The following is a 72,089-nucleotide window of genomic DNA, read 5'->3' on the forward strand; positions in this document are numbered from 1 at the left end:
GGCCTAATCCGGAGCGGAGTGCACGGCCGGATGCTGATGCAGCGCACCGGCTTTCAGCCTCGGCTACCCGGGTTTTGGTCAGGAGCCAGGTTCCAGACCAAAAACACTCCATCTGAATTTACCCTTTGTTGTGGCTCTTATTTCATTGCATTGTAAACTTTGCAAAATAAACTTAATATTAAGGGGAATGAATATTTTTGATGGATAGAAGCTGTGATCCATATGAGCGAAATGAACAGATCCTGATAAACCTCTACTTATAATGTAGGATTCTGACATGGTGTCCATTATTTGGTGAATGTAGCTTCCAAGGCAGATGTAAACAGAGCCTAACACTCATGTATCAGTACAAAAAGCGACTAAGACACATACTATGAGCCTATTTACTTTATTAAAACATGAACGTATGAGACCATCTGTAGTGCTGGTAATATAAACCATCTTATATATTCAGGTCATTCATCGTCTCAGCAAAACATGTGTATTTTAGGATGGAGCAACAGAAACAGACTTAAAACCGTTAAGAGAGTCGAGTACGTCAGAGAAGCAACTGGCCATGAGGGTCATGTCTCCGGCCTTATCGGGGCTGATTTCAATAGTAACGGTTGCTTTATCATTCTTCCTGACAAGTGGCAGACTGTAAAAGAGAGAGATTATATATTAATAGATACTGTACCATATAGAGTTATTGCCAATTGCTTAGCATTACTTTACATTTAACAGAATCCATTTTACTGTAAGCCTGCCATTGAACAGAGATGCCTCATGTGATGTGAGGGGTGCTGCTGCCCTTACACCACCCATGTGCCATCTTCTGGCTTTTGAGAATTTTGACAAATGGACACAATTTTACTTCTAGGAGGAGGTAGAGAAGAGGAGAAGATGTTATGGTTTGGCCCCTTTGAGTAGGAGGGCCCTGCTTAAAAGCCTCAGATAGCGCCATCTGGTTCAGTTGAGGCATCTACCAGTGATGTGATGATCTAACACTTGATGTTGGCTTGCCTCAGCGGCTGCTGCATCAGAAGAACATGAAAAAGTATATTAAACCCACTGATAGAGGCCAAGAGTGACTACAGTGACCAAGGGGCAGCCATTATTATAACATTTTGTCCTGCTTACAGCTCATAATACAAAAGGGGAGAAGATGCTATTTTCATATAAGCTATAAATAGCTGTTTATGAGATGACCCATGACCAAGTGGGAATAGACCAGGCCAAAAACAAGGCCCTAAGGAGACTACACTGTTTGAGAACATGGGAGAAAAGTTAATTTCTCTCCCTGCCAAAGTGCCAGGTAAGCACGTTATGTCCATGCAGGGAAGAGGTAGTTGGAAAACAAGGGTTAGGGCAAAGAGTATCTGCCCTGGTCTACATGTCAATCTCTGACAAGCGATGGGAGACCATAAGTTGAAGGCAACTGTATGAGCCTTCTGTCTTTTCTGATAGTACTATTGCACTTGTACAGACCGGGCTGCGCTGGAACATTGAAGGAAAGAGGGTTTCTTTCCCTGCCAAAGTGCCAGTTGAGCAGAGATCTGGGGAAACAAGTCGTAGTTGCATTGGAATGAAGAAGAATCTACTCCCTGGTCTGCATATCAGCCTCTGATAATAGAAGGTTAGTTGCCCCAAGACAAGTAATAGAAGACTCCAAGCTGACGGCGGCTGAGTCTTAGAGAGGTCTGTACCGTTGCTTACATCAGAGAGTTTCCCTTTAGGACAGATGGACATTGGAGATTATGAGTAATTGTAATTATGAATAAAGGGCTGTAGCATATCCTCTTGTGGCCGTAAGATTGGTTGTGTGTCCTCCAATGAAGACTACATACATACATATAAGTACAAAGAGGACCTGTCACCATATAGAAATGGCTAAATGCCATAAATCATGGGCTTGGGTCATTTCCTTATAAGCTTCCAGGGCCCATATCTTTTGAACGGATGGACCGATTTAATAAAATAAACTCCAAACTGTTCAGGGGTCAATCGTATGATGTACGGCATGGTGACCAGTCTGCTTTACACGTTCCTATACCTGGAATGGGTCAGTTCCCCAGTTCATAGCAAATCAGTTCATCCCAAACTAGGCATCCTCTTTTAGGAGTCTTTAGGATCAAATAGTGACACATCTAAAAACGCTGCAGAAAAACCTTAGCGAAAACGCGTTGCGTTTTTTTTTTCTGCAGTATTTTACAACGAGGTTTTGATGTTTGTTTCTCTGCATTTTTTTTCCCTTAATAAATATGTAGGAAAAAAACTAATCCGCAAAAATTAACATACTGCATTTTTTTATTCAATTTTTTCGAACCTTTTTTTTCACTGGATGAGATTAATAAAATCTCATTCACTTCCCTGGCACTGTAAAGCACTACATTGTTTTCTGCTTCTTTATACTGCACACTTACTTAACACTGTAGTCCTCCTTCATGAGGCCACTTCCGTTAACTCTGAGAACGCAGTCATGGATATCTTCTGGTAGAGGATTAATAATGGTAATTTCCACATTTGTTTTCTGATTCAATTTAGCGGCATCATTGAGCTAGGAATAAAAAAATAACATGAATACCAATGTTACTAGCCAGTTAGGTGAGGTTTTATGCTACAGGTTTAGGACTAGGCTTGAGCCAATCTCGAGATTTCAGGATCGTTTTTAAAATCCGATTTCCGATCATTTTCCATTCGAACTCGAACCCGAATCCAATGCAAGCCAATGGGATTTTTTTTAATAATCGGAGATCGGATTTTAAAAACGATCCTATTCACTACACAGCATGGAGTCTAAAAATTGAACGCTTTAATTGTTAGACTCCACGATGTAGTGATTAAACAAAAATCCTCTGGCTACTTGTCCCCCCTGCTGTCCACTTACCTGCACAGATGCTGCCGCTGGTCCGGTCCGGTTCCCCTGTTCTCGGTCCTCTTCTCGCCTTGCTGCCCCCACCTCCCAGGTTAGTGTTACAGACCTAGAAAGAAGGCAGGGCTTGTGGCTTAGGAGAGTGTGGGTGGGTACAGGGCGGGGAGTACCCCTCCCAGTACCCGCTCACACTCTCCTAAGCCACAAGCCCCGCCTTCTTACTAGGTCTGTAACACTAACCTGGGAGTTGGATGCAGAAAGGCGAGAAGAGGACCGAGAACAGGAGTGAGAACAGGGGGACCGGACCAGCGGCAGCGTCTGTGCAGGTAAGTGTTGATTCAAGTGTAAGTGTTGAATGAATGGACGCAGCCGGCGCGCAGGGGGTTAAGCTGTGTGCTGGCTGCATCCATTCATTCTTATGGGACTTCGCTAACATTGTTAGATTTTCCCACAATGCTTGGCCGGTAGCAAAGCATTGTGGGAAATAACCTCCGAACGCGATCCTGCTTGCTTTTGTAATACACATATTGATAAAGCTTCTGTAGTACCCTCACACAGTATGATGCTACCTTAGTACTCACCACACAGTATAATGGCACCTTCCATACAGTGTATTGCCTCCAAACTTCCTCTTTGTCTCCCCATTGTATAAGGCTCCCTATTTTAGAGTCCCCATATAGAATAATGCATCATTATACCCTTGCAAAGTATAATGCCCCCTCCATGATGTATAATGTCCCTTATGCTAGGTTCACACCTATGTTAGGGTTTCCCTGCTTGGTGACCCAAAGAATGGAAACCTAATCCGCTTGAAAAGTAGCTACCCATAGACTATAATGGGGTCCACCGGGTTTCCGCCCGAAAATGGCAGAGAGAAAAGTCTTGCTTGCAGGAGTTTTATCTCTGCATATTTTAAGCGGATTCTTGAACGGAAACCCCAAACATAGAACAAGTGCAGGTCTAAACCTAGCCTTAGTGGACCCATCCACACAGTATAATGTCCTCCTTTTGACCTCCATATACTAAAATGAAATAAAAAATGAATACTCATTGATCCAGGTCAGTTCTCCTCTGCTGTGGTTTGGAGCAGCAGGTGCAATGATGTCACTGCATTGGTGTCGCTGCATCGTACCTGCAGCTAACAGCAGCACCACGGAGCTGAATGGTGGAGCAGAGAACCAGTAGTTTCCTGTTTCACCATTTTTTACAACCCTAACTGCATATCAGATGTGTAATTGTTGTACATTAGATCACCGTCATAGAGGAATCCAACAGTTAAATATTGCCAGCTATGTCCAAGAGATGTTAAATAGATGTCCACGGTAGAATTAAAATTGAACTTTTATTATGTCATCTCTTAAAAAAGTTACATGGTAACTATACAGGGTACATTGTTAATATAGGCAACGCGTTTCGGGAATAGATATTCCCTTCTTCACAACTCTTCTGCTTCTGAGCTGTGAAGAAGGGAATATCTATTCCCGAAACGCGTTGCCTATATTAACGATGTACCCTGTATAGTTACCATGTAACTTTTTTAAGAGATGACATAATAAAAGTTCAATTTTAATTCTACCGTGGACATCTATTTAACATCTCTTGGATGTAGCTGGCAATATTTAACTGTTGGATTCCTCTTCGCATGACGGGTTAAGAGTCCCTTGAGATTCCTTTTCATACGTCTATATGGTGAGCTGATTTACAATTGAACTTTGCTAGATCACCGTCATACCTTGATCTCCAATGGTGGGGTCATCAGTGTAACCACGTGGTCTGTCTTTAGTTTTGCCCCCTTGTTATCCTCAGACACAGCCCCAAATAGGATCATGTTGTCTGGAGTTAGATTATTTTTATACTGAGAATATGATATATTACATGGGATACTTTTCTCTGAAAAAGAAAAACTTGAATTAGATATAATAGTGTAAACGGGCTATATAATAGATTGTATGACACATGCGATCCTCATTTTAGAGCATACCCCGTTCTAATGGGTGCGTAGGAATATGTATTCCTAAAAATATAACAAAAAACAAAATTGTTACTGAAAACCCCTTTACCTACCCCGGACCACCAGGGATATTGCAACGAAACTGTTCATCGCAAAGGATGAGCAGAAATATCACCAGTAGAGATGAGCAAACTAGTTCGGAATGACCTGGATTCAAGCCCCATCACACTCCAAGGGCCCAATCACAGCCCCAAGTGGCAACATGGGGTAAACTAACATCACAATTTCACCTGAATTTTGGTGGTTTGTTCATTCCAAAGACATAAGCCCTTTTAGAGCTGATAGATATTAGGGTCAACTGGCCAGTTGGGTAGTAAGATTGTATGATACATAGCACAGAGTGACCCCCGTCCCCAGAGAAATCACAATGTTACCGCCCACTTGACTTGTAGATACTAATTTGTCTTAACCCTAAAAGGGATTAAATCTTTGGAATGATGGAATAGATTTAGATAATCTATACCACCTATCAGATGAGGTATACCGGTTTTTCAGGTCTGATGACAAGTTCTTTTTAACCCTGGTGTACTGTTCGGATCAATATGACCCGAAATGATTTTTGAGACCCTGCAGATTTTTTTTTAATGAGGATTTGAAACTAGTGGTTCCTTGACTTTTCCTCATTTTTGGAGCTCTACCTTTTTTTTTTTTTGTTTACTTTTTGCTACACGCTGATTGTTACACTTGTACTGTTCAGGTCAATATGATCCGATAGCATTTTATACTGTTCTACAGGTCTCTGATTATTTCTGACTGCAAAAGTTATGTTTTTTTATGTGTACTTCATCTCCAAACTGGTGGCATTCCGAGGTAGGTGCCCATTCAGACAAAATATACCAAGTAAGCCAGCAAAATATGGCCTCCAGATCTGGACACTTTGCGACAGCAAAAGTTCATATGCTCTAAATGTTCAAGTGTATACAGGAAAAGCCCCTGATGAAAGACCTGAAAAAAATCAGGGTATGCGTGTTGTTCTAGATTTGACTCATGGACTAAAAGGACAAAATGTCACATGTGACAACTTTTTTACATCCTATCAACTAGGCCAGATGTGAAGAAAAAACAACTTACCATGCTGGGTACTATGAGAAAAAACAAACCTGAACTACCGCAAGGTATCCTTAGCAAGAGAAAGGTGTACAGTTCTACTTTTTATTTTTCTGGAAATACAACTGTTGTTTCTTATGTTCCAAAAAAACCCAAACAGGTAATTCTCATGAGCACAATGCACCATGACAATGCCGTAAGTAATAGAGAAGACAGAAAGCCTGACGTTATTTTGGATTATAATGCCACAAAGGGAGCAGTTGATACTTTAGACCAAGCAATATCAACATATACATGCAAACGCAAAACCAATCGGTGGCCAATGATTTTATTTTATAACATACTGGACGTTTCTGCATACAATGCATTTGTCTTATGGAGAGAAATCGACCCTGATTGGAACCGGAATAAGCTGCATAAAAGAAGATTATTTCTTGAGGAATTGGGAAAATCCCTGGTGAGGCCATATATTGAGAGCAGAAAAGTGACCCCCAGAAGTGAGGGAGCAGCAGCCATTGTAAAAAGTGTCCAGCATGCTCAGGAAAGAGATTCCACATCCACGGCCTCCACCAGCACAGCTACCAGCAAAAAAAGGAAGAGATGGAGCTTCTGTCCATCTTCCTGTGACAATAAGACTGATCTGACATGTGCTGGATGTTCAAAATATCTGTGTAAAGGACATGGGTCTTATTATTGTGCTCAGTGTAAAAACACATGAACATGTTCAGTTTTTTCTTTTTTTCTTTCTAAAATGGTTGAAGTTTTTAAGATTTTTCATTTGTTGATTTATAAAATTTGTTTTCAAAAAGTTAAATTTCATGTTTTAGTAATAGTAATGTAAAGCTTCTTTGTTATTTGTGTGCAGAATGTCAACAATCGAAGATAATTGCAAAAAGCCTGTGTAACCTTTTTATGAAAAAAAAAAAAAAAAATTAAGTTTGAATTTAAATTTTTCTTTTGTTTATGATCAAACATGTTCACATACAGTATTTCAATGAAAAAAGTATTCAAATAAAACAATTAGAATAGCTAAAAATCAAGAATTAATAGGTCGGGTCATATTGACCCGGGAACAGTACAAGTGTATAGCAAATGCGAACAGAACAGCAGGGTTAAAGGGAGTCTATCAGCAGAACTGATCCTCCAAAAACAGCAGAACTGTTACAAAGCTTAGGCTCACCTGAATAATAATAATAATAAAAAATAGTTTCCACCTTCCAATTTGATGCCTCTATTCCTGACATATTGAATATGAGCATTTAGGAACAACAAGGGCATCACCATTGCTCCCACCTCAATGAAGAGTTATGCCCAGATCCCAGCCCATGCCTCCTTCCCTGCCTCCCTGCTATGACTATACCGCTTAGCCCTGACAATCACAGCGGCGAGATGGGTAAGGAGGGAAGGACTGGGAGCAGGGCATAACTCTTCAGTGAGCAAGCACAATTGGTGACCCCTTTATATAGTTGAAATTCAAGCATACCTTGTTCATTTTGCTCTGCTTTTATTGGCATGTATTCATACAGATAGAAGCAATAGGCATTTCAGCCTGTCCAGACCCTACCTGTATGATTATATACCAATAAAAACAACAATAGAAGTAAAATGCATGATTCTGATATATTATACTACGTGAACCCCCAATCCATGTGCACCACCGATACCTGAGTGGGCCGCTAAACTCTTCTATCTGCTGGCTATAGTGAGAACAATACTTACTGAAATTACCTACATATATATATACACAGTATCTTGACATAATACAGAAGAATCTCCACCTTCATTTGGTCCCAGGTTAACAGACAGTGATTGATTTACGATCTCCGTAACTGGTGTATTGTTATATACTATGGTCGTACAGGTCAGTATGATATTCAGAATCTTGGGCTCAGCAGATTGGTTTTTGGCTATAAGTTCCATGGGCACATCCGCACCAATGTTTGCTTCAACTTTTTTAAATGTACAAGAAAATTCTGGTTCAACTGATGGCTTTTCTGGTAGTGAATCGCGAACGGATGGTCCGTTCATATCTTTCAGTTTTTTATAAGCCTTGTTATATACCTCTATTGCCTCCGTACTTTCTGCAAAAGAGAAGAACAAACATTGTTTGATTTTTGAATTTTTTACGTGTTTTATAATATTATTATACTGTTTTCTGAATTTATTGATTTATACATTTCTATTGGATTTGTCTACCTTTGAATATCATTCTACCATTCTGTTTAATCTATTCCCAAAACTTGATTAACTGGAGCTTACCCCACCTACAATGCGGAAAGGTTAACCCTCCTATGTTATAGGGATCATCGCCTCTCACTTCCTGGTTCTGCGACACAGCCACATGGTGGTCAGTGCAGGCCGCCATCTTTTACATCCCAGGGTATAATATGATAATAATGGATATACAACACACTGAAATACAGAAGTATTGCAGTATATTGTAAAAAGCATTGCAGTGTACAGAAATATTGCTGTGTATTGTACAAAGTATTGCAGTGTACAGAAGTATTACAGTGTATTGTACAAAGTATTGCAGTGTACAGCAGTATTACAGTGTATTGTACAAAGTATTGCAGTGTACAGAAGTATTGCAGTGTATTGTACAAAGTATTGCAGTGTATTGTACAAAGTATTGCAGTGTATTGTACAAGGGGTAAAGGGAAGTTGAAGTCCCCCTTTCTTGCTGAAAGTTTTTACAAATATTAACTGTTTACACCAAATAGGGTTGTCTTCTGCTATACCTTTGGAGCCCTGTTATGCTATGTATACATTATTGTGCCAAACCCAGGGCCTTTGGTATATTGGTGGATTAATCCGATTCCCGCTAATAGTTCAGTGCCGGGCCTCCTCTCATTTCTCCGCATGCTCAGTCTCTTTGGTATGGGAGGGTTTAACTGATAGCACTATTATCGTTCTCTTACTTTAATTTCCATTTAGTACAGGGGTGATATTTCCAGTCCTCCATCTTTATAAACCATTATCATCAGACAAAATGTACAATTGTGTGCAGGTTTGGAAGAAAAATTATGCAAAGTAAGAATGCTTTTGGAACTAGAAGTGTTACTATTTTGTTTTTGTCAATTAGCAAAATGTAGCAAATGAACAAAAGAGAAATCTAAATACCATCAATATTTTGTGTCACCACCCTTTGCCTTCCATCCAGTGGTGGAACTACCACCATAGCAGACGGGCCCCCTTTTTCCTACCTACTAGAGTAATCACACCTGCTATTTACCTACCAGTTCCCACTCCTGCCCACAGCTGCCTCCGCTTCCCTTTCAGCCCCCCAGGGGCCCCTTACATCCCACATCACATCACTCATGCTGAACAGCGCAGTGAATGGGACCTCCTGGAGGCTGAAGGTGAAGCGGAGGCAGCTTGATAAAATCCTTCAGTCTGTTCATGTAGACCAGGGGTAGGGAACCTTCGGCTCTCCAGCTGCTGTGAAACTACAACTCCCATCATGCTCAATTCACTTCCATGGGAGTTCCAAGAACAGCAGAGCAAGTCTGCATGCTGGGAATTGTAGTTTTGCAACAGCTGGAGAGCCGTACATTCCCTACCCCTGATGTAGACCGACACCCAAACCAACTGGATGATTTGCAGATCAGGGTTCTTTGGTGGTCATCACTTCCAGGACTCCGCCTCCAAAGGGTGCTCGCACCAAATATTGGTAGAATTTAGATTTCTCTTTTTTTGATTCACTTAATTTTTCCTGACAAAAATAAACTATTAACACTATTTCTGAAAGAATTTTACATTGCAGCATTTTTTGCACACCTGCCTAAAACATTTGCACAGTATTGTTTTGAACCAAACGACTGATAATGTGTATCAAGTATATGGTGCTATCCATCAAAAGGTATCAGTGTACTTTACAGCACATACTGTAGAACAGTGTTTCTCATCCTTTTCAAGTGAGGTACCCCCTAGTGAGGAAATGTCCTGACCAGTACCCCCTAAAGTAATGATCAATGTGCCCAAACATGTAGTATAATGGTTTTCACACTAAATAGAATAGCCATTTCAGTGCCCCACATATAATATAATGGCCCCCATAGTACCCCATGTGTAAGTTAATGGCCTCCATATGTAATAAAATAGCCCCCACATTTTCCACATGTAAAATAATGGCTCCTATAATGCTCCACGTATAATATAATGTCCCCACACTGTCTTCACATATAATAACCTCCACAGAACCCCCACATATAATAAAATGGCCCCCACACTCAGTGTTCTTTAAGGAGGGAGCAGTAAGATGCATTCATTATTTATCAGCATATTAAGGATACCTAGAGCCCCGGGCTGCTCCATACAGTATAATGTTCCATAGTGGCCCCCACACTGTACAATGTTCCAAAAAAGTCTCCACATAGCATAATGTCCCACAGTGAACCTCCACAAAGTATATCATCCTAGAGTCCCACATACTTAGAGATGACTGGTCTTGTTACGAAGTTTCCAACAATTTCGGGTTTAGCAAGTGTCATGATGCTGCGGGACCCACGGTCCATGACATCATTGAGGAGGCCAGAAGGGGCCTAAAGAGGACAAGGACCTGTGTCAGAGCCCAGGAAAGTGAGTAACAATGTTTATTATGTTTACTCGCCTCCCCTGGGCCTCCACTAATTATACCCTTCGGTCTCAAGAGGGGAGAGGCTCTCACAGCACCCTGTACCTCTAGGGAGAGAGGGGCATACACCCAATTGTACATGTACCACAGTCTGGGAATCACTTTTGCAGAATATGTAACGTGTTTGTCTCAGCATCAACATCAGGTAATGAAAACTTTGTGTTCCATGGATAACCACATGTAATAGATGTACTCGGTACTACAACAAATTGTACTACAAGCCAAGGAGCCAGTTTTAGTTACCTTCAGGATGTTTGTAGTCTCCAGTGATATTTTCACGTTTGTTGGCACCAATAGCCTTGGTGCAGGTCAGCTTTCCTATGCTGTCAGTCTCAGTATACAGCTTACTTATAGATCCATCATCATACACTGTCCAGAACTCCCTATTAGCATTTACCTCCCCAAACACAAATGGACAATCATAATCTATATCAACATCTCCGTTCTTCACAGCTTCACGGATGCATGGTCCCAAGCGGAATATACCTGGTGGATAGTAATATAGTATTTTTGTCAATTACACACAGATCCAAACCTAGGCAGCATGTCATGAACACCAAACACTTGACCAACCATATTCTATATTATGAACTGAGTGACTTTGTAAATACATTGCTTTACTTCTTATGTATGGGTTATGAGTTACAGCCTCTGTTCAACTTCAGAGCTGCATTCACAATTCTGCTGTTCATCCTTAAAAGTAGTTGATAATCTTGTAGTCACATGCAAACGTAAAGCTTAGCTGAGTTCCTATAATGCAGTGGGTCGCTTAGTTTTTATACCAGATTACTGTACAGTACTTGAATATAATACTGTAGCTCTTTGTCATAAAGGGCCCTTTGGGTATTTTACGAGTATGCTGTTACAGCAGGGGTATTGCTGAAGTAATGATTCTTGTTCATATTGTATCATTCATGCTTGATTGTTTGACTTTCATACAGTGTGTTTCATATCTTGTGCAATGCTGGTGCATAGAGATTGATAATGTGTGAAGGGCTCTTTAAGTAGTTTTCTCCCATAATTCTCTGTTTCTGTTACTCCTCCCTTCTTGTTGCATCTTCTTCCTGGATATGTGTTATTCAGTCTGTAACCACTGAGCAACCATCTTGTAGAACTGAGAAAGGAATTGTGTTTTGACCGTATGGCATATCATCTCTCAAGGTAAAGACAAATAAACTACCTGAAGCAACTCCATTGCATCTCTCCACATGCAACCTGGGAACGCAGGGAATGAAATGTCAGCGCGTTCTGCTATCTGCCATTAGCTTACATACGGGAATTACAATCTCACATCTTCAGAGATTTCTCTAACATGCATCTGTGGCAGAATAGTCAAAACACAACTTTCTAGTTAAAACAAGCTATATCTGCAGCTCCTGCAGGATCTACTGACAGCCTGCAAGCAAGCACAGTGAGAATACAGCATAATCTGCAGCACGCCACACAGCCTGCAGGTGAGCTCAAAGCTGTCCTCCATCTTGAGCACATGTTCTCCTCACCACAGTGAAATAAGGGGCAGCGCCATCTTTATTGACATTTTCCACACAAAGGCACCATGTCCACAAGGAGCTATGTGGATTCCCCTGTCACTGCATCTGGGACAGTGCATCCTGCTATCAGGGACTCAGATGTGCAGGAAACAGACTCCATGTTTCAGGATGTACAAATTGAGCGATTAAAACGTGTCAGTAAACCCACGCAAAAGATTAGAGAGAACTTTGAAATAACTAAAGAAGAGTTCTGTGATAATCTTGATGAATTATGGCGAAGAACTGAACACTATATAGCAGCGCTCTCACGCCATGACAGTGACGCAGCAAAATTGGTCACCACACTAAACCGCTTATCTGCCGCCTATGAACGCCATCAGCGACTGTCTGCAAAATACGTCACATTCCTGAGTAACGCTGATTTTGATGATGCTATAGCAGAGCTAACTGAGAGGGAGAACCTATTCCAAACGAAAGATGCCGCAGTGAAAAACGCCAGAGATAAGGCAGAACTCCGCATCGCACACCTACAAGAAGTAAGGTCCCATCGGTCTACTTCATCCAAACATACGCTGTCATCCTCCAGATCCTCTCGTTCCAGAAGGTCAGCATTACATGATAAGCTTATTGAGATCCGTGCTGACGCAGAGGAGGCCAGTGTCAGACGGTCCTTTGCTGAGAAGGAAGCAGAAATGGCGCAAAGGCAAGCAGAGGCAAAAGCTGAAATGGCGAAGAAGGAAGCAGAGACAGAAGCTCAACTAAAAATTCTCCAAATGGAAAGGGAGGAAGCAGCTGCCTTAGCCAAGCTAAAGGTTCTTGAACAAGCATTAGATCAAGACGCCGACCTAGACTGCTCCATCCCTGCAGAAGTGGAAGACCCAGCTGACCGCACTGCCAATTATGTGCTGAAGCAATCATCTCCTGCACCGCCTGCTAAGTTACATGCACCAGCACCACTCCAAACCGACTACATGGCTGTGAAGCATCAGATGATGCCACCTATCCAGAGCAAGGTAATTTCCAGCATCACACATGCAGATCCTCCAGAAACTAAACCACAGCTCAACCCTTATGCTACATCATTTCACCCCGATTCATCTCGGCCCCATATGCCAGAGAATTTATACGTCCCAGGGATATCACAAGTTAATCTGGTGACACAAGGTGGGAGATCAGACATGTCGGACTTTGCCAGATATATGATACGCAGGGAGCTGATAAACAATAGTCTCTCAAAGTTCGATGACCATGCTGAGAATTATAGAGCCTGGAAATCCACCTTTGAAGCAGTGATCAGTGATCTTAACCTCACTGCCAAAGAAAAACTTGACTTGCTTGTTAACTGGTTAGGCCCAGATTCTGCAGAACGTATAAAGACATTGAGAGCAGTTCATGTGGGCCACTCAGAGGAAGGTCTTGCTGCGGCATGGGAGAGACTTGAACAGACTTATGGCAGTTCTGAAGCTATAGAAAGTGCCTTATTTAAGAGACTTCATATGTTCCCAAAAATCACCAACAAGGACAACCGCAAGCTTCAAGATCTGAGCGACCTACTAAAGGAATTAGAGTTAGCCAAAATGGACCCACGTCTGTCAGGTCTGAGTTACCTTGACACATCTCATGGTGTTAATCCAGTGGTATCCAAACTACCATATGGCATGCAAGAAAAATGGGCCGACCTAGGTTCCAGATACAAAAGAGACCACAATGTGTCCTTCCCTCCTTTCTCTTATTTTTCCAGATTTATCAGTGACCAAGCTCGGAAAAAGAATGATCCCAGCTTTGACTTCACAGAATCCTCTCTACCAGCTTCATCATCATGTTCAAGGTATGAAACAAGCAAACGTAGAGACTTAAGGGGAACAGTATCTGTTAGGAAGACAGACGTCCCAATCGCTGCACCCTGCACCACCAAACAGGACACTCCTGTCCTTAAAGATAAAGACCCTAATAGTACGTGCCCTATCCACAAAAGGCCTCATCCCCTGAAAGAGTGTAGAGGACTTAGGGCAAAGACTTTGCAAGAACGCAGAGACATGCTCAAGGAGCTAGGAGTGTGTTACAAGTGTTGTGCTTCTTCAAAACATTTTGCTAAAGACTGTAAGGCTGTCATCAAGTGTACTGAATGCAGTAGCGACAAACATGTCGCAGCCATGCATCCTACCTCTTCATCTGACAACTCACATCCTCAAGCAGCATCTAAAGCCGTCACTGCGCATGGCGGGGAGCCATCGGCTCAAGTTTCAGCTACTACCACTGTCTCCTCCTCCTGCATGGAAGTATGTGGCAAGGACAACGGTCCCAAGTGCTGTGCCAAGGTGTGCTTGGTGAATGTCTACCCAGAAGGGCAATCTGAAAAGGCCATCAGGATGTATGCCATAATAGATGAACAAAGCAACAGGTCTCTAGCAAAGCCTAAGTTCTTCACGATCTTCGGTATAGAAGGAGAAGCAATACCATACACTCTTAACACTTGTTCTGGTCGCATAGAGACTTCTGGCAGGAGAGCCACTGGATACGTTATCTCTCCAATTAACAGGAATATTCACATATCCCTACCAACGTTAATTGAATGTGACCAGATGCCTGATGATAGGGAAGAAATTCCTACGCCGGAAGCTGCATATCATCATTCCCACTTGAGACACCTGGCTAAGGAGATTCCTCCTATGGACGTGAATGCTGACATCCTGCTCTTGCTCGGAAGAGACATTCTCAGAGTACATAAGGTACGTCAACAATGCAATGGTCCACATGATGCCCCATATGCACAAAGACTTGACTTAGGTTGGGTAATCATTGGCAATGTATGTCAGGATAAGAGTCTCATGTCATCTCAAGTGAACTCCTTTAAAACCTTTGTGCTCAACAATGGACGCACAACCTACTTCAAGCCATGCCTTCATCACTATGAGGCAAAGGAGCATCTTCCTAACTTAAAAAGGGCACCAGACATCGTCCCTACACCTTATGACGACTTAGGAGCCACAGTGTTTCACATAACACAAGACGACAACAGAGTAGCTTTATCCATGGAAGATAAAGACTTTATCAAAATAATGGACAGTGAATGCTTCAAAGATCAATCTAACCATTGGGTTGCACCTTTACCCTTTCGGACTGGGAGGGCCAGACTTCCTGACAACCGGGAACAAGCATTATCGAGATTCATCTCCTTGCAACGTACGCTGAGAAACAAGCCTGAGATGAGAGATCACTTTGTGGCATTCATGGAAAGGATATTCCGTAACAATCACGCAGAGCCAGCTCCACCTCTGCAAGAGCATGAAGAATGCTGGTATCTTCCTTCTTTGGAGTATATCACCCACGAAAACCCAAGCAGATCAGGGTGGTATTCGACTCAAGTGCCAAACATCATGGCGTATCTCTGAATGACGTTCTCCTCACGGGTCCAAACCTGACCAACAACCTGGTAGGGGTGCTAATGAGATTCAGAAAGGAGCCAGTTGCCATTACAGCTGACATTGAGCAAATGTTCCATTGTTTTATTGTACGAGAAGACCACCGGAATTACCTGAGGTTTCTGTGGCACAGAGACAGTGATACCAACAAGGAAATGATTGAATACCGCATGAGAGTGCACGTGTTCGGCAACAGTCCTTCACCTGCGGTTGCAACATATGGCCTACGAAGGACTGCTTCTGATGGTGAATCAGAATTTGGAAAGGATGCCCGTCACTTTGTCGAAAAAGACTTCTACGTGGACGACGCACTCAAGTCCTTGCCCACTGCTGAGGAAGCCATAGACTTGCTGAGAAGGACTCAAGGTATGCTGTCCAGAGCCTGTCTGAGGTTGCATAAAATAGCCTCCAACAGTATTGCTGTCATGAAAGCTTTCCAGCCCAGCGATCATGCCACAGAATTCAGAGACTTAAACCTAGGCATAGACGATCCTCCGGTGCAGAGAAGTCTGGGTTTGAGATGGGACTTGTTAAACGATTCTCTTGGCTTCCAGGTTAATTGTGCAGACAAGCCGTTCACTAAGCGTGGAGTTCTCTCAGTGGTGAATAGCCTGTATGATCCACTGGGATTTGTAGCACCATTGTCTGTACAGGGCAAATTCCTACTTAGGCAGCTCTCAGAGACGATTGAGGACTGGGATGCTCCACTGCCACATGACAAGCAGCCAAAGTGGGAGTCCTGGAAAGAATCCCTACATGCCTTGGACAGAACTCACATACCACGTTGCTACACTCCAGCATCTCTCACCACAAGCCAGAGAAGGGAAGTCCACATATTCTCGGATGCATCGACTGAGGCTATCGCAGCTGTTGCCTACTTGAAGGTAATCGACAACCGCACTAAAGCTCATGTTGGATTTCTGTTTGGGAAAGCTAAACTAGCCCCTAAACCTGAACATACGATCCCGAGGCTTGAACTTTGTGGCGCTGTACTGGCTGTAGAGATCGCAGATTTTATACAGTATGAGCTGGACATTCATGTGGACGATGTTCAATTCTATACAGACAGCAAGGTTGTCCTGGGTTACATAAACAACCAGACAAAACGCTTCTACGTCTATGTTAGTAACCGCGTTGAAAGGATTAGGAAATCCTCTAAACCTGAGCAGTGGCACTATGTTCCATCTCATCTCAACCCTGCAGATTGTGCCACCAGACCATCATCGGTCAGTGCCTTTGCTAAATCCTCTTGGTTAACAGGTCCAGAATTCTTGCTGAATGAAGGAAAGGAAACATCTGGTCAAGACGTCTTCAAGATCCTGACAACGATCCTGAGATTCGTCCTGAAGTGAGTACCCTCATCACCAGGTCTGTAAGGAGGTCCGGCCTGGACTGTCACCGCTTTGAACGCTTTTCTAGATGGCTGAAGCTTGTACGCACCATCGCAAGGTTAGTTCACATTGCACAGTGTTTTCACACCAAGAACGATAACTCTGAATGTCATGGTTGGCACATCTGTCACAAGCCCCTCTCTGCAGAAGACATTACACTAAGTGAGATGTTAGTGATACGTAATGTACAGCAGAGGGCCTTTCACATGGAACTGAAATGTCTCCGTGACAAACTGGACATTCCTAAAAGCAGCCCTATTGTCAACTTGAAGCCAGTGATTGACAAACATGGTATGCTAAGGGTAGGTGGTCGCCTGAACAAGGCCGAGTTAGAGACATTTGAAAAGAATCCTCTCATTATTCCTGCCCACCACCATGTTACTACATTGTTCATACGGCATTATCATGAGAGAGTCAAGCAATGAATATTTCAAGTACATTGACTCAGTTGACTCGTCACTGGACTATCCCAGGAACAGCGATATACCGTGCATTTGACGCATTCAATATTTTCAACTGTTCCTGAATACATGTTCACAGTTATTGTTATTTTTCCTTGTTTTTGCATTTTGTCTTTCAGGGTTCCAGAATATACCAGATGGACATTTATGTTAAGTAGTGAAATCCAAGGATTTCAGACGGGGAGTATGCTGTTACAGCAGGGGTATTGCTGAAGTAATGATTCTTGTTCATATTGTATCATTCATGCTTGATTGTTTGACTTTCATACAGTGTGTTTCATATCTTGTGCAATGCTGGTGCATAGAGATTGATAATGTGTGAAGGGCTCTTTAAGTAGTTTTCTCCCATAATTCTCTGTTTCTGTTACTCCTCCCTTCTTGTTGCATCTTCTTCCTGGATATGTGTTATTCAGTCTGTAACCACTGAGCAACCATCTTGTAGAACTGAGAAAGGAATTGTGTTTTGACCGTATGGCATATCATCTCTCAAGGTAAAGACAAATAAACTACCTGAAGCAACTCCATTGCATCTCTCCACATGCAACCTGGGAACGCAGGGAATGAAATGTCAGCGCTTTCTGCTATCTGCCATTAGCTTACATACGGGAATTACAATCTCACATCTTCAGAGATTTCTCTAACATGCATCTGTGGCAGAATAACGAGGCCTGCAGTCTGGGCAGCTTGAATCTGAAAATACAGCCGATCCCTTTAAAGCTTTATCCTAGTTCATAAACCCTATTAAGACACGTGGATGTAATACAGTACAGAGGGGAAATTCTCATTGGGACCCCAAGCTAAAGTGAGGAACTGCGACACAGAGCAACTTACACTCCAACCAAGGGTGTAACTATAAGGGGGTACAGAGGGGGCCCTATAACAAATACAATATTCAACTACAAGGAAAGTAGGGGGCCCATGACAGAATTTGCACTGGGGCCCAGGAGCTTCAAGCTATGCCTCTCACTCCAACTTAATAAATGTGACCATGTACTGAAGGGAGTCTGTCAGCAGGAAAAGTAGTATCAGACTAATGACACTACCTTTTAGGGCAGGGGTAGGGAACCTTGGCTCTCCAGCTGTGGCAAAACTACAACTCCCAGCATGCATACTTACTCTGCTGTTCTTGGAACTCCCATGGAAGTGAATGGAGCATGTTGGGAGTTGTAGTTTCACAGCAGATGGAGATTCATGATCGGTATTGTTATTATGCAAATTAGCTGAAAAGGGCTTTAGGGGCGTGTCTTCTACTGGGACTTCCTTCTCTGCTCTAGATAACCAGCCCTGGCAGGAGAGGAATCACCCCTAAAGCTCTTTTCAGCTAATTTTCATGAAAATGAAGCTGCAATGCAGAGTAAGAAAGGCATCTTTGAAAAGTGTAGGAGCCGACCTATATGGTAAAGTATATTGTTACACTCTGAGGTTCATACCTCCACTTCTTTCTTGAGGAGTTGCATCAATAACCATCCATCCACGTTTTTGGACTCCTTTATACACATAGACCATCCAAACCTCATTCCATACATGGAAATTCCTGAGAAGATGTAAAACAAGACAACAGTTCTATCTCCTTCCTGCAGCTTTTATCTGTTTTTATTAAAGCTTTCCCTAACTGCCATAAATATCAATTAATATATGGCCTAGTTGTAAATAGAAAAACTATAACCTCTAAAAACTTTTTCCCCATGTAAAAATTAGGGATATGCTATATGACGTTGTCTACTTTTATGATTTCTATGGGGCATTATTAATGTGCATTTCTAGGCTTCAGTATAGGTGCTACACTAAGGCTATCTTCACATCTGCTTCACAGTCTCCGTTCAGATGAAAAGTTCTCCAAACCTGCCTTTTTGGTGAAAAAAAAAAAAGAAAAAAGAAAAAGCAAGGCTGCAGTGTAAAGCATTGTGGTGGGACATAAAAGAAGATGAGACAGGGGCACACGGTGGCTCAGTGGTTAGCACTGCAGCCTTGCAGTGCTGCATTTCTGGTGTTCAAATCCTGCCAAGGGCAAAAAAACCATCTGCAAGGAGTTTGTATGTTCTCCCCGTGTTTGCATGGATTTCCATCCCATATTCCAAAAAGACATACTGATAGGGAAAAATGTACATTGTGAGCGCTATGTGGGGCTCGCAATCTACAATAAAAGATGAGATTCCCTTAATGGATTTTAACAAGTCAATTATTATAGCTGTTACTACATTATCTAAACATAGTAAATGACCTATATTTACTTTTACTGATCAGGTAATCTCTTTTACAGAATCAAATCTCATTGTTAAAGCTGACAACTCTATGTCGCACCAGACTTACCTGTGTTATATGCACTTACCATACACTATCTCTAGTCATTGAACTGATCCTTATTCCCTTTTCAGTATAATACGCATCAATAGTAATATCGTTATTGGCGTCGTGAGCAGACAAAAAGTTACAAATCATACGAGCAGGAATCCCGAGACATCTGCATACTGGATGGTGAAAGAGAAAAAAAATCAAAAAAATCAATCAATTGGCTAAAACTGCCATTGGTTAAAACTGCAGAAAGAAAGCCTCTTTTGATAAAGGGGTTCTCCTGCTCTGATATCGTTGACCTATCCTTAGAATAGGCCACCAACATTGGATCAATGTGGGTCTGGCTTGCTCATGATCAGCTGTTTGATGAGCTTCTCCACTGCTTACAGTGCTATATATTGTATACAGGGTGTGCTTAGTATTGCATCTCAGCCCTGTTCTCTTGTCTGGGACTGAACTGCAAACAGGCCATGTGACCAATAAATGTTATATCACAAGCAGAAGCAATGCTCTCATGAACTCCACGGCTGCTTTACACAGCTGATCATTGGGAGTGCTGGATGTTGTCCCCCATCTAAAGTAAAGGTCATCAATATTTCAGCATCCCAGTGGACATTTTTTGTATTGTTATGTTTGTTTTATTGTGTTATGTGCCACTGTGTCTGTATATAGTGTATATATTATTTGCTTGCAGCTTTCTTATATGTTTTTCCCCCTTTTTCTGTTAAAAACTATTACCAGCGTCAGTACTATCTTCCAAAATAAGGCTCCTGATTAGGGTTGAGTGATCGGGAAAGATCGGATCCAGATCGACGATCGAGCAAATTTCACGATCGGGATCAGCTGGAAAATGATTGAAAATCAAATTTTGAAATCTCAAGATTGGCTCAACCCTACCGTATATATAATATACAATTAAGGTTGAGCGATTGAGATCGGGAAAGATCGGATCCCGATCGGCCATCAAGCATATTTCACAATCGCGATTGGCTGGAAAATGATCAGAAATCGGATTTTAAAACTCGATCCTGATATCTCAAGATCGGCTCAACCCTACTCCTGATGCACTACGGCTGTTACCCTTTTTTCGCCCCAAAATGCCTCTCCTCCTCTCTTCCACTTTTGTTTTTAAATGTACCCAATAAAAGTTTTTTTTTTATTGAAGATCTCTGGACTACAGATTGGTGAGTGCTCACTCCATTTACCTTTGTTTTTCTCTACACAAAAATAGACAATAGTAACAATTTTGGTTGCCTTAAATACCTTGTAAAAACAATCCAAATAGCTTCTTCATCCTGATAACCTATCCCCGGCACTACAATTCCCAGGAAGCAGTGCCAGGCAGTGGACAATGCTGATGCTCTGCTCACTGTCCACTAGTAGCTTCCAGCACCTGGAAGCCATCAGAACAGCTGATTTGTCTGGGGTCCGGGCGTAACTACCACAGTATTAGCGGTAGCAGCTGCCACTGGGCCCGGGACATCAGGGGGCCCGGCGGCAGCCGATACCACTGCGGATTTTCTTTTTAATAGGCCATTTCCAGCTGGAGTAACTCCAGCAGGTAACAGGCCCTATTTACTTATCGATCCTGGCTCCTGCTTATGGCCGTCCGCGCTTTCCCTTCCGCGGAGGTGGCTGTAAGCAGGAGCCAGGATCAGTCAGTAAGCCGTGGGCCCGTGATCCCCTCAATGACTGCTATTACACTTCAAGTATAATGATCGGAGGCCTAGGAGAATCGAGGTTAGCATAAAAAAAACACTGTTGGCTCCGGAAGGCTTCATGCCTACTTGTGTGATGTCCCAGACGTCACGTCGGCTGTGCTTGCGTCCTTATGCATTGTGACGCAAGCCCCGGCTTAGGGGCTTGGAGAGGTAAGTAACAGAGTTTTTTTTATGTTTATATCCTCCCCTGGATTTCCGATTAATATACTATGGGGTCTGAAAAGACCCCAGAGTATAATAATTGTTCAAGGGTGATTCACAATGGGGCATAATACTATGTGCAGGGGCCACTATGCGGCATAATACTCTGTGCAGGGACCACTATACGGCATAATACTGTACTCTGTGTAAGGACCACTATGCGGCATAATACTATGTGCAGGGGCCACTATGCGGCATAATACTCTGTATAGGGGCCACTAGGGGGCATAATAGTATGAGCAGGAATATGCGGGGGGAGTCATTTGGGGTCTTTGGGGGGAGGTGGTCGGGGGTAGGGGCATGTCAAAAGTTGCAAGACTAAGAAATTGAAGGACTGGGTCTAATTTGGTTATGTATGACTATTATAGTTCTTAGCTACTTTTGTCAGCTTCTGTGTGCATTGCTCTTATCTGAGATGTTTCATTTCATTTGATTGATTTCTGATCAATAAATATTTTTTTTGGGGGGCAACATGGTGGCTCAGTGGTTAGCACTGTAGCCTTGCAGCGCTGGAGTCCTGGCTTTAAATCTTGCCAGGAACAATATCTGCAAAGAGTTTGTATGTTCTCCCCGTGTTTGTGTGGATTTCCTCCCATTCTACAAAGAAATACTGATAGGAGAAAAAAATGTACATTGTACATAAAAATTTTTTAAAAAAAGTTCCCCACAGTGCCTTACCATTACTAGTTACACCACTGGGTCCGGGCAGGGGTGAGCCTGCTCGTTTCGCCGCCCGAGGCTAACTGCAGAAAACCGCCCCCCCCTGCCGGAGGAGGGGGCAGATCGGGGGCGTGGCCGGCGGATCGGGGGCGTGGCCGGGTGAAGGGGGCGGGGCTTAGCCCCGTTCGCCGGCAGAGAGTAGGCCCGGAGACTGCCTCGGGTATTAGACCCCAGACAGATTACATACTGTGACCTATCTAACCAGTATTTCTCCAGTATTTGTGGTACACACCTGAGCAACATACTGCTGCAAACACCCAGCACTGTGCATATTTGACCGTTCCCTCCTTCATATACACATTGAGAATTTCGTCACTTCCTTTCCAATATGAAGGGCTTTTTCCACCACTGTAGTCCCCGGTCCAGTTCCCGTGAAGCACTCCGCCGTCATTATCATTGATGTTTATCTTTAAAAATAAATAATTCGATTTTATATTGTGATTGAGTAACATTTGTTAGGTGGCCTTATCCTGGTATAAAACTGTAGCTCTCACCACAGCGCTCAGATGTCTCACAAACTCGCGGGGGTCACTTCTGATCAAGGCATCCTCATCTGCATTTGATGAATACTGTGAACACTTGTCTACCAAGGTAAAACAAATGTCCAAGATGCCTTCCTTAAACTGTACGAACAAAAGAAAGAAAAATTATTTTCCGAAATAAAAATTCATTATAATACACGCACAAGAGGAAAAAGACAGTAAACTGGATGGTACAGATGTAGTAGAGCTCAAAATGACATGAGACTGTTATACTTTGTGCAAGATAATAACTACATTGGGTTTATACTGTTGTGGAATAGCTGTGTGATGGGTTAATTTTATAATGTGTTCAAGGCCAGGGACACATTGCGCGAGTTGACTGTGGGTCAGCTACGGTAGAATCATGAGTGGCTAACCCGTAGTAATGTACAGTGGCAGAGTAGTTGGGTTGTCCAGGAGTTAGGGCAGTTATGCTAAAATTGGTTGCTGCATTGGAATCCGAGAGGCTCACATACAACCAGTGGGCTCAGCAGTCTTTGGTGGGGAACCGGTGATATATATCAGTGTCTATCACTGATTCCTCTACAGCGACTACTGTAGATTAGTCTCAGCAGTCTTGTGAGCCTCCCATTTTCTAATGCACTAGAGGTAGAGGAACCAGGACAACACAGCGGAGCATTTAAGATTGCCATATCTTTTTTTTTTTTTTTTTTTTGTCACACAATGGGACCCATTTAACCCTGGCCTAACTTTCAACTTCATTGCTGGCTCTGATAAGAGACCTATTGATGCAGCACTAACAGTCAGAGGTCTTCTTTAAGCCCCTCCACAAGTCAGTTATGCACCCCTGTGGCTCCTGCAAGTTAAAAATGACCAAATAGTGCTCTCAAAGTCAAGATTCCCCACCCTCATAGGTAACAGTGTCTCCCACAGGTTATAGTTTCCCCCACAGTTATGTATAGGGATACAGTTGTTGTTCCAGACTGTGAAGTTAGGGTCTCAACCCGTCTTGCAATATAGAGATGAACTTCACACTTTTGAGTGTTAATCAATCACCATTTATTGTAAAGTCAAGTGAACGTTTTCGGTCATAAGACCTTCCTCAGACTCTACATTGAAATATAAAACCAGTAAACAAGAAACACCAAGACGGCAGAACTAATAGGACCTATAGATATGTAAATATACATGACTATAGTGTTTGGGAATAGTGAAGCTACATCAATACTATTATGATAAAGAGGACACAAAACCCAAATAACAGTGTAATTAGGATTACAGAACTACAGTGAATATTATGAAAACCATGGAAATAAGGCAAAGAAGGAAAATTGAAACAAGAAATAAATCAAAAATAAAAATAAAAAATATATAAAAAATAAATAAAAAAATAAAAAGGTGAAAGTATGTGTGTTTGGATGTTTGTGTGTTTGGATGTTTATTCCTCAATCACGCAAAAAACACTCAACCGATTTGGCTCAAATTTTCAACATAGTTCCTGGGCAGGATTGAACGATAGGCTACTTTTCGTCACAATCACAGACACACGTTTTTGCCAGGACCCCCACAAACCCACAACTCATAGCACCAGCTCTGCAATCCCACACACTTTTTAGCATAGCAAGCCACAAACTCCCTATTGCCCTCTCGGGCCTATCCCCTAACCCCAGGCAGAGAAGGAGGCCGGGGTTGCGGGGGTTGGTGCAAAGGGGTCGGGGTGGGGGGTAGGAAGGGGGGGGGTTGGAAAGGGGATGCAATGACACCTAGACGGGCGAACAGATTTGGCTGAAATTGCGCACATACATACCTTGGGTCCCGGATTGAACGATAGGCTACATGGAATTCCCGTACACCACCGCAATTCACTCTCGTGACCGGTGCTTTTCACTTTTGAATTCGCTACAGGACCTGGGACGCTGTAGGACCTGGGATGACGTCATCCCAGCCCCATCAGCAGCTCATCTGGTTGGGTGCCGCTTCTCTATGTGGGTGGAGCTATCGGTCGGCCAGCATCCACAAGAACATGGTGGCTCTCAGAGGTCCGGAGCGCCCTGAACTAGTGCCCATACTCTGGGGCAGTGAGAAGTGCATACGCTGCCCGCCTGTGTGGGCTTACCACGGGACTGCAGTGCTCTGCCGCGGCCGGACAGGGGGTCGCCTGCGCCGCGGTCTGGAATGCCGGTTTGGCCTGCTGTCCCGTGGCTGCTGTGGCTATCTACAGTGTCATTCGGCCGCAGGAGAAGGACTGTGACGACAGGCGAGTTAGGGGACTTTGAGAAGGGAGAGGGGTGGTGTGTTGGGAGTGAGGAGATTACGGGTCCAGTGGAGGACGTGGGAATGGGGAGGCCTGGGCAGGTAAACCCGGGGGCCCCTGGAAGGGGGACGGGGACAGGGCCGCCACAGCGCCCACAGATGGAATGGGGGCACATGGCTTGCCGTGGGAGGGGGGCCCTCATAGGCACCCTTGTAACATCGGTGCACGGGGAGCCCGGGGTGTGGTGAGGCTGTGGGCACAGGTTCATGGGGGGAAAGGTGACACAGGGTCGGGAGGGTCTGGGGGAGGAAAGGGGTCACAGGGTATGTAAGACAGGGGAAGGGGGCATGGGGTGGTGGGAAAAAGGGGGCACGGGGAAGGGAGCATGGGGTTGGGGGGAAGGGGACACGGGGCTGGGGGGCAAAGGGGCACGGGGTAGGAGAAATAAGTGAGCACATGAGGGAGTGGGTAGGGAAAAAGGGGGTTGGCGGGCGCCAGGGGGGAGATGAGGAAAAGAGAGCCGCTGTGGACACAAGGCAAAGGAAGAAGCCTGCGTGGTGCTACAGGTGGGTCGCGCAGGGGGTCAGGGTTCCGCAGACGAAGTCGCGGGTACTGCTAGTAAAATATAAATTTTAAAAATTGCATAATTGGAATGGAATAGTAAATGATATCGAATTGTAAGGATATGATTGGAAGCGGGCCAGGCGAGGTCAGCCAGAGGTGGTCCTAACGTGTCTGTGGAGCAAAACGAAAAAGGTAAGTATCATGGGATTGAGCATCAATGGTATCTACAAAAAGGCTACAGCTTACATCTACAGGTGGGGTTCCTCTAGATAAATGCTTGGATTTCATATTCCCGGTTAAGACCCCTGGGAAGTAGTACTTACTATACCTGCACATTTTGACAGATGTAGACACAATGTCTTCCAACTCAGGTTCCAGGTATTGGAGCACGTGGGCATGCCACACAGAGGTGGCAATCGAATTACTCTCTTAAAAAGAAGAGAGGCTTTTTGGATACATAGGCTCCAAACCATGGAACCCAGGGGTCTTAACCGGGAATATGAAATCCAAGCATTTATCTAGAGGAACCCCACCTGTAGATGTAAGCTGTAGCCTTTTTGTAGATACCATTGATGCTCAATCCCATGATACCTACCTTTTCCGTTTTGCTCCACAGACACGTTAGGACCACCTCTGGCTGACCTCGCCTGGCCCGCTTCCAATCATATCCTTACAATTCGGTATCATTTACTATTCCATTCCAATTATGCATTTTTTTTTATTTATTTTTTTACCTTTTTTTATTTTTTATTTTTATATTTTATTATATATTTTTTATTGATGACTTTATTTTTAATTTTATTTTTGATTTTTTCTTGTTTCAATTTTCCTTCTTTGCCTTATTTCCATGGTTTTCATAATATTCACTGTAGTTCTTTAATCCTAATTACACTGTTATTTGGGTTTTGTGTCCTCTTTATCATAATAGTATTGATGTAGCCTCACTATTCCCAAACACTATAGTCATGCATCTTTACATATCTATTTTTATATAGGTCCTATTAGTTTCGTCATCTTGGTGTTTCTTGTTTACTTTTATTTACTATACATCATTTCTATACGGTGCAACTACCCTCTGACTATTCATCATGTCATCTATCTGCTTCTCATCATTGATTCTGCACAGTCATATGTGATGCTCCGCTTCATCCACGTCACCTTCAATAACCTGCCGTTATGAGATAGCGATGTTCACATCGGCTATCTCATAGTTTTCACTTACTACACATGTCTGCTCTCTCTGCTCCGTACAAGTGCCATTGCGCAGGCGTGCACTCGCGCAGGCGCACTGCAACCTTTTTTTCTGATACCTTCGTACAGGCGCTACTGCGCCTGCGCGGGGTGGACCAATCACAGTGGTCCAGCGCCGCTTTATACACCACACGGGATGCCGTACTTTCGCGCCATTCTTCTGCCATAGGCACTTCACAGTGCTGATACGGACATCCTTGTGTACCTTTTTCTTCCAATTTAATCCTTTTTTCGGGCCTGGTCTGGTTTCCTGGAGGTAAGTTCCCCCTGGCAACGAGCTTTAGCACACATACTGTTCGAGTTTATATACTTACTGTATACTACATCATTACAGGCAGACCGGAGCACAACAGACATAGCCACTGATTGGCCTTGCTTGTCTTCAATACATCAGGTGACCTTTTTATTATTACTGCTGCTCCTTGTTCATTATGTTTTGCCTTAACTATGTAAAATGTTACAGCTATGGTCTTTTCCATTGAATCTGGGATTGTAATCGACTTTTTACATCTCCTTATCATGTTCATTATGCATAATATCTGAAACTCCAATGTTTGTACCTGTTTATATGTCCCGCAGATTACATCATGGCTCTCTTTGTATTATATGTGTACATACGTACTATATATATATATATATATATATATATATATATATATATATATATATATAATATATACCATAATCACCCACATGTATTATAAACACCAGTGTGTGATCTGTTATATTGGTTTTGTCTTCATCCCTCCATCTCTCCTGCATACTGCCCAGTCCACATTACCACTTCCTGCTCTACTTTATTTATTATTTTTATTATTATTGTTTGTTTATATAGCACCATTAATTCCACATTATTATATTAATTCCATGGTGCTTTACATTTGGGGGTTACATACAGTACACAAAATATACAGGTAGATATAATACTAACAATGACCGACTGGCACAGTGGGGTAGAGGGCCCTGCCCGCGAGGGCTTACAATCTATGAGGGAAGGGGGGTAGTGACAGAAGGAGAAGGGGGAGACTGTACAGATGGCGGTGTGGTGATAGTGTTATTGGAGGTTGTAGGCCTTCCTGAATAGGTGAGTCTTCAGGGCCTTCTTGAAACCTGTGATTGTGGGGATCAGTCTTATGTGTCTTGGTAAGGAGTTCCAGAGTATGGGGGATGCACTGGAGAAATCTTGGAGACAGTTGCGGGAGGAGCGGATGAAAGCAGAGCGGAGTAGGAGGTCATTGGAGGATGTGAGGTTACGTGTGGGCAGGTAGCGGGAGATGAGGTCAGAGATATATGGAGGGGACAGGTTTTGGATCGCTTTGTATGTTAACGTTAGTAGCTTGAACTCAATTCGCTGGGCTATGGGTAGCCAGTGGAGGGACTGGTAGAGGGGAGCAGCCGATGAAGAACAGGGGCAAGGTGAATTTGGCGATCAGCGTAGTTTAGAGTGGACTGGAGGGGGGCGAGGGTGTTAGCTGGGAGTCCATGGAGAAGGGTGTTGCAGTAATCTAAGCGGGAGATTATGAGGGCCTGGACGAGCATCTTGGTAGTTTCAGGGGTGAGGAAGGAGTGGATTTGATGGATGTTCTTGAGCTGGAGGCGGCAGGAGGTGTTGAGGGTTTGACCGTGCTACTTGAAGGATAGGTCGGAGTCCAGGGTTATCCCAAGGCATCGGACCCGTGGGACAGGTGTAAGTCTGGTTCCGTTAACTGTGATAGATGGGTCAGGTCAAGGCGCCATACGGGGTGGGGCTCTAGTCATTGTATACCTACCCTTTCTTCCTGGATAGCACTGATGTGGTACATGGCAGTGTGTGTCATGCTCCTGTTTCCCCTTTCTCCAGTTCCTTAGTAAAGCGGTATCAGAGCAGAAGACAGGGCAGCCAGAAGGAGAAGAGAAGAGACACACTCTGCTGTGCACCGCATCACCACTGTGTATGGAGTTATTAGGTATTAGGAGTGTTAGGTATAAAATTCAATAGAGTAAGCAGCAATAGTGTGGTGAGGGAGGTTTGTGGGTCCCCCTGACCTTGGGTCCAGGTTATTATCCACAGTCTATGCCCCACTCTGCCCACTTTGTAAAATGCATGAGAATAGCATAGAAGGAATAATGTGTTGCATCTTTGGATCAAGAAAGGGCCATGAGCTAAAGATAGACAACACCTATATCCATATACGCCAGGAAACTGCCAAATGGGTTAATTTCCCACACTGTGCTCCAAAAACCATCAGCTTGACTTAAGTGGGTGAGTGTAAATCTAGTGTTCAGTTATCCTCTCTACATCATGATATTGGCATTGCTATACGGATTTAGTTACCTGAGCAAGGTTCCATGCATATTCTCTATTTGAATCGTAGGTTCCAGCCCAGTATAGTGTATTCTGATTGAGCACGTATTCTTTCCTTTCTGCTTCACCTTCCAGATAAACTAAATCATCTATGAAAGAGTAAAAACTTTGTTATCCTCCAAGTCAGAGTGTTAAGGTCATGTGTATATACTTTCTATACTTTTATATACTCTATGCTTATGATGAAAGCATCTCCATCCAAAGGTAATGCCATGCAATGTTTGAACTGCTTAATAATGTCCTTTTGTTTGCGCCGAGGTAAACTATTTTCTGGTATGAAGAGTATGAGAAGACAATGGGCGCCATGCCAAAGCAAGTTTATGCAAAGTATCAAGAAACAGTATATGATAAGGAGTAAGACTTGAGCCTGCGCAAAGAGTCTGAGTGACGTCACAAAGGCATTCTTCAGTTGTTACACCAAAAAAGATGATTGGACCATGTCTGCCGCATAATGCTACGAGTACAATGATGATTGGTCAAACATATTCTCTACAAGATAACAATAAACGCTTGTGAGACAGTCTACTCTGGTACACCTGCCGCGAGTAGCTCTGTGCGCAAGGAAACTGATAATTGACTATATTGTGAATTATTCTGTGTCCGTGGTACCAGCGCACACTCTTAACTTGGAAGACACCGATCAGAGGTAGAAGGGCTGAAACAGGTCCTTGACAAGAGAATTTGGTGGGCACCACTGATGGGAAAAAAGTTGGTAGTTTTATGATGGCCCTCTGAAACTATTTAGGCTTAGACAAAGTAATGTCAAGGAAAACTGCCCTAGGTTTACAATGGGGTTAGTTCTTGCCAGGATCTTGGGCTATATGAGTAGTATATATCTGTGTCCCCACTGTGCCGTAAATCAGATGGATGTGGAAAATGAACTAGAAGAGAGATTTTATGTTGTCTCACCCAAAATGATTTCTGTCATAAAACCCATTATAGATGACACTGACACCCCAACCAGATTAGTTGAGACCAATCACTGGCCTCAGTGGTAAGCTGGGAAGAAAAAGAGGACTGGAATATTGGAGGATTCCATGAAAAGTTAATAAACATATTCTATTTTTATACACTGTCCCAGGCCTCTGGTTGTTATATTCTGGTGCCTAAAGAGACCCCTGAGTCTAAAAATCAACTTGACCCAGCGCATCAGATTCAGACTAAAATTAATTTTCCTTGCAAAACTTGTAAATATTCGGGAAAAGAATTTGCGAGATTCACTCATCACTATCCATCATTCCAGTGCACACTGCTGATATGTTATTATTTTATTGTTTGTGCCACTGTGGTTGTATATAATGTCTGTATATCTTTTGTGTATAGTGTTTTATATGTAATTTGTATATTTTGCAGCTTCCCATAAATGTTATCTCCCCTTTTCCTGGAGTTATCCTCTGTGGTCAGCCACCAAGAGTCTCCGCAAACCACTAGTAGTGGAGTCTAGTGCTAGCAGGGAAGCAGTCAATACCTAACGAGAGCCCTTTGCAGCCCCTGAGGGAAGAGAACTTAGGCTCTTCTAAAAGTCATCTGTTACTTCTCCTGGGCTCTGACGCACTCCTTGCTGATGTCGGCCATCTTCAATGATGTACTGGATGTCATGTGAGCCGGGCTTGCGACACATAAGGACACAAGCTCAGCCCACGTGATGTCTGGAACGTCACTAAGTAGGCTCAAAGCCTTCCGGAGCTCAGGAGAGGTAAGTAACAGTGTTTATTATGTTCCCTCAACTCTCCTAGTCCTCTGATCATTATACTTGGGGGACTGAAAAGACCCCTGAGTATACTGATAGCAGTATTTGTGGGGTTCGCAGGTCCACGGCCTTGATTACCGATCCCCTCCTCAGCCACCTCCACAGAATGGGAAGCGCCAGTGGCCGTGAGCAGGAGCTGGGATCGGTAAGTAAATAGGGCCCGTTACCTAATAGAGTTCCTCCAGCAGGTAACGGCCAATTAAAAAAAATAAAAATAAAACAACATCAGGGCCCAGCCGGGCCCCCTAATGTCCCGGGCCCTGTGACAGCTACTGCCGCAGCTACCACGGTGGTTACGCCCCTGTCAGGAAGCTGCATGTGTTCCTTGTTGCTTCATTAAAATTCCATCTTGGTTCAACAGCACTGCTGCTTCCTAAGTCATTCCTGCACTTACAGTCAGGGCCCTTCTAAATACCAGTGCATGGCTTAGGAAAAGAGAGGATACATCTCCAACTGGAAGTGTCCCAGTATCACCATCAGGTACAATGCACGACCCCTTGTCTGGCCTGGGAAGTGGCCTACAATTGAGATCATAGTTACAACTGCTACTCGCACCCTCTGGCTCCCTCCAGTGGGTTGCGTCAACCCGCTGTTGCCTATTTCGCTGGTTTAATGGAGAGGCTATTATTGTAACTTAGGGTGGGATATGAGATTGTTATAGCTGAATTCACACATGGCAAAATTGGTAACAGAAATTTCTGAAAATCAGTTTAGGTCATCGGATTAGGATTGTTTTGGCAATAAACACACAAATCTGATCAAGAAGAAATTGCTGCAACAAATCTGTTGTGAATATTCCCAAAGTATTCATTAGTAGTCAGCAGATGACTTAGTTGGTACTAGAACATATCAGCTATCTGTGGTTTCAGTGGCTATCTTTGGCAAAATAATTCTGTGAAAGGTGGTTATTGTCACTTTTAGCATTAGAATATTGTTCTGTGTGTTCAGACGTCTATGTCTGACCATCCAACCATATTTGCACGTTGCATCAATAAATAGATTTTCTTTCTATACTGTGTTCCTCTTTTAGGTGCATATCAAGGGCACAATAATCATGTTAGGATTGATAGGAGGTCCACGGCATCATGACAGCCATTGAGGATAACCTGACTGCTGTCTCCATTGCAATGATATTACAACACAGGCAGCAGACACCATCTTTGTTGTCTGTGCAGAGATAATCTGTTGGTGCCGTGACCCCTTCACTATTTATATCACACACCATATATTTTACAGTGACTGTGCAATGTGTTTACAGCCTCATCTCATAGAAATGAATGGGCAATACTAGAATTACATCTCACAGCCACTAAGAAACACATGGCGTGTGATATAAATAGTGAAGGAGTCACAGCGCCAGCACAAACACCACCATATAATCAACCATCCCAATGACACAGGTAATTCATTACCTGTGAGATTGGGGAAGGAGGGAAGTGGCAGAGTGACCCCGAGAGAGGAAAAACTGTTTCAGATCACATGACCCAGTGATCATGATGTGGACGGAACCTCCTGGGTCCACCATTTGCGATCCCTGGACCTAGTAAGTCGGTTACAACTCCATGGACAACCCCTTTAAAAGTGTGTGTTCTGAATGATGGACACATTTATTGCATGCTATTGTGAACACAGAAAACAAAAGAGATATCTGAATACAGGTAGTGAGAGTTTGCAATAAAATTTTACATTTTGTCAGAGACTGGAAAATACGATAAATTTCCCTCACTATTTGTATTCAGGGGAATATGCAAATCTGTTTTCCAGGATGTAATTAGGAAAGTAAGGCCTTTTTGCTGCCTCTAGCTGTCTGAAAAAGCCATGCCTGATGTTTAAGGGTGCATTCACACGGAGTAAAATGGAGTGTAATTTGGAGTGTAATTTTTGCACGTGTATTTTGGAGTGTTTTTTTTACACGTGGCGTTTCAGTAGCATTTACGGAGTGTTTTTTGGAGCGTTTACTGAAGCTGTTTTTTTACACGTGTAAAATGCTCCAAAAAACGCTACTGAAACGCCACGTGTAAAAAAAACACTCCAAAATACACGTGTAAATTTTTTACACGTGTAAAAATTACACTCCAAATTACACTCCATTTCACTCCGTGTGAATGCACCCTTAAACATCAGGCATGGCTTTTTCAGACAGCCTAATACCATGTTGTGACCAGGCACGGCTTTAATCCCACAATAATAATCCCACATCATGCCCGGTGTTTAAAGGGGCTGTCCTAGAGGCAACAAAAAGAGGCATTGTTTTCCTAATTACACCCTGGGAAACAGAGTTGCATATTCCCCAGAATGCCCCAGTGGAGCATAAATGGCTTGTAAGTCTCCATACGTCTGCAAAGGTGGCCTTAATGGCACTCTCCTTAAGGAGTTCGCTTAGTCCCTGAACCTTGTCTATAGGCTCTCACCTAGCCAAACTAGTTTCCCTACACTGTGCTGAGGACACTTTTTGAGCAGACTGTATCTTTTATACAAAATAGAATGTAAAAAATGTGGGTCAGACGCGGAGGGAGTTTGGAAGACTAAAAAATGGAAGGATTGGGTCTAATTTGGTTTTGTATGACTATTATAATTCTTAGCTGCTTTTGTCAGCTTCTGTGTGTATTGCTCTTATCTGAGATGTTTCATTTTGTTTGATTTCTGATTAATAAATATTTTTGTAAAAAAAAAAAAAAAAAAAGAAACAGCGCTTTCCACAATTGGAAATCTGTTCCTTTTGAAATAGATATACTAGTATGGGAATAATCCCACATCTTAGTATTAGGTTGTCTGAAAAAGCCATGCCTGATATTTAAGGGGGCTGTCCTAGAGGCAGCAAAAAGAGGCATTGTTTTCCTAATTACATCCTGGGAAACAGATTTGCGTATTCCCCAGAATCCCCCAGCGGAGCTTAAATGTCTTGTAAGTCTCCATACTCCTACAAAGGTGGCCATAATGGCACTCTCTTAGTAAGTGTATTCAGACATCCATTGTTATCTTGGCATATTTACACATTACTTTTCTGAGAAGTCGGCAAGTAAAGGATGGGGCTTAGCAGAGGGGCAATGTCCTCCCATGGCTCATTAGATTTACTATAATAGTTTTTGGAGCACAGAGTGCTGGAGATGCACCATATTCATTAAGAGGTATACGTCTTTTAAAGTGAATTTGTCACCAGAATCCAGAATACCAACCCCATAGATAGACAGTGTTTTCCCCTTGTGAATCGGTACCTCCGATGCTGAAATATTGCTATTTTTTTCGAACATGCACAGGAACTATTTGGAGCAATGAGGGCATTGGCACTTATCTCTTTGGAGCAATGACAACTCCCTAATTGTGACAACCGAGGAAACAATTCACAAGAGGAAGACACTGTTTGGTTGTTTGGTTCAGGTGATCCTAACCTATAGGTGGAAAACAGGGAGTGCAGGGAGTCCAAACCAACTGGAAGTGTCTTAATTCCAAAATTCGGGGGATCAAGACTGCTGTGTGAAACACCAGTATTAATAAATATTCCCCAATGCGCACAGAAGTCACTGACATGTGAACAACACCTTAAACTGCTTGCGCTGTTATTGATGATCCTCAGAACATGCATCAGCCTAGTTAAAACAGTTAGGAGTATATTTACCTGGTGACCAGGGGTTACACAACATAGCTATGTTTCCCATATCGTGAGTTGTGGTGCGTCCTTCACTGGTGATCTCTAAGGTCACACCGTACGGACCAAAAACTGCATTTGCTGGAGTGTAGATGGTCACTGGCATGGAGTTGTTAATGGGAGTTCCAGCTACTGCGCTCCAGGGTGCTGCACCGCGAGCACTGGAAACTGGCATTACAGCTTTCGTATTTCTGGATACAGTCGGATTTGATCCTGTCAATAACAGTTTACAAAGTATTTTAATTTAAAATATCATACATCTATTATTCTAGACATGATATCTGGAGTATAAATCAGATTACAAAGAATTCATCTATGAAATGATATTCTTTACCGCATAACTTCCATCATTCGGAGATCACAAATAGGGACAATATATGCACCATGGCAAATCTATTTATCTTAAGCCACACTACCCAGTCCTGCCCATTTCACCTTTGACCAAACCCATTCTGTCTGAGCCTCCATATAGTAATACACAGTATTGATGTCTCCTTAGTATAATGACCTCTTAGTGCCTTCACACATTACACTGTCCACCAATAAGTATTTGGACACCAAGTAAAGTTCGGCCGAGGTGGTGTTATAGTCTGGGGTTGTTTCTCCTGGTATGGCCTGGGACCCTTGGTCCAAGTGCATCGTAACCTCAATGCCGACGGCTATTGCACTAGTGTATTCTAGATAACAGTCTACTTCCTACATTATGGCGGTTTTATGGGTCGGACCAATGTTACTTCCAGGATGACAATGGTAGTTGTCATGTAGCGAAGTCTACCATGGCTTGGTACAGTGACAATCAGGGTAACCGACTGGACTGGCCTGCCCAGAGCCCGAACTAAGGGTTACTGCCAGCCAAAATCGGTGAAAGAACTTACCTGTCTTTTCAAAGCCGAATGGAATAAAATACCACTAGCCGTCATACAAGGACTTGTGGAAAGCCCCGGAGGGTTGAGGCTGTAGTTGCCGCTCGTGCTGCTCGGACCACAGGTGTCCAAATACTTATTGGTAGACAGTGTATAATGCCCTCTTACTGCTCCCATGCAGTTTAATGCCCCCTTAGTGCCCCCAAACATTATAATACTCCCTAATGTCTCCCCACAGTAATACTGTTGGTAGGGAGGTAAGTTTATTGGACTGTCCTCTACTTGTTACTAATGCTTTAACATTTAACTGTTGTTCCACTTTCTTTCATATTGTGTAGGGAGTAGAGATGGCGAACCTCTCAGAATTCGTTTTGCGTTCGGGTGGCTCAGATCCCGGATTTTTCTGGTCGAACAAGTTTGGTACAAACCACACCTTAAAATGGCTAACAATAAAACAATTCTGCTGTGAAAACACAGGCATAATAAAGTTCAGATTCAGGGCCTAGTCACATTCTTATTCTTTGCGTGACAAGTTGTACTTTAATTTGTCACCATTTTGGGGTAATTATAATGTTTCGATTAGCTTTTATTTACATTTTTGGGGGGTTCTTGTGAAATAACACACAATTCTAAGTTTTTGCATTTTGTTTTTATGGCATTCACTCTGTATTAAAAATGACATGGCAACTTTGCCCGGCAATTCATTACGATTATGGTGATAACATATTTATATTGGTTTTGGTTAAGTTTTTACCACTTTACAATCGCTACTTTGAGATCGATATTGATCACAATATCCAGGAGGTTAATCCACCGTGGTTCCCGCAACATTACAGCGCCGTACTATTACGGTGTTGAGCGTTACTGTCAGTGCAAGGCGACCCTGAAATATGGACATTTTTCATGGCTGTTTTGCATCTCGGCTGTCTGAATATAGTCTAACACAGGAATTGCGGGTGAAAAATGTCATGTACATAAGCCCTGTTTGAATCAGAATAGAAAGGAAGAGTTTTGAGTTGAAGTAAAAATGCAAATGTTGGTACAAATTTAGGGAGCCTTCATACGGAATAAAAGCCCCATATAGGGCTCACAATGTACGTATTTCCCCATCAGTACGTCTTCGTGGGAGGAAATACACGCAAACACAGGGAGAACATACAAACTCCTTGGAGATGTTGTTCCTGGCGGGATTCAAACCCAGGAAATCCAGTGCTGCAAGGCTGCAGCGCTAACCGCTGAGCCACTGTGTTGCCCCCTTCCCTGATGAATTTGCTGTTTTTTCTTTTTAAAATCCGTCCACCCATTCCAATGATATGACCCCTGGAAGATCACATGTATGCTAGCTCTGATTCTCTAAGTAGGCGGGAACCTTATGCTAATCTATGAGAAAATAAAAGGTTTCCACCCACTTTGAGAATCATAGCTTGTATATATGTGATATTTCAGGGGCCACCTGGGTCTGTCCTGATACTCTGAGTCTGGTGAGACTGCATCATGCTAATTTTTTTTTTTTTTTTTGGTGTGGCTGTTAGTAAGCCACACTTATAGTTAGTTTATTGTTACTGTTTCGTTAAGAGCTCAGACGAGCAGGATTTTGTTTCACATCGGGGTTTTTTGCATGATGTTAAGGCTGTATTTTATTTTGCTCATTTTATGCTGAAGTGAAGGTTTATTTATTTTCCTGGTTTTTTTTCTAAATAAACCTGTTTCCTACATATTTTGTGTCCCTTTCTTTAACTCATTGGGTCCGCACCATTGCTGTTACTGAGTTACCTCCCCCACAATATATACTTTAGTGGTTTTTATATATTATCCACAGATAAGATTATTATATGACCGCTGTCACCTCTATCCATTCTTTGTGTGTTTTCACCATTGTTGTGGAGATTGCATGTATTTTATATTGTCTCTCATGTACAATGTTGCAACTTTGTGTATTTTTGCCTTTATTTATTGTTGTGATATATGAATACATTTCAGTTGATTGGTATTATGTTTTGCTTTTAGCAATTTTGTTGTTTTAGTCAAGCTCCTAGGAGCTATGCTTTATTACCTTTGAGGCATTGCAGTGTTATTGCCCGCTTGGCTAGTGGAACCTAATTTTTCTTGACACTAAAAGGGCTTACCTCTTTGGAACGGCTTTGGATTTGGATAAATAAAACACCAATATGCTTCAGTTTTGCTGCCGTCTGCATTGCCATAATTTGCTTCAAGTTTATCAAATGTCACATAATTTTTTATTAATTTGGAGTATCTTTAAAAGCGAATATGTCATCAGTAAACTGGTTCTAATCCTAATCCCAGTACCTTGTAGGGGCAATTCTACAGATTCCAAATATGCTTCTGTTATTTAGCTTTGATCATGTTGCTGAGTCCTTGCATGCGTGGCAGCTAGAAGAAGGCAGCTTACCTGTTTCCATAATAATGGTGATACTATCCCCAGCCTGCATAGGTCTATCGAAGTTGATGCCTATTTCAGCAGGCTGTCCTCTCCTGAAAATCGGTTTTTTGGTTTCATAGTCATTGGTTCTGTGAGCCAAATTATTTTTTTGCTGCTGAAGGTCTGCACTGATGAACTGTAAGTCTGAAAAACAATATACATATATTATAGCACTTCAAAAACATAAAATTCACCCCAAAAATGTAGAAATGAAAAGCTAATAGATCATGGTGTATTATTCGGGTTGTGCTAGTCTTTTGCTATTGGTGCCTGCCACAGAACTGTATACAAATACAATTTTAAGTGATATTTGTGGGAGGCCAGCTGATCAGTAAGCAGGTCACCCTCTCATGTGGGTGTTTAACCAAAATAATGCACATATAGTATATACCGTAGATACAAAGTCGTAACATAATGCTGACTGCATTTACACCGGAAATGGCCTACCCTTAAAGTGTACCTCCGGTTTAAACAATTTATCATAAATGAATAGTATGGGTGAGAATTACACACTTTGTAATATATCTAATTATTGAAATATGTCCTCTTCTCCATTTTTCAGGCAATTACTTTCTTCATATTAGTTTATGAAGAGGGGATGAGGATTAGAAAAGACTCTCAAATAATTACAGCTATTTCACTCTGCTGTTCTTTTGTTTCTTAGTACTGCTAAGTTGTAGATAAGAAGCTGATAATACACAGAACGAAACAATATAGCATTTGGCCAGCTCTATGAAGCAGGGAGGGGCTGAGCAGGAGAATTCTGCTCCCTAGAGATCTATGTGCGAGGCTGAAAATGGAGACTGATATAATGTAAGAAAAGTAGTCAGATTGAAGATAAGGAGCAGGAGAACAGCATCATAACTGGTGAAGGAAATAGATCTCCTTAATAATATATAGTACAAAGTTTCTTATTCTCACCTGTACTATTCATTGTGTATAACTGGAGGTACGCTTTAACCCATGGTAAGAGTTTAAGAATACATAAGGTGGAGGAGAACACTGAAAATCTGCATTAAGTTTCAACCCTCTTACATGTTGTGCTATATTAAACATAATGTATTACATTTGGCAGAGAAGCAACAAGGTGTGGTTTTATAGAAATGTGTACGGAATAAACTTGTTGTCAGGTGTCCATACACACAGAGATATTGACATTATAGCACTGTATAACAGTTACTAGTAAAATGTATATGTATCTCAGGAGCATCTGATAGGAGCATAAAATAGTCCTATAGACCTTGATCCCAGCACTCAGTTATGAGATGTCTTGCAGTCTTTATATAGCCATACTTTATATGTGGGAGATATGCGTTGAAGTCCATCCAATGATGTGTTAGGACTGTTCTGTCCTTGAAATTCCTGGACTGCCTGCTCCTACACCCACCTGCTGCTGATTGACAGCTTCCTCCTTATGCACAGTATAGGAGAAAGTCATGTCAATCATTGATGAGTAGGCAGTGATAATCTACCACATGGGCAGGGGGGGGGGGGGATTTTTCTAAACTCCTTAAATTCTAGTTGTCATAACTTATGATATTTTTACTTTCAAGAAAGCTGTCCAGACCCCTCTTGTACAAGATATCAGCCATCACCACATCCTGTGGCAATGAGTTCCAAAGTTTCACCTCCACAGAAGCCATTAAGCAAAGAAGCCATGTCTATGATGATGATGACATCTTTATTGTTCAAGCCGTAGGGGATGCCCCTCTGTCATAGTCTTAGGTGTAGAAAGAACAAATCTATGTACTGTCCATTCATATATTTGCACATTGTGCTTGGAAGGCCCTTAGCTGTCTTATGTCCAAAGTGAACAGCCCCAAATTTGATAGCCTGTCTTTATATGCTAAGCCATGCCTATAATTATGTTGGTTGCTCTCTACACCCGCTTTAGTTCAGCTATGTCCTTACTGTGTACAGGTGCCCATGGTGTGTCCTGCAACTGGGACGCCTAGCGGACAGCTATAACCTGCATAGGAACGTGTCAGCAAATGTCCTGCAGCACCTTCAGATGGGAAATGTAGTATTGCATGATGCTCAGTAAAATGGTTTTCGGGTGCAATGCACAGATGTACTAGGTCCTCTAGACCAGGGGTGGGGAACCTTCTGCTCTCCAGCTGCTGTGAAACTACAACTCCCATCATGCTCCATTCACTTCCATGGGAGTTCCAAGAACAGCAGAGCCAGTATGCATGCTGGGAGTTGTAGTTTTGAAACAGCTGGAGAGCCGTACGTTCCCTACCCCTGCTCTAGACCAAGAGATACAATACTCACTCCAACTAATTTAAGAAGGTCTCCGAATAGTGGAATCAGAGTGAAATTACAGGACATTGAAAGACTGACCTCCCCTTTAGCATTACTTTCTAAAATACACAAATGAAGAAGCTGTAGCAATGCATGGCCAATTGACAGCAATAACACAAAAACATAAAATGACACTAAATGCAGTCTACTCTGGACAAAGCTCGACATATATGAAACCCAGCCATTAAGTAACATCTCCGACATTAAGTCCTCTTATTGTTACGCATACATACGTGTCATCTTGACTTTGTTTCTCTCTCCGCTCAGCTCACACTCTACTGATGCAATACTGAAGAAAGATCAGTCCCGGGTGGCTCTCCACTACTTATATACCAAATGCATGGTCTCTTCTTATGATGACTTACTGGAAATATGCAAAACCTATGGGTGAGGTTCCCCTCATTATTTAAATGATATCAATAAATGTGAAAATACTATAGGATTGCTCAAGTTAGGGTGTGTGTAGAATCTTGCATGATAGACAGCTGGCAAAGGATGAAAATGGGTCAGCCAACGTCTAGCAAAAAAAGAAATCAACTGTATATGGACCCCACTGTTTAGTATTTAACTTTTGCATCTTTATTGTTGTTATGTTACGCTAGGTTGTTGTTCTGGTGCATTGGAGAACCAGAACAACAGACAGGGGTCCACTAAAACAGTACCAGCCTGACAGTCCCCATTGACTATAATCTGTATTCCCCCACGTCCAAACCGCGGCACAACAGATGGGTATTCCTACCCCTGTGCGTGGTTAGGACAGGTGGATTTTTAATTAATTAATTAAATTCACACTGACCCCCTCCTATAAGAAGGTAAGAGGAACCTCCTCCCCTTGTGTTTTTTTCTGTCCTGTGTGCAGGACAGGTGGAAGGAGGTTGCTCTTACCTCCTAGCTTCTTTTTTTTTCTTTCAGGAGCGTTCCTACCTTGCCTCGCTCCTGCTTTAGGCCGGTCTGAGCGTCCCTTCCCTCCGGCGTGCGCTCCTCCGGCTCCCCGTGTCCGTCCGGCAATTTTTCTGTCTGTCATGCGCGGCCTCGCTGCTCGGCGCATGCGCAGTAGGACTTCGGGGATCCGGCTGTCAGCCGGGGGGGGGGAGGCATCTCTATTCCCTCTCCGGCCGGGAGTTAACCCTCTCCCTCCTACAAGGGGGGGAGGGCAGTTTAAAACAGCCCAAAAGCTGTCAGGAGACCCCTGAGGGGCTTGAATTTCCTCTTAGGGGGAGAAAAAAAAAAAGGCATAACAGAGGGGGGAAGTTGGAGTAGAGTGGGAGGAGTTGTGGTCCACTCCTCCTCCTCCCCTTCCTCCTTAGGTATTTAAACCTTGACGGCTCAAGGTTACAGTGCTTGCTCTGTTTGTTCGGACCAAGCTCCGCTGCTTCTAGCATCCTTGTGTTTGCCTTGTTACCTTGTGTTCTAAGGACTTGCACTTATTACTACGGTACTATTAACCCTAGCTAGGCTATGGTGTTTTTTTGCTTGAAATACTTAGTTTTATTTCTTCTCTCTTGCAGATGTCTTCCTCTCCCAAGGAGGATGAGCCTCCCAGGCGTAAGGGGTCATCCAAGCGCAGGCATCTTGCCTGCAGAGATTGCGACATTCCATTGCCTGACGGTTATGAGTTTAACAGGTGTCGCCAGTGTCGGGCCCCTCCGCCTGAAGAACCCGCGCTCCGTGACATGGTCGCGTGGGTGAAAGAATTCGTCACTGACTCCATGCTGGAGATGAAGGAGGCCTTTGTCAGCTCGGCTAAGAGACCTCGCAGGGAACCACGGCCCTTTGCATATCCTTCAGAGGAAGGCTCTAATACCATGGATGCTTCTTCGGATGAGGAGCCTGAGATGTCCAGAGCTGCCTTTCCCGTGGAAAAAATGCAGAAACTCCTCAAGTCCATCCACCCAGGCGGGCGTGATGTTGATGAGGGGGAAGCCTCTGACTCCACCTATAGAAGGTCTAGGACCTTCCAAGTGGAGCCCGCCCTGGCCAATGCTATGAAAGCTGAGTGGAAGCGTCCGGAAAAGCCGTTCTTTCAATCTAAGAGATTTAAACAGATGTTCCCCCTGGAGGAAAGTGCCCATGCCAGCTGGATGTCACCGCCAAAGGTTGACTTCGCAGTAGCCAAGCTTTCCCGGTGCAACGTAGTGCCATCGGAGGATGGATCAAATCTGCCGGATGCCATGGACAGACGTGCCGAATGCATTCTGAGGCGCATTCACACAGCCGCAGCCTCGCAGGCTTCCATTGGCATAGCCTCCTCTGAGGTCTGTAACCAGCTGCAAGCAAATCTGGCAAGGTTACAGCGAGACATTGATGACGGGGTTCCTAGGGATGACCTCCTGAAATCATTTTCGTCTCTATCTCTGGCTTCTGAGTTCCTGGCGGAGGCAGCCACTTACCAGGTGAAGGCGGCCGCAAAAGGTATCGCCTTATCGGCAGCTGCCAGAAGACCTCTCTGGTTGAAGCCATGGAAGGTTGATAATGCCTCCAAGTATAACCTCTGTGCCCTCCCGTTTGAGCCAGGAAGACTGTTTGGGAAACAGCTGGATGATATTATGGAGGGCCTGGCTGACAGTAAGGGGAAATCCCTTCCGCAGCCTTATGGAAGCAGACCAGGAACATCATCCCGTGGCAGAGGCTCCCAGCGCCAATCATCATCCAGGCCGCAATATAGAAGGTCAGGCTTTCAGTCCAGAGGATCTGGCCGCTGTTTTTCCAAGGAGGGGCCAAAGAAGCCCTCCTTTTGACAATCATGGTTCCCCTCCAAGGGAGAGATCCCCACCTGTTGGAGGGCGCCTACTAAAGTTCCTTCCAGCCTGGCGCCGAAACATCCAGGACCCTTGGGTCCTACAACTAATTCAACACGGTTATCACATAGATTTCATGTCTATCCCCCCCGCCAGGTATATCGCAACCCGCTCTTTTTCAAGGCAAAAGCAAGCGAGTCTGGAAGGAATGATTCAGGAGTATCTAGACAAAGAGGCCCTGGAACCAGTCCCGATGGAAGAAAGAGGTGCAGGCGTATACTCTCCAGTCTTCCTGGTGCCAAAAGCATCAGGAGGCTGGAGGATGATAATCGACCTCAGGTTTCTGAACCAGTTTATCCGCAAGTTGCACTTCCGGATGGAAACAATAAAGTCTGTGACCTCCTTTCTCCAGCCCGGCGATGTTCTCGCCACGTTGGACCTCAAGGATGCTTACCTTCACATCCCAATAGCTCCAACTCACAAGAAATATCTGAGGATAGCCGTTCGAATGCACGGCCAGCTGTGTCACTTCCAGTTTGCGGCTCTGCCGTTCGGTATCACCACGGCACCCTATGTCTTCACAAAGGTCATAGCACCGATCGCTGCTTGCCTCAGGCTTCAAGGGCTATTTATAGTCCCGTACTTGGACGATTGGCTGCTAAAGGCGCACTCAGTGGAGTTGCTAAAGAATCATATGCACGTCGCCACCAGTCTTTTACAGAGCCTCGGATGGATAATAAATTGGGACAAGTCGGACGTGGAACCCTCTACAAAGAAAAATTTTCTGGGGTTCGTGTTGGATTCTGTCCAGATGTCAGTATCTCTTCCTCACCAGAGGAAAGAGAAGATCAGAGTAGCTGTCAGACAGCTCTGTCAGAGACGCCAGGTTTCGATCCGTACGGCCATGAACGTACTGGGTCTTATGTCCGCCTCTGTGGAGGCAGTTCCTTGGGCAATGTGGCATATGCGCCCTCTTCAGAGCGAGGTCCTCAGGAAGTGGAACCGCAGCCCTCTGAGTCTGGATTCACGTATCCATCTATCCCTCAATACCCGTCGATCACTCAGATGGTGGATCCATCTAAAAGACGGAAGGTCCACGGTCCAGCCGGTCTGGATCCTGTTGACAACGGATGCATCTCTTACCGGTTGGGGAGCCCATCTAGGCGAGATGTATGCAAGAGGGACGTGGAATCGGTCAGAAAGGACCAAGTCTTCCAATTGGCGCGAAATCAGAGCCATCTACCTGGCACTTCTACATTTTGCCCCCTCCCTTCGTGGCAGGGCAGTGAAGGTGCGGTCAGACAATTCAACCGCAGTCCTCTACCTGAACAAGCAGGGAGGAACCCGGTCACTCGCCCTTCTGAGAGAGACAGAGCTAATTTTCTCCTGGGCAGAGAAGAATCTTACCCATCTCATGGCAGTTCACATCAAGGGAGCCTTGAATGTGATAGCGGACCAGATGAGCCGGGGTCTGACGGTGTCAGGCGAGTGGTCCCTAAACACAGAAGTATTTCACCAAATAACAGAGATGTGGGGAATTCCGGAGGTGGACCTGATGGCCACCAGATACAATGCCAAGGTGGAGAAATTCTGCTCCCTCTATCTGGAGGACAATCCCCTGGCAGTGGATGCCCTGTCGATTCCATGGAGGTTCAGGCAGGCGTATATATTCCCTCCACTTTCCATGATACCAAGGGTATTGATGAAAGTCAGACAGGACCAGGCATCTGTGATTGCAATAATCCCATTTTGGCCAAAGAGGGCATGGTTTACCCAGCTCATTCAGATGAGTCGAGGGATATATTGGAGGCTCCCCCCACGGCACAACCTGGTCACTCAGGGTGCCAGAATATGCCAGGACCTCAACAGGTTCAACTTGACAGCCTGGAAGTTGACCGGTCCATACCTGGACTAGACTTGCTACCCACAGCCATCAGGAATACCATAGCTCACTCTAGAGCTCCAGCCACTAACCAGGCCTACCGCAGGATCTTTAATATCTTCAAGACCTGGTGTACAAAGAAACGGGTACCTCATGATAGTCCTTCCATTCAGACCATTTTGGAATTCCTGCAGGATGGCTTGGATAAGGGCCTAACACCGGCCACTCTGAAAGTACATATAGCTGCCTTATCAGCTTGTCTAAATAGGCGTCTGACCCAGGACACCTTCATATCCCGGTTTCTTAAAGGGGCAACCAGATTAAGACCTTCCATAAGGTCCCCAGTTCCCCAATGGGACCTCTCCACCGTCCTATTAGGACTTTGTAACCCACCCTTTGAACCGATGCAAGAAGTGGACTTAAAATTTTTGTCCTTAAAGGTGTCTTTCCTTTTAGTTGTCACGTCAGCTAAACGGGTGGGGGAACTACAGGCTCTATCTGCCCATGAACCCTACACAGTTTTTTTATCCTGACCGGGTCCAATTGAGGTTTTTACCGGGATTTTTACCTAAAGTCCCGTCGTATGCCAACTTAAATCAAATCATCTCCCTGCCTGTGTTTTTTCCTTCTCCATCCTCTCCTGAGGAGGAGAAGTGGCATACTTGACATCGTAAGATGCTTACGTATCTACCTAGAGCGCACAAGCAACTTCAGAAGGGAAGAAAACCTTCTGGTTTCTTTCTTTGGGCGCTCCAAGGGGTTGAAAGCCTCAAAACCCACACTAGCTAGGTGGATCAAGGAGGCGATAAGGTTAACCTTTGTTTATCAGGGTCTTACTCCCCCTGAATTTGTTAAAGCCCATTCCACTAGGGCGATGTCCACCTCCTGGGCGGAAAAGCATTCAGTATCTCTGGAGCATATTTGTACAGCTGCCACCTGGCAGTCCCACAGTACTTTTGTTAAGCACTATCGCTTAGACCTTCAGAGGTCAGAGGCTACTGCCTTCGGCCAATCCGTTTTGTCATCCGTATGCCGAGGAGGCCCTCCCTAGGGGTTATCTCGCTACATCCCCATCTGTTGTGCCGCGGTTTGGACGTGGGGGAATCGTGGGTTATGTAGATAACCTGTTTCCCATAGTCCAAACAACGGCACAAGACTCCCTCCCTATTAATTTTTTTATTATTATCAGATTTACTTTATAACTAACACAAGGGGAGGAGGTTCCTCTTACCTTCTTATAGGAGGGGGTCAGTGTGAATTTAATTAATTAATTAAAAATCCACCTGTCCTAACCACGCACAGGGGTAGGAATACCCATCTGTTGTGCCGCTGTTTGGACTATGGGAAACAGGTTATCTACATAACCCACGATAATTGACTATAATATGATCTGTTAGGTGTCTATTCATTTTAATTGTAATTGGTGTACAAAAAGTCAGGCTTGGGAGGGCAACACAGTGGCTTGGTGGTTAGCACTGCAACATTGTAGTGCTGGAGTCCTGGGTTTGAATCCTGCCAGGAACAACATATGCAAGGAGTTTGTATGTTCTCCCCGTAAAAAAAACAAACAAACACATTAAGATCCCCATATGGAGCTCACAATCTACATTTAAAGGGAAAAAAAAAGCCAGACTTAAAGACTATTATTCAGATGTGAACATAGCATTTCTCAGAATAACTTTCTTGCTGCCGGAACAGGGAGACCACTATCTCTGGCCTCCACATGGGCTCTCACCTCAATGTGTACTTCTGGGAGCTGACAACTGTGCCCACCTTCACATAAGCAAAGGTTGGTCATAAAGCAGGGAAGAAGGGAACCAAGGGGCCACACAGCTCCTTCCTCTAGACGCCGGGAGGGTCCCATAAGGGCATCTGCCCCCCTTCACCAAACGGTGAAAAAACATAAAGGAATAAAAAAAATAAGTGGATAGATTGCTATGGGTAGAGCCCGGTCCGGATCTATAAAAATGACCCTATACTGGGTAAGGGGACCTGACATAAATATGAGTGCACAAAACAGTGGAGGTAAAGTGCAGTGCAATGTAAGATATAATCTTCTACGCCTTGTTTTACTACCATTAATTAATTCTTTGTAACTCTCGTCTAGTATGAATTTGCATAATATTCTGTAATGATATTTTGTCTCTAGAACAACTTCGCCCATGGATTACCAATAAATTCTAACAAGGATGCCTTAGTTGCTACTGCCTGGTATAGAGAGCCTAGTAATAGGGTGAATGAAAACCTGCATATTACACTCTTATGGGGTACCTATCCCCAGCATGATCAGTATTAGCACAGAGATGGAGACATATACAGGGAGTATCAGTGCAGTCTCCAGTAACATCACCTCACTGTATATCTGATATCAGGCTGTCCCTCTCTCACTATAGGGTCTCCATTACATGTCACCTCCCAGCTCCACCATAGAGAGCCCCTCAGTCTCCAGGACTCATGTACAATCTGCATTATACAGCAGTATATAATGATATATCAGCCATGTGTAAGGTAAATACATGAGAGGACTCTGTGGCTGTATATATCCTTAGGTATTACTGCAGTATATATGATATATCAGCCATGTGTAAGGTAAATACATGAGGGGACTCTATGGCTGTATATATCCTGAGGTAATACTGCAGTATATATGATATATCAGCCGTGTCTGCAGTGTGAGGTAAATACATGAGAGGACTCTGTGGCTGTAAATATCCTGAGGTAATACTGCAGTATACATACCTCCCAACCGTCCCGAATTCCGCGGGACATTCACAATTACGGTGTTCTGTCCCGGTCGACGGGAGGTATGTACCGGTTTCAAATCATCGGCGTCCAGAGGACGCTGATGAGTTGAACACGTAAGCGAGTAAAGCGGGAGCTGTCACAGCTCAGCTCCTGCCTTACCACTGCGCTCCGGCTTCTGCATGTGTAGGCGTGATGTGATGTGTCACATCGAGCCTACAACTATGTGAATGACCACGGAGACAACGGCGGGGGAGTGTTGGAAGGTGAATATCAGTATTTTTTTGTGTTAAACATTGAGGGGAACATAATGAAGGGGGACCATTAAACTGTGAGCAGATGAACGGGGGAGAACGGCATGAAACTGGGAAGAGATGGGGGGATATGAAAATGTGGGCAGAGATGGAGGGACATGAAACTGGAGGCAGAGATGGGGGGACATGAAACTGGGGGCAGAGATGGGGGAACATGAAACTGGGGCAGAGATGGGGGGACATGAAACTGTGGGCAGAGATGGGGGGACATGAATCTGGGGAAAGAGATGGGGGGACATGAAACTGGGGGCAGAGATGGAGGGGGAGACATGGAACTGTGGGCAGAGATGGAGGGACATGAAACTGTGGGCAGCGATGGGGGTACATGAATCTGGGGGCAGAGATGGGGGACATGAAACTGTGGGCAGGGATGGAGGGGGGACATGAAACTGTGGGCAGAGATGGCGGGAGGACATGAATCTGGGGGCAGAGATGGGGGGACATGAATCTGGGGGCAGAGATGGAGGGAGGACATGAATATGGCAGCAGAGATGGGGGGACATGAATCTGGGGGCAGAGATGGGGGGACATGAATCTGGGGGCAGAGATGGATGGGAGGACATGAAACTGTGGGCAGAGATGGAGGGGGCATGAAACTGGAACAGAGATGGGGGGCATGAATCTGGGGCAGAGATGGGGGGACATGAATCTGGGGGAAGAGATGAGGGGACATGAATCTGGGGGAAGAAATGGGCGGACATGAAACTGGGCAGAGATGGAGGGGGGACATGAAACTGTGGGCAGCGATGGGGGGACATGAAACTGGGGACAGAGATGGGGGGACATGAAACTGAGGGCAGATGAAGGGTTGTATGAAACTGGGGGAGAGATCGAGGAGGGACATATAATGTACGGGTGACTGTAGGAGGTTTATACTGTGTGGGAGCACATAAAAAATGAACGAGAATGGGCGGCGTTAACATAAAAGTGGGTGGAGCCAAATTTGCTGCAGCGCGCTGTGCCGCACATTTTGTCCCTCTTTCTGCTCTTCATAAGTTGGGAGGCATGGGTAAATACATGAGGGTACTCTTTGGCTGTATATATCCTGAGGTAGTACTGCAGTATATACAGTACAGTTGGTAATACTACACTAGTAGAGCTGTGTAATGTGAATGTGGTCACAGCAGTGCTGTGTGAGGTGATAGACCCCAGTATTATATCCCTGATACAGCAGACATGTTTCCTCCAGTCCTGGTGGTGAGAGAGGAGAAGATGGAGGAGACAGGAAGTGACATCTATTCCTAAACTTCTCCCTCCCTACAGTAACACACTAGGCACTGGCAATAGTAAAAATACAAAAAAAGGGATAATGTAGGAGCGCCACTGAGAAGAATTCCAAGGAAGCAAAAAATAAATACCGTAAATTATTCGTTTATTGGTTTCAACAGACAGATACAGGATGCCTACGCGTTTTGGCGCCGATCCAGCGTCTTCCTCAGGCCACTATATGAATAATGATAACAATAAAAATCATATAGATATCATAATGACAGTATTGGATGTACATATTAAAATAAAATATGTAAAAGACTCTATGCAGTAAAATGAATAAAGGAATATATAAATCAATAAAAAATCAATAAAATTGACATTAACAGCAGTGATAGAATTTCTATAGTGAATACAACACTTGACAATCATAACAGTGAGTCTTTGTATAGACGCTAATAGTAAGAAGGACCCATATGCATGTTGGTGTGTTTGAATACAGGGTGATAAAAGCAACAATTTTTTATTTTGCTTCCTTGGAATTCTTCTCAGTGGCGCGCCTACATTATCCCATTTTATTTGTATTTTACTATTGCTGGTTCTCACCGCCCATCGCGTGGTTGTCTGGGCAGCAGCTAACATTGCTTTTACCTCATCCTGATTAAAGATTTCATTGGGGAGCCGGGTATTTTTACTTTTTCACACTAGGCACTATATACTCCTACAGCTGAATATACACATATATACTCCTACAGCTGAATATACACATATATACTGCTACAGCTGAATATACACAAATACTACTACAGCTGAATATACACATATATACTCCTACAGCTGAATATACACATATATATACTCCTACAGCTGAATATATATATATATATATATATATATATATATATACACACACACTCCTACAGCTGAATATACATATATATATATATATATATATATACTCCTACAGCTGAATATACACATATATACTGCTACAGCTGAATATACACAAATACTACTACAGCTGAATATACACATATATACTACTACAGCTGAATATACACACATATATACTACTACAGCTGAATATATACATATATACTCCTACAGCTGAATATACACATATATATACTCCTACAGCTGAATATACACATATATATATATATATATATATATATATATATATATATATATATACACTCCTACAGCTGAATATACACATATATACTCCTACAGCTGAATATACACATATATACTCCTACAGCTGAATATACAGATATATACTCCTACAGCTGAATATACACATATATACTCCGACAGCTGAATATACAGATATATACTCCTACAGCTGAATATACACATATATACTCAGTCAGCTGAATATACAGATATATACTCCTACAGCTGAATATACACACATATATACTCAGACAGCTGAATATACAGATATATACTCCTACAGCTGAATATACACATATATAATCCTACAGCTGAATATACACACATATATACTCCTACAGCTGAATATACACACATATCATATATACTCCTACAGCTGAATATACACAAATATACTCCTACAGCTGAATATACACATATATACTGCTACAGCTGAATATACACATATATACTGCTACAGCTGAATATACACATATATACTGCTACAGCTGAATATACACATATATACTCCTACAGCTGAATATACACATATATATATACTCCTACAGCTGAATATACACACATATCATATATACTCCTACAGCTGAATATACACAAATATACTCCTACAGCTGAATATACACATATATACTCCTACAGCTGAATATACACAAATATACTGCTACAGCTGAATATACACAAATATACTGCTACAGCTGAATATACACATATATACTCCTACAGCTGAATATACACATATATACTGCTACAGCTGAATATACACATATATACTCCTACAGCTGAATATACACATATATATATACTCCTACAGCTGAATATACACATATCATATATACTCCTACAGCTGAATATACACATATCATATATACTCCTACAGCTGAATATACACAAATATACTCCTACAGCTGAATATACACATATATACTCCTACAGCTGAATATACACAAATATACTGCTACAGCTGAATATACACATATATACTCCTACAGCTGAATATACACATATATACTCCTACAGCTGAATATACACATATATTTACTCCTACAGCTGAATATACACATATATATATACTCCTACAGCTGAATATACAGATATATACTCCTATAGCTGAATATACACATATATACTCCTACAGCTGAATATACAGATATACAGTATACTCCTACAGCTGAATATACACATATATACTCCTACAGCTGAATATACACATATATACTCCGACAGCTGAATATACAGATATATACTCCTACAGCTGAATATACAGATATATACTCCTACAGCTGAATATACACATATATATACTCCTACAGCTGAATATACACATATATAATCCTACAGCTGAATATACACACATATATACTCCTACAGCTGAATATACACACATATCATATATACTCCTACAGCTGAATATACACAAATATACTCCTACAGCTGAATATACACAGATATATACTCCTACAGCTGAATATACACATATATACTCCCATACCTCCCAACCGTCCCGATTTCCGCGGGACATTCACGATTCCGGTGACATGTCCCGCGGTCCCGGTTGGAGGGAGGTATGTTCCGATTTCAACTCAGATCTGCGTCCTCTGGACACATACGCGGCTGAAGCGAGGAGCTGACACAGGTCAGCTCCTCGCTTCGCAGCTGCCGCCGGCTACTGGCTTGTAGACGCGATGTGATGACGTCACGTCGCGTCTACAACTGTGCGCCAGTGAGAGCGAGAGAGGCGCGCAGAGTGCAGCGGGGGAACGAGGAGAAGGTAAGTTTAATGTAGAGGTGGAATGTGAAACTGGGGGCAGATGAAGGAGAGGACGGCATGACACTGGGGGCAGAGATGGAGAGGACATGAATCTGGGGGCAGAGATGGAGGGACATGAATCTGGGGGCAGAGATGGGGGACATGAATCTGGGGGCAGAGATGTGGGGACATGAATCTGGGGGCAGAGATGGGGGACATGAATCTGGGGGCAGAGATGGGGGGACATGAATCTGGGGCAGAGATGGAGGGGCATGAATCTGGGGGCAGAGATGGGGGACATGAATCTGGGGACAGAGATGGAGAGGACATGAATCTGGGGCAGAGATGGGGGACATGAATCTGGGGGCAGAGATGGGGGCATGAATCTGGGGACAGAGATGGAGAGGACATGAATCTGGGGCAGAGATGGGGGACATGAATCTGGGGGCAGAGATGGAGGGGACATGAATCTGGGGACAGAGATGGAGAGGACATGAATCTGGGGCAGAGATGGGGGACATGAATCTGGGGGCAGAGATGGAGGGGACATGAATCTGGGGGCAGAGATGTGTAGACATGAATCTGGGGGCAGAGATGGGGGGACATGAATCTGGGGGCAGAGATGGAGGGGACATGAATCTGGGGGCAGAGATGGAGGGGACATGAATCTGGGGGCAGAGATGGAGGGGACATGAATCTGGGGACAGAGATGGAGGGGACATGAAACTGGGGGCAGAGATGGAGGAGGGACATGAAACTGGGGGCAGATGAAGGGTGCATATGAAACTGGGGGAAAGATAAAGGGGGAACATATAATTTATGGGTGACTGTAGGAGGATTATACTGTGTGCGGGCACATGAAAAATTAATGAGAATGGGCGGAGTCAACACAAAAGTGGGCGGGGCTAAATTTTGTCCCTCTTTCGGTTCTTCAAAAGTTGGGAGGTATGATAATTCTACAGCTGAATATACACATATATATACTCCTACAGCTGAATATATACACATACACTATGTGATCAAAAGTATCCAGACACCCCCAAAAACATACGTTTTTCATATTAGGCGCATTATGCTGCCACCTACTGCCAGGTACTCCATATCAGCGACCTCAGTAAACATTAAACATCGTGAGAGAGCATGGGGCGCTCCGCGGAATCTAAATTCCGCACACGTGCAGTCGGCTCTGCATTCACAACATACATTCAGCATACAAGATGTTGTATGTTCAAAAGATATGACCCCTAGAAGTTTATTTGTTAACTAGTTCTGGTTCTCTAAGTGGGCGGGATCCTTATGTTTATCTAGGAGAAAATAAAAGGTTTCCGCCCACTTGGAGAATCAGAGCTAGTATACAGGATCCAGGAACTGATTAAAAGCTACAGGAAGCGACTAGAGGCTGTTATCTTTGCAAAAGGAGGATGTACTAAATATTAATGTCACTTTTCTGTTGAGGTGCCCATACTTTTGCTCCGGTCAAATTTTGGTTTAATGCATATTGCACATTTTCTGTTAGTACAATAAACCTCATTTCAATCCTGAAATATTACTGTGTCCATCAGTTATTAGATATATCAAACTGAAATGGCTGTTGCAAATACCAAAATATTTAGAACTAAAAATGATTAAGATTAATAGGGGTGCCCAAACTTTTTCATAGGACTGTATATATGATCTTCCAGGGGCCATATCTTTTGAATGGGTGGATAGAATCTTGGTAACGGCAAGAATCAAATCATGTATTTTATTTAGTATTTTCCAATGGGTGACAGGTCCTCTTCACAAACTGTAGAACAGAGAACAAAGTTTATCTTAAGTGAATTTTTAAAAAGGACTTATCACCAGGTCTGAAAAGCAAATAACAAAATACATCTGATCGGCGCCCTGTTAGTGTTGATGCAAATTAGGGTCTACTAGCCAAGTGGGAGGTTTTTCTTTGTCGGAACCTTTTTTGATCTCTACTTTGTGATCAATTTGTGGTTTCTATCTTTGTTACCCATATTGTATTCATATACAATTTTGTAGTTTCTATACATTATCCACAGATAAGATTATTATATGATGGCTGTCTCCTCTTATCCCTCCATTGTTGTGGAGACTGCATCTATTTTATATTGTCTCTCATGTACAATGTCGCAACTTTGTGTGTTTTTGCCATTATTTACTGACGTGATATATGAATAAACTTCAATAGATTGGTATTATATTTTGCTTGTAGTGTTTTTTTGTTGTTTTTGTGGTTAAGTCAAGCTCCTAGGAGCTATGCTTTATTATCTTTGAGGCATTGTTGTTTCACTAGCCAAGTGGGCGGTAACACTGGTTTCTCAGGGGTGGAGTCTTTGTCTGTTGTATGTTATGCAGTGTTACTGCCCACTTGGCTAGTAGAACCTAATCTTTATCGACACTAAAAGGGCTTTTCTCTTTGGAGCAGTTTTGGATTCTGATAAATAAAACGCCAATACGCTCAGGCCAGGGTGTCAGCTCCGATCAGATGGGCTTTTCAGACTGGTGACTGATCCTCTACAGCTTCAGTTTTGCTGCAGTCTGCACTGCCATAATTTGCTTCAAGTTTATCAAATATCACATAATCTTTCATTAATTTGGAGTATCTTCAAAACTAATCACATCCTTGCATAGGCTTTAGAAATGCTATTCCGCACCTACCTTTAGTATGTAGATTGCCTCAGTGGTTTCTGAATAAGTCCGTTTTTATTCATATGCTAATGAGCTTCCAGCCAGCACAGGAAGTTCCCAGCAGCACTAGTCTCTGCTATTATCTCCTATGTGTGTGCAAACAGGAAGCTGAGTCATCATCATCATCATCAGCAGCCGCCTTTGCTCATAGGAAACAATAGGAGAGGAGTGCACGATGTATCGTGCACCAGTCTAATTAGCATATGTATAAAAACGGACTTATTCAGAAACCACTGAGGCAATCTATATACTAAAGGTAAGTGTGGAATAGCCTTTCTAAAGGCTATGCAAAGGTTTGATTAGTTAAAAATGACTTTTCCTAGTGATAGAGCCCCTTTAAAGTTGAAGATCATTGTAATGTTCTGGCCTATCCTGACAATCGGTCTTGTGGTGTCATAGTCACTGGTTCTGGGAGCTGAAGCATTTTTTTTTCCTTCTGAAGGTCTACATTGGTCAACTCTAAGCCTGAAAAACAAAATACATATATTATAGCACTTCAAAAACATAAAATTCACCCCCAAAATGTGGAAATGAAAGGCTAATAGATCATGATGTATTATTTGAGTTGTGCTTGTCTTATGCTATGGTTTCCTGCCACAGAACTGTATATAAATACAATTTTAAGTCATATTTGCTATTTGCTGGCTGGCTGGCTGTGAAGTATGCAGGTCACCCTCTCTTGTGGGTGTTTAACCAACATAATGCACATATAGTATATACAGTCCTATGAAAAAGTTTGGGCACCCCTATTAATCTTAATCATTTTTAGTTCTAAATATTTTGGTATTTGCAACAGCCATTTCAGTTTGATATATCTAATAACTGATGGACACAGTAATATTTCAGGATTGAAATGAGGTTTATTGTACTAACAGAAAATGTGCAATATGCATTAAACCAAAATTTGACCGGTGCAAAAGTATGGGCACCTCAACAGAAAAGTGACATTAATATTTAGTACATCCTCCTTTTGCAAAGATAACATCCTCTAGTCGCTTCCTGTAGCTTTTAATCAGTTCCTGGATCCTGGATAAAGGTATTTTGGACAAACAATTCAAGTTCAGTTAAGTTAGATGGTCGCCGAGCATGGACAGCCGGCTTCAAATCATCCCACAGATGTTCAATGATATTCAGGTCTGGGGACTGGGATGGCCATTCCAGAACATTGTAATTGTTCCTCTGCATGAATGCCTGAGGATTTGGAGCGGTGTTTTGGATCATTGTCTTGCTGAAATATCCATCCCCGGCGTAACTTCAACTTCGTCACTGATTCTTGAACATTATTCTCAAGAATCTGCTGATATTGAGTGGAATTCATGCGACCCTCAACTTTAACAAGATTCCCGATGCCGGCATTGGCCACACAGCCCCAAAGTATGATGGAACCTCCACCAAATTTTACAGTGGGTAGCATGTGTTTTTCTTGGAATGCTGTTTCTTTTTGGACGCCATGCATAACGCCTTTTTTTATAACCAAACAACTCAATTTTTGTTTCCAAAATGAAGCTGCCTTGTCCAAATGTGCTTTTTCATACCTCAGGCAACTCTATTTGTGGCGTACGTGCAGAAACGGCTTCTTTCTCATCACTCTCCCATACAGCTTCTATTTGTGCAAAGTGCGCTGTATAGTTGACCGATGCACAGTGACACCATCTGCAGCAAGATGATGCTGCAGCTCTTTGGAGGTGGTCTGTGGATTGTCCTTGACTCTTCTCACCGTTCTTCTCTGCCTTTCTGATATTTTTCTTGGCCTGCCACTTCTGGGCTTAACAAGAACTGTCCCTGTGGTCTTCTATTTCCTTACTATGTTCCTCACAGTGGAAACTGACAGGTTAAATCTCTGAGACAACGTTTTGTATCCTTCCCCTGAACAACTATGTTGAACAATCTTTGTTTTCAGATCATTTGAGAGCGGGCTGTCCATGTTCGGCGACCATCAAACTTAACTGAACTTGAATTGTTTTGTAGAAAGAAATGGTCCAAAATACCTTCATCCAGGATCCAGGAACTGATTAAAAGCTACAGGAAGCGACTAGAGGCTGTTATCTTTGCAAAAGGAGGATGTACTAAATATTAATGTCACTTTTCTGTTGAGGTGCCCATATTTTTGCACCGGTCAAATTTTGGTTTAATGCATATTGCGCATTTTCTGTTAGTACAATAAACCTCATTTCAATCCTGAAATATTACTGTGTCCATCAGTTATTAGATATATCAAACTGAAATGGCTGTTGCAAACACCAAAATATTTAGAACTAAAAATGATTAAGATTAATAGGGGTGCCCAAACTTTTTCATAGGACTGTACCGTAGATACAAAGTTGAAGAGTACGCTGGGGCACGCGGGGGTAGCGCTCTTCCTCAATGGCACAAACACAGATGAAGGATGCAAGACACTTTATTGGATAACGTGTTTCGGGGTTTGGCATAATGAGAACACACCCCATTGTCACAATTATCTCCGGATGTGTGGTGCAGCAGATTCCAATGTAGAAAGAACAATATGCTTTTGGCGCCAAGGGAAGCAGCATATATAGCGTTGGTATTGTTCATGGATACAATGCATTCAAAGTTGTAACATAATGCTGGATGCATTATGCATATAATTCTGGCCTGAATCGGAGCAGAATGTCACGACGGGATGCCAGGGAATGTTCACGCCAGGAATCCATTTTCCGCCGTTTGAACATATCCTAACACCAGAACAGAACCACCCTCCAGTTTTAAACAACTTTTCATAAGTGAATAGTACGGGTGAGAATAAGACACTCTGTAATATATCTAATTACAAAAATATGTCCTCTTTTCTATTTTTCAGGCAATTACTTTCATCATATTAGTTTATGAAGAGGGGATAAGGATTAGATAAGACACTCGAATAATTACAACTCTTACACTCTGCTGTTGCTTTCTTTCTTAGTACCGCTAAGTTGTAGATAAGAAACTGATAATACACAGAACGAAGCAATATAGCATTTCACCAGCTTTATGAAGCAGGGAGGGGCTGAGCAGGAGAATTCTGCTCCCTAGAGATCTATGTGCGAGGCTGAAAATGGAGACTGATAAGAAAAGTAGTCAGATTGAAGATAAGGAACAGGAGAACAACTTAATAACTGGTGAAGGAAGCAGATCTCCTTAATAATATGTAGTACAAAGTTTCTTATTCTCACCTGTACTATTCATTGTGTATAACTGGAGGTACGCTAACCCATAGTAAGTGTTTAAGGATATATAAGGTGGAGGAGAACACTGGTAATTTGCATCAGGTTTCAACCCTCTTACATGTTGGGCTACAATAAATCTAATGTATTAGATTTGGCAGAGAAAAAGCTACAAGGTGTGGTTTTATAGAACGTATAAACTTGTTGTCAGGTGTCCATACACACACAGCAAAAGCCCAGAACCTTTCCTATAATCATGGTGCCCAGTAGTAATGTGACTCTACAGGTAAGATTTAGATATACCTTTTAGTCCTTTTAGCAGTGTCCACATCCACAGGGGTAGGAGGCCACTTTAGCCACGTGCAGTTGCCATGCTGTCTGGCCATGTCCTTAAAGGGGTTGGCCACTTTCAGACCAATATTGACAAACAAATGTACAATAAAAAGATATACAATTTTCCAATATACTTTCTGTATCAATTCCTCACGGTCAGACTTTTATCCACTAGAAGTAACAGAATGAATGACAGCAAGCAGAGATCTAGAAAACCGTGAGGAATTGATACAGAAAGTATATTGGAAAATTGTATATCTTTTTATTGTACGTTTGTTTGTCTATATTGGTCTGAAAGTGGACAACCCCTTTAAAGGGCAGCTCTACCTTAAACTAGAGTGCAGTGACTTAGGTTAGAATGATCAAGGATTTAATCTCTTAAAAGGTGAATATTGACATTATAGCATTGTATAGCAGTTACTAGTAAAATGTATATGTATCTCAGGAGCATCTGATAGGAGCATAAAATAGTCCTATAGACCTTGATCCCAGCACTCACTTATGAGATGTCTTGCAGTCTTCATATATCCTAATATTATAAATGTGAAAGTTTGTGAGTTTGGATGTTTGTGGGTTTGTGTGTTTGGATGTTTGTTCTACAATCACACCCGAACGGCTGAATGGATTTCCTAGAAATTTCACACACACCTACATATTGGCCAGGAAGGAATAATAGGCTACTTTAAAAGTGTCTCACTCACCCAAAAAAGCCACCGCGACCCTCCAAAGTTGTCTCCAGCTCCGCTGTCGGCCCGGGCATCACGTAGAGCGCAGACAGTTACAGACAGCTGCTATTGGTGCATGGTGGTGTGTGGGCGGGTTAGGGAGCAAGCACAATGGCCCCATAGGTTTGCACAGAATTGTGGGCGTGCCCAGCATCCCAGGACACTCTCCTCAACATGGCGGCTGCCCGCTAGTTTCCCCACGCCGCTCATATGTTGAACGGCCACACATGTCCTCATGCTGCTGCGAATCAGCCCAGCCGCACAAACACACATACTGTGGGGCCCGGGGAACCCGATATGCCGACCGCCCACACATCTCATGCCGGCGTAGCAATCAGCAGCAGCGCACCCAGCCCTCACGCGTCCAGCCACACAAACACACTGTGCGCCCGGGAAACGTCTCAGTAAGGACCACACAGACCTCCCCAGCATCTACAGGGCAAGTGCTGTGGGTCCAATGATCGGCGGGTTGCTTAAGTGAGGGGGGAAGGAGGTGATGGTTTGAGGACAGGTGGCGTGGTGGTGGGGTTTGAAGGAGGAGTTGGGGGTTAGGGGGGTGGGGATTAGGACCAGAGGGCAGAAGGTAAGTAGGGGGGACCCGATTGAACATGCGGACAGGGGGGGTGGGGAGAGAAGGTAACCAGGGTCACAGGTGGGTAAGGGGGAGAAGGGGGCTGGGGACGTGGATGAGGGGTAAGGGGAGGTCCGGTTGGGGGAAAAGGAGAGGGCCCCAAGCGCAGCAGCGGGGCCGTGGGGTCCCAGTCCACGATGCTGTGGGAGGGGCCCGCGCTGCTCGTAAGTAGAGGGGAGTTGGGGCCCACGGGCTGCGCTGCAGGTGGGTTGCACAAGCATCAGGGGGCCGCTGACGAAGTCGCGGGTTATAGTTAGTACTTTATATACTTTATACATATATACTTTATATGTAGAAGATATGCGCTGAAGTTGGCCCAATGATGTGTTAGGACTGTTGTATTCATGCACTGCCAGCTCCCTCACCCACCTGCTGCTGATTGACAGCTTCCTCCCTATGCAAAGTAACGGGGAGAATGTTTTCAATCAGTGGTGGGTGGGCAGGGGTAATAGACCATCATAGCGGGGAAAACTTTATGTGTCACGACGCTGGTCTGGCTCAGGTGATCAAACCTTGAAGATGACCAAAAGTAGCGTGGAGTGGTATGGAGCCAGGGAGAGGTAAGTAAGACTGTTTTATATGTTTGTATCCTTCCCTAGGTCACTGAAAAGACCCCAGAGTATAATAAGTGTTCATTGGTCGTCCACAATGGGGCATAATACTGTGTGCAAGGGCCACTATGGGGCATAATAGTGTGTGCAGGGCCCACTATGGGGCATAATACTGTGTGCAGGGGCTACTATGGCGCATAATAGAGTGCTCAGGAATGCAATGTGTGCTGTGGGGGTTGGGGGGGCATGTCAAATGTTCAACTTGGGGCCCAGCCATTCCTAGTTACGCCACTGACATTGAGGCATACATACTTGTCATCTTGACTGTATTTCTCTCTCAACTCAGCTGACGCTCTACTGATGCAATACTGAAGAAAGATCAGTCCTGGATGGCTCTCCACTACTTATACCAAACTCATGATACATTCTCATAATGATTTACAGTAAATATGCACAACCTATGGGTGAGGTTCCTCATATATTTAAATGATATCAATAAATGTGAAAATACAATAGAATTGCTCAAGTTAGGGTGTGTGCAGAATCTTGCATGATAGACAACTGGCAAAGGATGAAAATGGGTCAGCCAACGTCTTGCAAAAAAGGACACCAACTGTACATGGACTCTACTGTTTAGTACTTAACTTTTGCATCCTTATTGTTGTTATGTGTTACGCTAGAGTCATTCTAGCATCGGGCTGCTTATTGTTTTAGTCGCAGTGATTCCCAAAGTGGTCCAGGTGGAACCCCAGGGATCCACGGGAGACTCCACAGGGGTCTACGTAGATCTAATCTTCATATTTTTTTGACAAGTTTTGGAAATATGGTAGAAATGTAGTAGCAGGGGGTCCATAAAAACCAGTAAAATTTTGAAAGTGGTCTATGAGAAAAAAAAGTTTGGGTACCTCTGTTTTAGTGTATCGGAGGACCAGAACAACGGACAGTGGTTCACTAAAACAGTACCATCCTGAAAGTCCCTGTTGATTATGATGGGATCTGTCACGTGTCTATTCTTTTTTAACTGGAACTGGTGTACAAAAAAAGTCAGACTTGGAGATTATTATTCAGATGTCAACATAACATTTCTCAGAATTCTTGTACAGTGTCTTAGAACTAGGTACTGGTGCCAGCTGGCATCAGACTAGTAGATGACACAGATAGGTACCGGAGAAGGTTATGCTGAGACATGCCATTAGTTAGCAAGTAGTGCTGAATAGTATTCAGAAAAATGTCTCAGACTTCAGCGTGATCTAAGTTTAACCCTTTCACTGCCAGAGGTCTCCGAAAATTCTGCACCTCTGGCTGCCAGAGCAATTTTCACATTGTAAAGATGGTCAAATAAAACCTAAATTGCAACATTAAAAAAATCAAAATCATGCTAACCCCCCTATACCTATATATTTTCTTAAAGTAGACACCTGCAACATTGTCAGAATGCCACTTGGTACTGTATGCGAACAGGAACCTTCATGCAATTTTGATTTAAGGTGATAGTTTTATAAAAAAAAAAAAAAAAGAAGCAAATAAATGTATATTAGTTGCTAAAAGAGGAAACCAAACAAAACGTTATGTGCACCAAACCTCCTAAAAATAAGAGTTCAACATGTGCAGCCCTTATTCATATCACTAAGGCCTATACTCGCATGCATGCAAACACCAAAATCGCAGAAATGCGCCAACCAATTTTAAGCCAACTGCGTGCTGAATTTCTTGTTATGTGCCCTGGGGCTGGAGATATTGGTGCCGTTGTATCTCTGCCCATTGTCAGAAGGGGGTTCCTGAAAGTCTAGCTGGGCTGTGAGGAATGCCTCCCTTGACAGTACTCATCCATAGCCCTATACTGTCAGAGGGGGCTGTGAGGAATGTTCCCCTGACTGTACTCGTCCATAGACGAGTACTGGGGGGCGTTCTTCACAGCCTAGCATCATTGCTGGAACGCTCCCTCTGACAGTTCAGGTCTATGGATGAGTACTGTTAGTGGGCGTTCCTCACAGCCCAACTAGACTGTCAAGAACGTCCTTCTGACAGAGGGCAGAGATCGTAACAGTACTGATATCTCTAGCCTGGGGGCTCATAACGGGAAAGCCAACAGTCTGCTTTCTACTGGTATATAAAACCTCATGTTCCTGAGGCTATAAAAGGTCGTCTTTAAATAGGATTTTACATAAAAATATAATTTTCTATCCCCAATAAAAAATGTAGCAATTTATACATACATTCATCTCTAGTGATAATTGTTATTACTATTATTTTAGCGTGGAATGGATATCGCTAGAGAGGCGTATTTTACTCTAGAAAGATCAGTTATGGACAAAACAGGGAATGGGTGAAGTGTAAATTGTGTATTTGGTTGGTGAAACTCTTTTGGCGCTGTGACCTGGACAATGGTAAACGTCTGGGTCACAGCGCCAATAAACTTCCTGGTTATGTTCAGAGTGGTAGTACATAAGAATACCCCTCTAATAAGGCTCAGAGGGATGTTACATTATCCCTCTATATGACAATCAGAGAGAAAACGAATAGTATGCACTCTGATAGAAAGGAGTGGATATAACATGGGCAGAAGTCCATGCTACCCCCACCCTGGGGTCACATACAGGTCTAGATGTGGGTTAGAAGGGGTAATGACTCTCATTAGGGAGAGACTGGTACAGGGACTTATTAGACCATGCATATCCTGCTAGGACTTCTGGGTAAGTAATACAAATAAAACCTCATTTATATTTAAGTCAACCTGTTTTCTAATGTAGGACTGTTTCAATCCCACCCATGAGGCACATGCCTCATCTGAGTCCCTGCAACTGTCAAGCTTGTTGTCTCCTCATAAGTAAACTTCTATAATTCTCCAGGATTAGAGATGAATTAGAGCCAGACATATATTAGACGGCCTTTACGGAATGGGAAATATTTTGGAGCCATCTGCTTTTTTAATATTACATAACATACATTTAATATGGAAAGTCCTGATTTAGACATTAGATATTATGACAGATTCCTTTCCATTTTGAGTGCTACATTATCTGAAGTACAATGCAGAACAAAGTGGTAAATTAAAAGGGTTTAATCTCATTGGGATTATTATTATTATTGAGATAATCTGTTTTAATATTAATCCCAAAATTTCTATACTGCCTATCATAGCTGGGAGTGGCACAGAATAACAAGCTTATTATTATAAAGAAATCTTACCTATGTACTATGATGTTAAAAGTAATGTCACTTCCTGCCAATCTTTAAAGCCTCAATAATGAGAGACTTAATGAGTGTAAACTATGTAAGGCATAACCTTCTCCGACTTGTTCTACTACCATGAATTCTTTGTAACTCTCATTTAGTAGGAACTTGCCTAATAAATTGTAATAATATTTTGTCTCAAGAACGCCTTCGTTGATAGATTACCAATAAATTCTAACAAGGATGCCCTAGTTGCTGCTGTAGAGAGTCTTGTAATAGGGCAAACTATATCCTGCGCATTATACTCTTATGGGGTGCCAATGGAGGACTTCTCATAGTCATTACACAGATGAGAAAAAATTCACAGACCTCTAGAACTTATGTTTTTTAGGAGAAGTGGTTCAATGTCACACGTTCAAACCCTCAACACTTCCTGCCGCCTCAAACTCAAGAACATCCATCGAATCCGCTCCTTCCTCACCCCAGAAACTGCTAAGATGCTCGTCCATGCCCTCATAATCTCCCGCTTAGATTACTGCAACACAATTCTCCATGGGCTCCCAGCAAACACTCCCCCCCCCCCTCCAGTCCACCTTAAACTGTGTTGCTCACTTAATACACCTCGCCCCTGTTCTTCATTGGTTGCTCCCCCCTGCCAATCCCTTCACTGGCTACCCGTTGCCCAGCAAATTGACTTCAAGTTACTAACGTTAACATACAAAACCATCCACAACCTGTTTCCTCCATATATCTCCAACCAAATCTCTCGCTACCTGCTCACACGTAACCTCAGATCCTCCAATGACCTCCTACTCAGCTCTACTCTTATTTTGCTACTCACACAACCGTCTCCAAGATTTCTCCCGTGCATCCCCCATACTCTGGAAATCCTTACCAAGACACATAAGACTGGCTTCCACAATAACAGGTTCAAGAAGGCCCTGAAGACTCATCTATTCAGGAAGGCCTACAACCTCCAATAACACTACTGTCACCACAGCACCATCTGAACAGTCTCCCCCTCTCCTTCTGTTTCTACCCCCTTCCCTCATAGATTGTAAGCCCTCGCGGGCAGGGCCCTCTACCCTACTGTGCCAGTTGGTCATTATTAGTATTATATTTGTCTTTATATTTGGTGTACTGTATGTAACCCCCAAATGTACAGCACCATGGAATGAATGGCTCTAAATAAATAAACAACAATAATAATAATAATAATAATAATAATAATAATAATGTCTATGGACTGAACAAAGAGCTTTGTCCTCCAATGAAGCAGCAGCGAGAAACAATATCTATGGACCTTCCAAGATAAATGGAAGCTTTGAAATGGCAGAGCTATACATCGAAGAGATCTTAGCAATCTACATTCCAAGGAGAACTCAACGTTTGGGTAGATCAGCTCAGCTTGTTCGCCCAATTGGTATAAGACCTAGAGTTCATGTAAAGACAGTCATGAAGCTTTATTTAACCTATCTCCCTGGCAGATTAAGCACTTCCAACCCTGTGGAATAATCCCCATTAGGTCTCTTTGGCAGTGGTTACCTATGAAATAATCTTGCTTTTGAATCCGGTTTTGGTTTTCATTGTAAAATTCAGCCTTGCTGAATCCTAGGGGGTCTCTGAGTACCCTGAGCCACAGTTAGTACGTTGGAAAGATGACTACCCCACTGTAAGCAAAGTAGAGCTCTTGTGCTGGTGTTGCTTTACCTTTATACCATTCTGTCGGTGAAGAATCTGGTTTCCTCTGCACTGCAGGATGTCAGGTTAAAGAGGACCTTTCATCAGATCGGGCACATGCAGTTCTATATACTGCTGGAAAGCTGACAGTGCGCTGAATTCAACGCACTATCGGCTTTCCCGATCTGTGCCTGGGACCGTAGCGTTTTAGTGTCAGAAGAGCGTTTCTGACAGTTAGCCAGGGACGCCCTTCTGCCCAGCAGCGCCTATCGCGCTGTACTGTGTGAGCGGGGAGGAACGCCCCCTCCCTCTGCTCACAGCGCTCGTCCATAGACGAGTATTATCAGGAGAGGGAGGGGGAGTTCCTCCCCGCTCCACAGCACAGCGCGATAGGCGCCGCTGAGCAGAAGAGTGTCCCTGGCTAACTGTCAGAAACACCCTTCTGACTGTAAAGCCCTACGGTACCGGGACCGATAGCGCTTTACACCGGGCACAGATCGGGAAAGCCGATAGTGCGCTGAATTCAGCGCACTGTCAGCTTTCCAGCAGTATATAGAACTGCCTGTGCCCAATCTGATGAAAGGTCCTCTTTAAGTATCGGAGGCTTACGCTCAGACTAACAAAACAGACTACAAACTAGTTTCCTTGTTGGCAAGCATTGTGGGTCTGTCAAGAGTGTCATTACCAAACTTTATACCTCTGGAGCACCGTACCAAAGCCAAAGATCTAGAGTCAGTAATGCTTGTGATGTCTCATCTGCATTACATGCATATATAGCCAACAGGTAGATAGATATACAGATAGATGCTTCCATTAGGTCACAATGTAGTGTAAATGATGCAGTGAGTCCATATTATTGTCTAAGCCAGTACTTGTGAAACTGTTAGACCCGGTTCACATCATTTTTTGGGTTTTCCATTCACATTAGAAGGCAGTCACCTTAGAAACCACACGGACCCCATAGACTATAATTAGAGATGAGCGAACAGTGTTCTATCGAACTCATGTTCGATCGGATATTAGGCTGTTCGGCATGTTCGAATCGAATCGAACACCGCGTGGTAAAGTGCGCCATTACTCGATTCCCCTCCCACCTTCCCTGGCGCCTTTTTTGCTCCAATAACAGCGCAGGGTAGGTGGGACAGGAACTACGACACCGGTGACGTTGAAAAAAGTAGGCAAAACCCATTGGCTGCCGAAAACATGTGACCTCTAATTTAAAAGAACAGCGCCGCCCAGCTTCGCGTCATTCTGAGCTTGCAATTCACCGAGGACGGAGGTTTCCGTCCAGCTAGCTAGGGCTTAGATTCTGGGTAGGCAGGGACAGGCTAGGATAGGAAGGAGAAGACAACCAACAGCTCTTATAAGAGCTAAATTCCAGGGAGAAGCTTGTCAGTGTAACGTGGCACTGACGGGCTCAATCGCCGCAACCCAGCTTTCCCAGGATCCTGAATGGAATACACTGTCAGTGTATTCCCGTATACCCGATATATACCCCGATACCCGTTCCAACGGTGTGCCCCCCCACCTTCACCCCAGAAATACCCTGCAAGTCCCCTAGCAATAGAATTGGGGCTATATACACCCACAATTTTTACTACTGGTATACAGTGCCATTGTCTGACTGGGAATTCAAAGAATATATTGGGAATACAAATACCCTCATTTCTTGCTACTGCCATATAGTGCCAGTTTCTGACTGGTAATTCAAAGAATATATTGGGGTTACGTGCACCCACAATTTTTACTACTGGTATACAGTGCCATTGTCTGACTGGGAATTCAAAGAATATATTGGGAATACAAATACCCTCATTTCTTGCTACTGCCATATAGTGCCAGTTTCTGACTGGGAATTCAAAGAATATATTGGGGTTACGTGCACCCACAATTTTTACTACTGGTATACAGTGCCATTGTCTGACTGGGAATTCAAAGAATATATTGGGGTTATAAATACCCTCATTTCTTGCTACTGCCATATAGTGCCAGTTTCTGACTGGTAATTCAAAGAATATATTGGGGTTACGTGCACCCACAATTTTTACTACTGGTATACAGTGCCATTGTCTGACTGGGAATTCAAAGAGTATATTGGGAATACAAATACCCTCATTTCTTGCTACTGCCATATAGTGCCAGTTTCTGACTGGGAATTCAAAGAATATATTGGGGTTACGTGCACCCACAATTTTTACTACTGGTATACAGTGCCATTGTCTGACTGGGAATTCAAAGAATATATTGGGGTTATAAATACCCTCATTTCTTGCTACTGCCATATAGTGCCAGTTTCTGACTGGTAATTCAAAGAATATATTGGGGTTACGTGCACCCACAATTTTTACTACTGGTATACAGTGCCATTGTCTGACTGGGAATTCAAAGAGTATATTGGGAATACAAATACCCTCATTTCTTGCTACTGCCATATAGTGCCAGTTTCTGACTGGTAATTCAAAGAATATATTGGGGTTACGTGCACCCACAATTTTTACTACTGGTATACAGTGCCATTGTCTGACTGGGAATTCAAAGAATATATTGGGGTTATAAATACCCTCATTTCTTGCTACTGCCATATAGTGCCAGTTTCTGACTGGTAATTCAAAGAATATATTGGGGTTACGTGCACCCACAATTTTTACTACTGGTATACAGTGCCATTGTCTGACTGGGAATTCAAAGAGTATATTGGGAATACAAATACCCTCATTTCTTGCTACTGCCATATAGTGCCAGTGTCTGACTGGGAATTCAAAGAATATATTGGGGTTACGTGCACCCACAATTTTTACTACTGGTATACAGTGCCATTGTCTGACTGGGAATTCAAAGAGTATATTGGGAATACAAATACCCTCATTTCTTGCTACTGCCATATAGTGCCAGTGTCTGACTGGGAATTCAAAGAATATATTGGGGTTACGTGCACCCACAATTTTTACTACTGGTATACAGTGCCAATTTCTAACTAGGAATTCAAAATGCGCAAGGCTCCTGGAAAGGGACGTGGACGAGGCCGTGGGCGAGGTCGGGGGAATGGTTCTGGGGAGCAAGGTAGCAGTGAAGCCACAGGGCGTCCCGTGCCTACTCCTGTGGGGCAGCAAGCATTGCGCCACTCCACAGTGCCAGGGTTGCTTGCCACATTAACTAAACTGCAGGGTACAAACCTTAGTAGGCCCGAGAACCAGGAACAGGTCTTGCAATGGCTGTCAGAGAACGCTTACAGCACATTGTCCAGCAGCCAGTCAGACTCTGCCTCCTCTCCTCCTATTACCCAACAGTCTTGTCTTCCTTCCTCCCAAAATTCCGAAGCTTTACAGAACAATAACCCAAACTGTCCCTGCTCCCCAGAGCTGTTCTCCGCTCCTTTCATTGTCCCTCAACCTGCCTCTCCACGTCACGATTCCACGAACCTAACAGAGGAGCATCTGTGTCCAGATGCTCAAACACTAGAGTCTCCTCCATCTCCGTTCGATTTGGTGGTGGATGACCAGCAACCCACCCTCATCGACGATGATGTGACGCAGTTGCCGTCAGGGCATCCAGTTGACTGGCGCATTGTGCGGGAGGAGGAGATGAGACAGGAGTTGGAAGAGGAAGTGGTGGATGATGAGGACACTGACCCGACCTGGACAGGGGGGATGTCAAGCGGGGAAAGTAGTGTGGATGTTGAGGCAGGTGCAGCACCAAAAAGGGTAGCTAGAGGCAGAGGCAGAGGTCAGCAGCTTAGGCGAAGCCAGGCCACACCCGGAATCTCCCAAGATGTTCCAGTTCGTACCCAGCCCCGAAAAACTCCCACCTCGAGGGCACGTTTCTCGAAGGTGTGGAGTTTTTTCAAGGAATGCGCCGAGGACAGATATAGTGTTGTCTGCACAATTTGCCTCTCGAAATTGATTAGGGGCTCTGAGAAGAGCAACCTGTCCACCACTTCAATGCGCCGTCATTTGGAATCCAAGCACTGGAATCAGTGGCAGGCAGCAACGGCAGGACAAAGGCCGCCTGCCGTTCACGCCACTGCCACTGCCTCTGCCTCTGCCTCTGCCACTGCCACTGCTGACTGTGCTGGCGATGCACTCCAGAGGACGAGCCAGGACACCACTTCATCTGCCTCCGCCACTTTGTTGACTTCTACCTCATCCTCCCCTGGTCCTGTCTTATCTCCTTCTCCTGCACCATCAAAGGCACCATCAGGCGTTTCTTTACAACAACCCACCATCTCTCAGACATTGGAGCGGCGGCAGAAATACACTGCTAACCACCCACACGCGCAAGCCTTGAACGCCAACATCGCTAAACTGCTGGCCCAGGAGATGTTGGCGTTCCGGCTTGTTGAAACTCCCGCCTTCCTGGACCTGATGGCAACTGCGGCACCTCGCTATGCCGTCCCTAGCCGTCACTACTTCTCCCGGTGTGCCGTCCCCGCCTTGCACCAGCACGTGTCACTCAACATCAGGCGGGCCCTTAGTTCCGCGCTTTGCACAAAGGTCCACTTGACCACCGACGCGTGGACAAGTGCATGCGGACAGGGACGCTACATTTCACTGACGGCACACTGGGTAAATGTAGTTGAGGCTGGGACTGCTTCCCAAACTGGCCCGGTGTACCTCGTCTCCCCGCCTAACATTCCTGGCAGGGACACGAGAAGAACACCCCCCTCCTCCTCCTCCTCTACCGCCTCCTCCTCCGCCTCCTCCTCCGCCACCGCCTCCTCCTCCGCTGTTAGATTGACCCCAGCTACGAGTTGGAAACGTTGCAGCACTGGCGTTGGTAGACGTCAGCAGGCTGTGCTGAAGCTGATCAGCTTGGGGGACAGACAGCACACTGCCTCCGAGGTGAGGGATGCCCTCCTCGATGAGACGGCAATATGGTTTGAGCCGCTGCACCTGGGCCCAGGCATGGTCGTTTGTGATAACGGCCGGAACCTGGTAGCAGCTCTGGAGCTTGCCGGACTCCAACATGTTCCATGCCTGGCCCACGTCTTCAACCTAGTGGTGCAACGTTTCCTAAAGAGCTACCCCAATGTTCCAGAGCTACTGGTGAAAGTGCGGCGCATGTGCGCCCACTTTCGCAAGTCGACAGTAGCCGCTGCTAGCTTAAAATCTCTCCAGCAACGCCTGCATGTGCCACAACACCGGCTTTTGTGCGACGTCCCCACACGCTGGAACTCAACGTTTCAGATGTTGAATAGAGTGGTTGAGCAGCAGAGACCTTTGATGGAATACCAGCTACAAAACCCTAGGGTGCCACAAAGTCAGCTGCCTCAGTTTCACATCCATGAGTGGCCATGGATGAGAGACCTTTGTGACATCCTACGGGTCTTTGAGGAGTCCACAAGGAGGGTGAGCTCTGAGGATGCGATGGTGAGCCTTACAATCCCGCTCTTGTGTGTTCTGAGAGAATCCCTGATTGACATCAGGGATAACTCAGATCACACAGAGGAGTTAGGGATAGCATCCGATCCGTCACAGCTGGAGAGTAGGTCCACACATCTGTCCGCTTCACTGCGTTTAATGGAGGAGGAGGAGGAGGAGGAGGAAGAAGAGTTGTCCGATGATGTGATGGTGATACAGGAGGCTTCCGGGCAACTTCGAATCGTCCCATTGTTGCAGCGCGGATGGGTAGACATGGAGGATGAGGAGGAAATGGAGATTGAACTTTCCGGTGGGGCCAGAGGAGTCATGCCAACTAACACTGTGGCAGACATGGCTGAGTTCATGTTGGGGTGCTTTACAACCGACAAGCGTATTGTCAAAATCATGGAGGACAACCAGTACTGGATCTTTGCTATCCTTGACCCCCGGTATAAAAACAACATCTCGTCTTTTATTCCGGTAGAGGGGAGGGCCAATCGCATCAATGCTTGCCACAGGCAATTGGTGCAGAATATGATGGAGATGTTTCCAGCATGTGACAGTGGCGGCAGGGAGGGCAGTTCCTCCAGTAGGCAACCAAGTTCTCACCGGTCCACACAAACGAGGGGCACACTGTCTAAGGTCTGGGACACCTTGATGGCACCCCCTCGCCAAAGTGCCGCCACGGAGGGTCCTAGTGTCACCAGGCGTGAGAAGTATAGGCGCATGTTGCGGGAATACCTTTCCGACCACAGCCCTGTCCTCTCCGACCCCTCTGCGCCCTACACGTATTGGGTGTCGAAGTTGGACCTGTGGCTTGAACTTGCCCTATATGCCTTGGAGGTGCTGTCCTGTCCTGCCGCCAGCGTCCTATCTGAGAGGGTGTTCAGTGCAGCCGGTGGCATCATCACTGACAAGCGCACCCGTCTGTCAGCTGAGAGTGCCGACCGGCTCACTTTGATAAAAATGAACCACCACTGGATAGAGCCTTCATTTTTGTGCCCACCTGTGTAAAGCACCCCAACATGAAACTCCATGTCTGTACTCAACCTCTCCAATTCCTCCGCATCCTCATACTCATCCACCATAAGCGTTGCACAATTCTGCTAATACTAGGCTCCCTCCAACATGATTTCCCCCAACTCTGCTGGTTAGAGGCTCCCTCCACCCTGATTTCCACCAACTCTGCTGGTTAGAGGCTCCCTCCACCCTGCTTTCCCACAACTCTGCTGGTTAGAGGCTCCTTCCACCATGAATTTGCCCAAACTGGGCTGTTTAGAGGCTCCCTCCACCATGAATTGGTCCAAACTGGGCTGGTTAGAGGCTCCCTCCACCATTAATTGGTCCAAACTGGGCTGGTTAGAGGCTCCCTCCACCATTAATTGGTCCAAACTGGGCTGGTTAGAGGCTCCCTCCACCATGAATTGGTCCAAACTGGGGTTTTTAGAGGCTCCCTCCACCATGAATTGGTCCAAACTTGGCTGTTTAGAGGCTCCCTCCACCATTAATTGGTCCAAACTGGGCTGGTTAGAGGCTCCCTCCACCATGAATTGGTCCAAACTGGGTTTTTTAGAGGCTCCCTCCACCATGAATTTGCCCAAACTGGGCTGTTTAGAGGCTCCCTCCACCATGAATTGGTCCAAACTGGGTTTTTTAGAGGCTCCCTCCACCATGAATTGGTCCAAACTGGGCTGGTTAGAGGCTCCCTCCACCATGAATTGGTCCAAACTGGGGTGGTTAGAGGCTCCCTCCACCATTAATTGGTCCAAACTGGGCTGGTTAGAGGCTCCCTCCACCATTAATTGGTCCAAACTGGGCTGGTTAGAGGCTCCCT

General features: G+C 43.9%; 1 protein-coding gene and 1 long non-coding RNA gene across 2 annotated transcripts in view; both read right to left on the reverse strand.

The window, feature by feature from the left end:
• Positions 1-486: 486 nt before the first annotated feature.
• LOC142210089 (protein-glutamine gamma-glutamyltransferase E-like) lies at positions 487-39,480 on the reverse strand. Its single transcript, XM_075279118.1, has 14 exons — positions 39,384-39,480; positions 37,808-37,981; positions 34,505-34,747; positions 29,109-29,227; positions 22,738-22,866; positions 22,476-22,650; positions 19,639-19,777; positions 18,740-18,843; positions 10,789-11,031; positions 7,844-7,990; positions 4,833-4,865; positions 4,584-4,741; positions 2,403-2,536; positions 487-637 (listed from the first exon to the last, which is right to left on the reverse strand). Exons 1-14 carry the CDS (start codon positions 39,478-39,480, stop codon positions 487-489), a joined length of 2,046 nt encoding a protein of 681 aa, XP_075135219.1.
• Positions 39,481-64,070: 24,590 nt separating this feature from the next.
• The window catches only part of LOC142208787 (uncharacterized), a 532,067-nt gene continuing 524,048 nt past the window's right edge, over positions 64,071-72,089 (reverse strand). Inside the window, exon 3 of the long non-coding RNA XR_012716912.1 lies at positions 64,071-64,233. This is a non-coding gene — a long non-coding RNA (uncharacterized LOC142208787). The remainder of the gene's footprint in view (positions 64,234-72,089) is intronic.

This window comes from Leptodactylus fuscus, chromosome 6 (genome assembly GCF_031893055.1).
Source record: "Leptodactylus fuscus isolate aLepFus1 chromosome 6, aLepFus1.hap2, whole genome shotgun sequence".
Lineage (NCBI taxonomy): Eukaryota > Metazoa > Chordata > Amphibia > Anura > Leptodactylidae > Leptodactylus > Leptodactylus fuscus.

Excerpts from the sequence above, each read along its gene's own strand:
- LOC142210089 (XM_075279118.1), bottom strand. The coding sequence starts at position 39,480 with ATGGCTTCTGTGGAGGTGAAACTTTGGAACTCATTGCCACAGGATGTG. Across the intron at positions 19,778-22,475 it reads TGCAGCAGTATGTTGCTCAG|TATGCAGATGTCTCGGGATT; the intron begins GTGTGTACCACA and ends TTCACCATCCAG. Across the intron at positions 11,032-18,739 it reads TCCTCAAGAAAGAAGTGGAG|GTATATTCCGCTTGGGACCA; the intron begins GTATGAACCTCA and ends ACTATCCACCAG.